The sequence below is a fragment of the Pseudorasbora parva genome, chromosome 25 (genome assembly GCF_024679245.1).
Source record: "Pseudorasbora parva isolate DD20220531a chromosome 25, ASM2467924v1, whole genome shotgun sequence".
Taxonomy (NCBI): domain Eukaryota; kingdom Metazoa; phylum Chordata; class Actinopteri; order Cypriniformes; family Gobionidae; genus Pseudorasbora; species Pseudorasbora parva.
Window position 1 is genome coordinate 20,721,501 of NC_090196.1, and position 64,097 is coordinate 20,785,597.

Sequence of the window (64,097 nt, forward strand, 5' to 3'; positions counted from 1 at the left end):
GAAGTGTACTGCATGGCAGATAGACATATTAGTTCCTGTATGAATACAAACACACTCTAAATAATCAATATTCTTCATCAGTGATTACAATTTTTCCATCACACTAATGAATTATAGAAGTTATTTATACCCATTAATATGGGTAGTTGACAAATTGTGACAAAAAGTTGACAGCATTTTTTTTTTTTTTTTTGTAAAACACTTTTGAAGAAAAAATTGCATTTTATGTAGTGTGAAGTCTGATGTTTGAGAAAATATATTTTTACATTTTTTCTGCAATGTGAATAGGGGATTTAAGAATATAGGGGTTTCACACCAAAGGACAGCAGAAATTAACACTTAATGGCCCCAAAAAAGTTAAATATTTGAACAATTCTGAGACAAAATTGTACCATGTGCTTCACAGTAACATGACCTTGAATTGGGTCCTTTAACTAATTTAAATCGTCAGTGGAATTGCCCAATTTAAAATCAGGATATGGTGTCACACTGGAGGACATGGTTTTCAGTTTCAAAATAAAAATGCTTTTAGAAATAGCCTATATGGATGCCTGTGGTATTTATTAACATTTGTATGCTATACTTTTTAATTTATAAAAGTGTAATTTATTGAACCATGCTTGAGACAGCTTGAGACTGTAGGACAATTTTGAGATTTGGCTAAAAAAAAAAAAACATTCTAAAGACATAGCAGTTTGTCCATTTAATCATTGACTGCATTTTAAATGATGACAATACTAATTATATTCATTTTTATCTTGTGTGACAGTCAAAATGTCACATAAACAACCCATATACAAGAATGTCACTTGTTTATGTATAAGCATTTTTTAAACCCATAATACCAAAGAGCAACGTTCTTTTCGAACGCGAACCCTCTGTGACGTCACAGTGTGCTTACAAGATATATATTTCGAGTGAACATCAATGTGCTATTGCTTCAACTGAAAACGAAGGATTTCATAAAGAAGAGCAATATTTGTCTAGAGAAAATGTCTCAAGCTAGTTTAGATTCATTTCTCATCATTTCCCCGGTACCGCCATCGACAACCAGGCCATCAACTACCAGGCAGCATCACCGTGTGCGTCTGCCGTCAATTTATCGAGAGTCTGTGAAGCCCACTGGCCAGACATTCACGCACACACTCATGGTGTCTGGAAATGAGTGTAAAACTGGTCTGACCCGACATAACCAGAGCCAGACAACCACCAGGCAGCATCAACATGTGCAGTTGCCGTCAATTCATCGAGGGCCTGTGAGTGTGAAGCCCGCTGTCCGGACACCGACACACACACCACTCGTAATGATTGGAAACGAGCAAAAACATTTTCTGCCCCGGCTTAACCAGACAACGCGGGCAAGAGTTGAAAGGCCAAACAACAACCCTCTCAACAAATCTTCAGTCCCGACTCTGCCTCCGCTGGCCCGTACGGCTGCTGTCAAGACAGACAGCCCCCGAGTCAGAGCTCCGCTACGACAAGCTGCGGGTTTGCCACAGCTTGTGACTCGTCGGATGACACATGTGCCCCATGTGGAAAAACCCGCCAGAAGAAGTTAGTTAAGCAGAGCACTGTTCGTCCGATACAAAAGAACAGCAGCTGCGAAAAGAAGGAGCCAAGACAAAAGCCAGTGAGACTCGTGGCTGTAGCGACTCGTGAGGGCACTGAATAGACGTGCAGAATGGCTGGTCAGCAGATCCATAGCGCCAGCAAGCAGCAGCGACAACTGTCCCGTGGAGAGCTGCCTGAGAGCAACAGTGTGAGGGTGTGTCCAACAAAGAAAAGTGTGGAGCGCACATGTTTCTGGTTGCAAGCTTGAATGGTCTGGTGGAGTGGCGTCCACACAGACCATAGATGACCACATGACCCAGCTTTAACTCCCTCTCACCAAAAGCTGGTATCCCGGTCAGGAACTGGATGAAACAGTCCGAATGAAAGCAATCCACACTCTGACTTGTGATGCTGTCTGATGTTTATTCTTCGTCCATTTTAGTTACTGAACAAGAAAATCTGTCACTGAATAAATGTTGTAGTCTTTATAAGACTCCGTGTTCGTTTCTTATACAGTGTGAAACTTTAACTTACATTTGATTAGGCCTATTCAGTTTCTTATTTAAATGTTAAATAGCCTATACCTTCTGCTGCATCTGAACATTTTAAAGCAGTTTATTTATTAGGCTATTTTGTATTTGACCTATTGTTTTTTCTATGAACAATTGGACGCCCGACATTCATTTATTTTACCTTCTTTTAATTAATTGTTTTCACACATTATATATATAATAAGGTTATTCGTATAATTTAGCTGTATATGGCTAATTTGATGTGCTCAAAATGAGTTACTGCGCCATCTGTCGACACAAAGTGTCAGGTTCTGTCTTTCATTAAACTACGTTTCCCAGGTTATTTTGCGCGCTTCTAGCACGTGATGTCCAGTGTTGTTCACTGTCAGTTCTTTAATATATTCTTTAGAACAATGTTTTCCTGCTCACATTTATTGTGAGAGTTTTATGATGTGGAGGAACGTGTTGTGGATATTGTTGGGGTTTGGTACATCGTTTAATACTGTGTGAGGAGCAACAGAGGGTCTTCCTTGATCCCGTGCTCATGAATGTTGCACGTTGTCAGTCCGCGACCTGCCGGTCGAATGATAAACAACGTTGAGCTCAGTCAACGATTTAATATTGATATTAAATTCATGTCAATGATAATTCATAAGAGCAGATAACCGAGGTGAGCGCATAGTCATGGAAAGTCCTTACCTACCCACTGAGGTGAGTCCGTCCGTCCGTCCTCCATACAGCACACACTGGATAGGCTAGCCGCTAGTTAGTTGTTTAGACCTGAAATAACAAGTAGGCTAAGTTCCCAACTTGTATTTTACATTTCGGGTTATTCGACAGCACGGCCTTACTGAAATGTACCATAGTTTTACTGTGTTTTGGACTCTGTACCATAGTACAGAATTGGATGTTAAGAATGAAAATATATCACACTTAACCAAGTTATTAATATAGCTTCTTTTTTGAAAGTCGTTTTCTCTATATGGGTGAAACAGTAAAATGATAGATTGATAGGAAGACATGACCTATATAAATATTAATGCATTATTTTATTCTATATATGATGGTATATAGATAAAGTTGACATTCTTCTCTCTCTTGACTGCCATTATCAATCTCTATTTTTATTTATTTATTTAAAATAACTCTTTTTGAATAACTTTCATTTGCTATTTGAGCAATTTATATATATATATATATATATATATATATATATATATATATATATATATATATATATATATATATAATATGGAATAAACATAACATTTTCTGTGATCTACTTATGTGCATTTTAAGATGTTCTGAAGACCTAAAAATTAGATAACAATTGCTTGAAAACCATGTCACTGGGCAGATTATTTGTCTTTCTTATCTGCACATCTCTTCTGTTTTTTATCATGCCCTGTTTCTTCCCCTCATAATTGTCAGTGAAGAAAGTAAACGGTTTACATATTAACATACTGATATTTATATGTTTTATGAATAATTTTCTTAGACACGTTAATTTACTGTTTATTAAAGTTTTAAGTTTATTACATATATGCTCACAATCATTACTAATCTTATGCCCAGTAGCCTATAAAGGCTGAAAAAGGTTGTTTTTTTTAATTTACTGAAGGTTACAAATGGAATGATATTAATTTACAATATATAGGCCTACACATTCATTATTAATCTTATGCCTAATCTGATGATAATGGCTTTGTTAATATTTCTTGTTCGTTAATTAGGCCTACAATATGAATCACATAGGGATACTAGAAATGGCACTGCGACAGCACAGAGCGCCAATTCAGAGGGCGGGCTGCTTGAATTTTGGGTTCATTAGCCTATTAAACTTAATGAAAAACTTAAAACTAAACTTAATGATCATGTCTGTCACTCTCTATGGTTTGCTCTCAAGAAGAATGAAATCTGACTTCTGCTGCGACTCGCTCTCGCTCGGCTTATGCTGTATTGAACAGACGCGTTTAGTTTTTAATTGTTGTGTCTGTTCTCTAACTGAGTTAAATTATTTTATTGTAACCGGTGTTTTACCTGAACACCAACACCGACTATCGCAGCAAGCCTAATCTGTATTAAAGAGAAAAGAATAACTTCATCTGATGTTTAAAGTGAATAAAATAGCATTGACAGTTACTTACTGGTGTTTCACAACTGCTGTCTGAAGAGTTTTGTTCTCTTCCCAAAACTAGTGTGGTGTGGTAGTTTTTACGTTTTTTTGAGGTGCGCGATGGATCTAACCACTGTGGGGCGCTGGAGGAGAGTGGGAATCAAAATGTTTCTAAACTTAAAACTTTAAACTTAAACTTAAAACGTTTGCGTCTGTATTGTTTTACTACTTACACATTTATTTTAAGTATATATATATATATATATATATATATATATATATATATATATATATATATATATATATATATATATATATATATATATATATATATATAATTATATTATTTACAATAAAACTCAACATGTTTTTTTTAGGGGGGACAGCCCTCGACTCATAAAACCCCCGACCACCCATTAGCCAAAGAGGGACATACCCATAAATTCAAGCTTCGCCTTTCGCGTTTTAAAACTCGATGGCACCCTGTCGAATGTGAAGAGCGGGATTGCCATGTTAATCTTGGACTAAAACGGCCACCGTAGGAGTTAAAACGAAATCGGAATTGAGAGGAACGGAAACTAATATTCACCGGATGGTCATATACCTTTTCACCGCTAGATGGGGGAAAATATCACACAGTGTAGCTTTAACTATAATACACATATTGTATTATAGTTAAAGCTATAATACACATATTGTATAATTATAATATTCATTAATAAATACCCATACATTAATATAATGTAAATCTTTGTAGAAAATATTAGTACATTAAAATATTGTTTGCCTGTCATTTTGTCTTTTGTATTATATGTAAACACATTTTTGTGATTTATGTATATGTACTGTATATGTGTGTGTGTGTTTTATCTATATCTTATTATTGACCTGTATGTATAATGTGCAAAATGTTGTTTAGACCAACTTTCACTAGATAGTTGAGCCTTGCCTTAATATCTGCCCGAGAGAGCGTAACCTGTAAATCTTTTCTCTTCTGCTCCAGATTATCACCTACATATTGAGTTACCTTCATGTAACGGATCGAAAGGAGGCATCACTGGTCTGTAAGAGTTGGTACGAAGCAAGCCAAGACCACCAGTTTCAGGTTTTCATTCAACATTCTATTCTAACATACATTTTTTGGTTTAGCCCACTTCTACAGTTGTTTAAATTGCCTTTTGGGTGCTTTAATCTAGAAAAATGCCACCTTCCAATTCCCTGTTTCCACATCTTCACTGGACTTTATCCGTGCACTTGGTGCAAGACGCTCTCGCTGTGGCCTAGTCATCAGTCATCTCGATGGGTCCCGCCTATCAAGACAAGTACTTTCGGAAGTGGGGCTTCACCTCGGCCCACACTTGGACAGTTTGGCTCTACCCGGCAGCAGTATCACAGAGTCGTCCCTGCTGAGCCTCCTACCACATCTCACCGGCCTCCGCAAGCTGGACCTTCACGGGCTGGACAGCCTCTTTATGTCTGGAGCTTTTTTGTCAAGACAGGAACACCGGCGACAGGTTACATCTTTAATGAAACCTTTCAAAATTAATATTTATCTTTCATACTGTGAATTCTAATGTTGTGATGTCTAAATTGAAAAATAAATGTATTGTTTTTCATTTTTTAATATATATTTTTATTATTAATAAAAATATGTCATATTTTTTTAATTGTATTCTTTTAAATAAATATTTTGTATAATATAATTATATATACATTATAACAAAATATAGTAATTATATTTTATATTTAACAAAATAGTAAATAATTTTAAAATAATTATTGCTGTATCTGTCAAAATGATTTAGTACATCATTTTTTTAAATATATTTCTTAAAAACATGTTTATTTTATAATATTTTGTATCATTTAAAATATAATTGTATTATTTATAAATTGTAATGTTTTGTATTATAATTCAACTATATTTTTATCTTTATTTATTAATAAAATGCTATAATTTTTTTTAAAGCAAATAATAAATAAAAATAAAATCTAATATTTGTGCAATAACAGGTCGAGAACGCTTTGAGGAACCTGGAGGAACTGGACTTGTCTGATCTCCGCTACCTCTCAGATCTCTCTTTCAACCGGCTGACGAGTTGCACACCTAGGTTACGTAGTCTGGCTCTGGCCGGATGCCACATTGCTTTCGAGTTTGACCCGTACCGAGGTAGCCCCGTCGGGTCTGGCTCCTCTGCTCTAGTTTCCCTCCGTAACCTCCTGAATCTCTTGCAGAAGCAGGCATCCACAATCCGCAGCCTAGACTTGAGTCGCACCAGCATCACCCCCGAATCCATCCGCTCCATAGCTCAGGTGCCCGGCCTCCGTCTGGATGATCTGAGTCTACGTGGCTGTAAAGAGCTGACCGACTACTCCATCGAGATCCTCTGCAAGCACCAGAAGGGTCTGAAGACGTTGGACCTCGGCGCGTGCACTGAGTTAACCAGTAGGACGGTGCTGGCTGTGGGCACCGAGCTGAAGGAGCTGCAGTCGCTGTCCCTCTCACAGGACTGGAAGATAACTGACAAAGGCCTGATCGAGCTGATGGTTCTGCCTTGCTTGAGCACTCTGGATCTGTCGGAATGTCTGCACATCAGTGGTGCAGACCTGGTGAAGGGATTGTCCTCTCCAAAGCCCAGGGCGCAGCTGCAGGCCCTTAGCTTAAGAAACTGCTCATACATAAGGGTGAGGTAAAAGTGCTGAAAGGCTGATATTAGTTGTTTAATTGTGCCTGCTCATATCCCCTACTTTAACAATGTTATATCCTCATATCCCCTACTTTAACCTTTGTCATTAACTAACGCCTAAAAAAACCCAAATAATTTAATAACTATTAAATGCCATCTTTAACATATATCAAAAGGAATGTCTCTTCTCATACTGTAAATTACATTGTCATGCCTAAATTCACAATTAATTTTAGTTATTTTATTTTGTATGTATTAACAAAACTTTGTAAAAAAATGTTATGTATCATTTTAGCTGTAATATTTCATATATATATATATATATATATATATATATATATATATATATATATATATATATATATATATATATATATATATATATATGTTTTGATCAATGCATAGGATATCTGTATACTGTTTATTATAATGTTGTGACAATTCATTTTTGTGTTTTATTTTTATTTTTTTTAACAAAACATGTATTATATTTCATTTAGAATTTATAAACTAATATTATATATATATATATATATATATATTAAAAAAAACTAAATATTATAAAAATGTCAAAATACATAATTTAATGTGATTTTTGTGTTTATATTTTGTACTCAAAATATCTTAAAATAAATATATCCATTTTTCACACTGTAAATAATGTTGTGATGCTTAAATTCATATTTACAATAATTGGCGATTCGTTTTTTTTTTTATGTATGAACAATTTGTTATAATATTTGTATAATTTATAATAAAATAATATAGTATATACATGTTTATATTATAATGATAATTTGTAATTAACCAAACAGTATAAAAATGTTTACAAATATTTAGGAGTATTGTATTTAGGAGAATTTTAATATGCAGTTTTTGTTTCGCTTAATTACATTTAAATATTTTCCTCAAACAATCCATTAAAAATGATTTTTTTGTATTGTCCCTATTCTTGCTAACACCCTCTGTTCTCTAACAGGATGCAGTCATGTTCTCCCTGACGCAGTTGCTCGGCAGTAAGCTGAGAAAGCTGGACCTCACCTCCTGCGCCTATCTCACTGACCTTAGTGTTCACGCCATCGCAAACTACCTGCCTGCGCTGGTGGTGCTGCGGCTCGGCTGGTGCAAAGAGATCTCCGATTGGGGGCTACTGGGGATGGTGGAGCCCACCAAAAATTGTGAACCAAGCGATAAAGAGGTTAGATTGCCTTGTTTTTATTAAGACAAATATAATGTTTTGATAATCAGTGCACATAAAATGGACAATTTGCTCATAAATGCCCTAAATGTGAAGGATTATAAAGGCCCAAGCTTTACTAGGACATTTGGAAACATGGGCTTTTTCCAGCCTCCCAGCCTGCCTTTCCAGGAGAAGCCACGTCTCGTAACCGAAGAGGACCTGGGGGCTTTTAGAGATCAGGAAAGAGCATCACTGCTGGCCCTCAGAGGTCTTCAGGAACTGGACCTTTCGGCCTGCTCAAAGTTAACCGACACCAGTATCACACAGGTCAGTACATTATTAAAAGTGCATGCATGTTTTTTGTTTTTTTACTTACAAATTGTAGTCCATTACGAAATATAAATTACATTATGAAAATTATACTTGGTAATATCTATTACATGACACATGTAATCTTAATACTTTTTGATTACTTAACCTAAATTGTATTTAAAATTGATTTGAATAGGACAATCTTGCTAGCCTGGCTCCGCCCTCCTACATACTTCCGCTCCAATTTTTATTTTCCTTCAGTGCGTCGTCTGGGTTTCGGTATATGCGCTGGTTTTCTCTGGCCAAATTTTAACTGGTCCAATCAGTAAACAAAGGGCGATGAGCACGATGATGTTGATGTTGTGTGCTAGTTTGAGTTGTAGTTCAGTAATGGCGGCGGAGAAAGATGCGAGCGAAGCCATTCGGTCCATTGTGGCAACATTGCCCGAATATCCAGAAGTTAAAGCTGGCGCAAGAACAATCTTTGCTGAGTTTTGCTGGTGGCCATGATGTTGTGGCCCTCCTCCCCATGGGGTTCAGGAAAAGTTTGATTTTCCAGCTCACTCTGTAAAAAAAAAAAAAAAAGTCTGCACATATATGATTAATAATAAATGTTCTGTTCCTGGCCACCTCAGGTACTCCGTTTCCCAGACCTGCAGCGTCTCTCGCTTTCTATGCTGCCTGATATCAGCGACGACAGCTTGGTGTCCGTAGCCCTTCACTGCCGCAACCTCACGAGCCTGGCACTCAACTTCTGTCCCCATATCAGTGACCAAGGCATGGCGCGGGCCCTTCCGCTCCTCCACAGACTGCAGCACCTGTTCCTGGCCTGCTGCGACGCTGTTACTAACGAGTGAGTGACATCCTCCAGTGCTGTTTTCATACTAACCGTTTGAGCATTTGAGCTTAACACAGTCAATGTGTTCCTGCAGAACTCTTTCCATAATCGCGCTGCACTGCGACCGACTCAGGACCCTCGATGTGTCCATGTGCAAGGACATAACAGTGCACCAGGTAGACCTCCTCCAGTCCCGGCTGCCCTTCCTTGAGAAAGTCCAGTGTCGCTTTGCCAATGGCACCGATTTCACTATGGTAATATGAATCTGTAATACAGTGACAGTGAATCATATGAAAATACTGTACATTTAAAGCACTTTTTACTCAGGTTTAAAAGAGTAATCAATTCCTAAAAGCTTTATTTTTTGCATAGGACCAGGGATGTAGTGGCGGCTAAACGCACGTAAACGCCGTTTACGCACCTCCCAAAATTCAATAATAGCGTTCACCCACCTCCAAAGTGCGTTTATCCACCTCTAAATAGAGTTTATCCGCTTCTAAATAGCCTACAGTTCCTAAGCCATTTTAAATTAAGCTTGTGTCGTTTTAGTTTCATATTGTTCATTTTCATTGGTTGTCTTTCATATCGTGCTGCAACTGATCATTTTACTGACTCAGATCTTTGAGTCTCGTTCAGCAAAATGAACCAATCTTTTCTCTTCCCGACTGATAGGAAGAACAAAAGACTCGGATCTCACCTGTCGATTCAGAATCAGAACAGTCAGAACCCATATGTTGCGTAATGCGCACGTGCAGTCAAAACAAAGTGAACGAATCACTCTCTGCAATGGAGACAACTCGGTAGTCCCGAGTCATATTAAAGATTCGTTCAAAATGAACAAATCACTTTCTGAGACAACTCGGTAGTCCCGAGTCATATCAAAGATTCGTTCAAAATGAACGAATCATTCATGAACGACACGCAAATGGATATCCAGAAATTTTCAAAATGACAATTATCCATTTGTAGTACATTTAATCAGCTTGTGACACTTTTTTTTCGCAGTGTATTTTGTGTTCAAATAGAACATTTTTGGTTTTATTGTTTTTATAGTTTAGCAAAATCGTCTGTTAATGTCGGCAGCCATTAGGCTACACTTGTGGAAACTACAGTCCAACTTATATTGTCTTTCTTCTGTTGATTACAGAAACTGAGTTTTCTTTCAATTAAAATATGTGGCACCAAATTCATCCTTCTGTCGTTAATATGCACCTGCCTCATTAGCAATTGGCAAAAACTGAAATCGACAACTATTTTGATAATCGATTAGTCGGCTTAAGTAATTTTTTAAGACAAAAGTCAAATTCTTTGATTCCAGCTTGTTTAATGTGAATATGTTCTAGTGTGTTCTCTCATATGTGCTCATATTAGCCACCTCGTATTAGTACGAATTGCCGTGAGATCGGGCTGCATACACCGGTAGGCAGTGGCCCACCTTACCGTGACCATGATGCAGTCACCCAGAATTTATAGTTTATCCCCCTCTTTTTTTACCACTACACCTCTGCATAGGACCATACTTGTATTACTAAAGTGGTGAATCACTGCTTTCAATGTCAAAGTTTCAGCTCTTGTGTTCACACATTTCAAATTATTCCAGTATAAACGTGATCTGCTATTGATTAGTAGATATAAAGCTATACTTTCTAGGCTGTATTCAAGACGTTATAAATGTCAATAAATTATTATAAGATTTACATTTTGTTTTGTCTTTTGTCTTATTGTGATTTGTGGTGTTTATACAGTGCATACGCAAAGTATTCACAGCGCTTCACTTTTTTTATATTTCGTTGTTACAGCCTTATTCCAAAATTGGTTTAATTCATAATTTCCCCCCAAAATTCTACTAACAATACCCCATAATGACAATATGATTTGTTTTGCATAATGATGATTTTGTTTGAAATATTTGCAAATTTATAAATAATATCACGTTCACAAAAGTATTCACAGCCTTTGCCATGCCACTCAAAATTGAGCTCAGGTGCATCCTGTTTCCACTGAACATCCTTGAGATGTTTCTACAACTTGATTGGAGTCCACCTGTGGTAAATTCTTTTGATTGGACATGATTTGGAAAGGCACACACATGTCTAAATAAGGTCCCACAGTTAACAGTGCATGTCAGAGCACAAACCAGGCCATGAAGTCCAAATAATTGTCTTTAGACCTCCGAAACAGGATTGTTTTGAGGCACAGATCTGGGGAAGGGTACAGAAAAATGTCTGTAGCATTGAAGGTCCCAGATGGGCACAGTGGCCTCCGTCATCTGTAAATGAAAGTAGTTTGGAACCACCAGGACTGGCCTAGAGCTGGCCGCCGGGTCAAACTGAGCGATGCTAATTCCCGGAGGTGACCAAGAACCCAATGGAGCTCCAGCATTTCTCTGTGGAAAGAGGAGAACCCTCCAGAAGTACAACCATCTCTGCAGCACTTCACCAAATCAGGCCTGTATGGTTGAGTGGCCAGACAGAAGCCCCCTAAGTAAAAGGCGCATGACAGGCTGCCTGGACTTTGGAAAAAGGCCCCTGAAGGACAAATTCTCTGATGAAACAAAGATTGAATTCTTTGGCCTGAATGGCAAGCGTCATGCCTGGAGGAAACCAGGCACTGCTCATCACTTGGCCAATATCATCCCTACAGTGAAGCATTGTGGACCTAGGAGACTAGTCAGGATTGACGGAAAGATGAATGCAGCAATGTACAGAGACATCCTTGATGAAAACCTGCTCCAGAGCGTTCTGGACCTGAGACTGGGGCGAAGGTTCATCTTCCAACAGGACAAAGACACTAAGCACACAGCCAAGATAAAAAAGGAATGGCAACAGGACAACTCTGTGAATGTCTTTGCCTGGCTCAGCCAGAGCCCAGACTTGAACCCGATTGAACATCTCTGGAGAGATCTGAAAATGGCTGTGGACCAACGCTCTCCATCCAACCTGATGGAGCTTGAAAGGTCCTGCAAAGAAGAATGGTAGAAACTGCCCAAAAATAGGTGTTCCACTCTTCTAGCATCATACTAAAAAAGACTTGAGGCTGTAATTAGTGCTAACGGTGCTTCAACAAAGTATTGAGCAAATAATATATATATTTTTATTTTTATAAATTGGAAAAGATTTCAAACACACTTCTTTCACGTTGTCATTATGGGGTATTGTTTTTAGAATATTGTGGAAAATAATCAATTTAATCCATTTTTAAATAAGCTGTTAAAACAAAATGTGGAAAAAGTGAAGTGCTGTGAATACTTTACGGATGCACTGTAAGTCTAACAACTTCTGTATTTCGTGAACGCTAGATAAGGGTTTACTTTTAGACTCTTTGAGTAATAAGCTCAAAAGATCATTTGTTTTATTATAGCATCAGTTACTATTAGTTACCCAGCATAAATAATTGCCTAAATTTTATTGGCTGCCAGGATGGATAGATAGACAAACTATATATATTCCAGTTGACACTTCTTGTGTGTGTGTGTGTGTGTGTGTGTGTGTGTGTGTGTGTGTGTGTGTGTGTGTGTGTGTGTGTGTGTGTGTGTGTGTGTGTGTGTGTGTGTGTGTGTGTGTGTGTGTGTGTGTGTGTGTGTGAGCCTGTTTATGTGGTTTATGAGGACACAAATTTGTATAACTACATGGGTATTACACTGGTATTACACTACAAATGTGGTTTATGAGGACATATCAAATGTCCTCATAATTCAAATGGCCTTAAAAACATACTAAATGATGTTTTTTTGAGAAAGTAAAAATGCAGAATGTTTCCTGTGATGGGTAGGTTTAGGGGCAGGGGCAGTGTAAGGGGATAGAAAATATGGTTTGTACAGTATAAAAACCATTACGCCTATGGAGAGTCCCTGTAAACCACATAGACCAACATGTGTGTGTGTGTGTGTGCGCGTGTGTACAGTATAAAAAAGTTATCTGTAAGAGCTTGGGGGTAGAGGTATCAGGATTCACCATAAAACAAAAACTACATATCGTCAGCCTACAGGGCAATCTTATGTTGGTTATTTGGTAACATTAACCCACAAATATTAATATCTCTTCTTATAGCTTCTAACAATGGTTCAATCACCAAGGCGAATAAAAGAGGTGAAAGGCAGACTTGCCTCATCCCTCTCCCAAATTTCAATGTAGAGAAGCGACAGCCATTAGTGAGCACGGCAGAAAGCGGGTCATTAATAGCTTGACCCATTTAATCAATTGTTCACCAAGAACACATTTATGTAATGTATAAAATAAGTAGGGCCATTCAATGCGATCAAATGCGTTCTCTGCATTGAGACTGTTGTTTAGAAAACTGTATCACATTCAACAATGGCATATGTTATTACATATTTGTTATGTTGTGTCCTACAATAAAACCTGTGTGGTCGTCTTTAATTAGAGCAGGGAGAAGGCCTCTAATCGTGTTGCTAGGATTTTGGCAAGAATCTTTAAATCTACATTCAGGAGCGAGATTAAAGATATATTTGCCTCTCTCGGGGAGGTAAACAGCCTTTTCCGAATGAGTCGTTGAACATATTTAATAAGGGGTCAACTAAAATGAACAGGTGCTTTCCCAGATTGTAAACTCTTTATGGACTAGAACTTCCTTTTTTGATGTAGGGGCATTGAGGAAGGAGTTCTGATAATGCTTCTGCTTGGCATAACAAACTTTGGCTGTTTTTCCCACAATAAGGATGGGTCTTCGGTTGAAGCAGATTTGATGGACATAAAATAATTAAATTCCTCTGTGAAATATGATACAAAATGATGGTCTGCCAAAACGAACGGATGGAATCTCCAGCTTCTCGACTGAATATTTTGGTTCCAGAAGGAATATTTCACAAAATTGCTGCATGGTCAGATATACGATTTATATAATTAGAGGCAGTTCAGCCTATTCTATATCATAATTGTAAAATATTTTGAAGTTTTTATTATTTCACGGCTTATAGTTCTTGTGGAAGTTGATTACTTTGAGGACATGATAAAAAGTGAATGCATATATCAATAAAAAAGGTGTGCAAAATACAAAATAGTACTTTTAATGTCTATTATATCTGTTTAAGTGATAAAGACATAAATGTATCATTTAAGACATTTCTTATACATTTGTGACTAATTTTATTGAAAATATGAGTAAGTAAATCATAAAGACTTAAAAGTCACTGCTTAACAGGAACGACTCAATTCTGTTAAATTAAGTGTTAAATATCCAGATATTTTAGGTATATGTAAAACAAATTAATGATCTTCAATTATTCACTGATTTTACTTCATTATTATTTAATTAACAGTTAATCAAGTGTAGGAAATTACTTACAATTGCACTATAATGTGTTTTTGTATGCATTACAGTAGGCTAAGCTATGCGTGTTTTAAATTAAATATTCATTCTTAGGATAATTATTAACTGACAGTTTGGGGAGACATTTTGATTTTGATGGAGGGCCCAATTTGTCATGACACCGGCTTTTACAAACAAACGCAGATTCTTCTTGTGAATCGCCAGTCTAACGAATCGTTTGCTGAACTGAATTCCATCATCATTACTGAAAGACTAAAAATACACATTTGTATTTTTAAAAACAGATTTGTAATAAGATTTATTGTAGACAATAAAAGAAATGAAGGCTATTGTGATCATATATATTCTTTTATTCCATACAAAGAATAAACCAATCTTGAATTAATACGGCCACATCATTCATCAAGATGTTACACCAGAAGTTAAACAAGGAAAGCTATATACAAAACAGCAAATACAGTACATGGATTGTTTTTTTGCTAGATCAGTGACATTAGATACCACAAAAGAACATAAAATCAGTGGATTACACAAGTGTTGTTTTTCCACACATTAAAGTTGTCAGCTCCATTAATGCATTATACAAAGGGACCACAGAATGGTTGAATTATACATGTTGATCTTGAAACGTATGCGTTTTAAATGAACATACAATGAAGTGCTTGTTATAAGAAAAAACTATAACAGTCGTTGGATTAAATCAGACTCCGGATCAAATGGAAATATGATTATCTCTCACACAAACTGATGTAGAATCCTACCGGGATAACTGTATTTTGACCTGATGGGGAAAAGGCTATATCAAAAATACAATGTGAGGTTACGTACATCAAGTGTAAATTAAAACATTATAATGTGACAAGGCTGAAAGTATCAAATCACACCAATATACTCGTGCGGTGTTTTCAAACCACGCTTGGTCAAACTACTCCTCTAACAACACACAAACCAGCTTTATCCCACTTCAGTACCAAATCCTGTCACATATTTAATCCAGCACACTGACCTTATATGCGCACCTAATAACGCAGCCTGTATGAAAACATAAATACACAGCACATGCTGCATTGCAATAATGCCGACTGTGCATCAGTATAAGTGAGATGCACGTTGTTCGTATCTTGATATGTACCTACATGTTATGACGCTCAATCTACAAAGGAACATAAAATGTCCCAGGTACATCCATGATGAACTCCTAATCGACGATTGTTTTAAAAGTTACGCTCTAACATCGTACCAGTTAAGTACCATTTTGAGTATCAAGGCCATTATGAAGGGAATCCATTATTATTATTTAAGTACAAGATCTTTATAACATACATATTTAAATCTTTTTTTTCCTCCTTAAAAAGCTGCTCGATGTCATTTAATATCATTTTGGTAGAAGCTAAACATGTAAAAGGAAAAAAAGGAGACAAAAAGTGTTTCGAACAGGTATGACAACAAAAAAGGCACGTTAGATACAATGCGTGACCATCGTATTCACCGCAGGCACTTCTATTATAGCACAGCACCAGAGACGAACAGGCTCTGCAATCATACTATGATTGTTCAAAGTGCTCTTTCATATCAAGCCCTGAAATTTGAATTCAACGTCTCCCAATCTGAGAACCTGCCTTTCTGCTGCCACCGTGTGGCCATTTTTAGCCTCAAGTTGTATCCCCTTTTTGGCAATGCAGTAACCGCTGCCGACCACACGCATGGGTCTCGTGTTATTGTTCAGCTTGGCTGAAGTCGTAGCAGAAGTTGAAGTTGCTGGGCGGTTTGGGGATTGGCGGGGCCGTGTCTGGGATCGGGACATTTTCCAGATCCAGGAGGCGGAGCTTGATTTCCATAGAGAGGAGAATCTCTAGCTCACTGCGCATGCTCTCGCTGCTCATCTCTTTCCCCAGAAGCACGTTAAGCCCGTCCGTCCACAGACAGAACTGCAAGACAAAAAACAGGACAAAATCATAATACTCGATTTTACCCCCCACTGAAGTCAATTCAATTAATACCAGTAGAAGTGATTTAACATTACCATAACAGAAAGCTTTAAAGCAGTTCCGTAGTGGAAAAACACATTAAACTCACATCTGTCCTGGAAGAGGCGATGAAATTCAAGCTGTACTCCTCAACGTCATACGTGATGCTGAAAGCCAAGTCCAACACCTCCTGCGAAACCAATCAAACCCAGTATAGTTTTACGGGTCAGTTTTGTCATCTATGGAAGCTTTTTTCCACCAAAAAATAAAACATTTTAAGAGATAAAGGTATAAAATAATATCAATAAAGATATAAACTTGCAATTCCGAGTTATAGTAAGAATTGTGAGATATAAATTCAGACTTTTTTTTCTTGCTATTCTGACTTCTTTTCTCAGAATATTGAGATATAAACTCAGTTCTAAGAAAAAAAAGTTAAGACTTGCAATTGCGATTTTGACTTTATAACTCACAATTGCAAATTTACATCTCACAGTTCTGAGAAGAAAAAAAGGTTTCTTTATTCTGTGGCAGAAACGAGCTCCCATAGTTCTCTAATTTAAACAAGTAAATCTGCAAAAGAAACTGGAACAATCTGAAACACAAATATCTGGCTATGCAAGGAATAAATCTTAAATTCAAAATGCAACCCACTATGCTCAACATTCACAATCCATTTTACTTCCATAATATGATACATTACATTTGGTTTTTAAATAAACCAATAAACCATGAATGTCCAATTAAGAACATAAATATGCCCAATATATCGGTGTTATATTAGTTATCAGACGACATTTGAGATTTTTATCTTTATCATTTTTAAATTGACATGATCTTTGCATCATCTAACACTCACTTAAAATAAATCTCTAAACTGTTAAAGGTGCACTATGTAGTATTTTTGCAGTAAAATAAACCACTAGGCCAGTGTTATATATTTTGTTCAGTTGAGTACCTACAATATCCCAAATGTTTCCATCTATTTGTAAATTGTGAGAAAATTTCTCTCAGCATAGCGTCTGAGGGAGTCGCCTGTCAATTGTGTCATATCTGCATTAACTGCATCCATGAACATGATTTCTGCCCGAGTCCTATTTTCCACCGGCTGTGAGGTGAAGACCACATGTCCTAAGATGCTGCGCTCAAACATGGCGTCATCAAACTACGCCTTTGTTTTGAATAGGCGCCCTCTAGCGGACAGAAAGTTGCGTAGTGCACCTTTAATGCAATCTTTTTTGTATAATGTTGTGATGCCTAAATTCACATTTATTTGAATATTGACTTTCAGAATGAATGGAAAAGCATTAGCATTGGACCTTGGTTTGTTTCCCCTTGTTCTCCTTCATGTGAGGACAGTCTTTGCCAGTCACCACACTTTTGATATCCGCAACAGGAACTGAGGGGATATTAAAATGAAATGAATTTTTAGTGACAAAGAGGTCAGAAGTCATTTACTCAAAAAGAGCCTTGTGCTCATTCTAGAGGAGCTGGACTCGAGTGCACTTACTCTTTTCCTGAAGAGCCTCGATGGAGGGCATTTCCGCATCCTCGTCCACATCTCCATAGTGCAGGACTTTGTGATTAGGAGAGAGCCGACAATACCACAGCTTGTCTGAAAAAAGAAACAGTTACACAACGACAATTACTTCAGACAAAAGGACATATTAATATTTTTTGGTTTCTTCCTCAGAGTCTCACCTTGCCTCCGCCGGCTGCTGATCTTCCGGAAGAGCGTTCCGTGACACAGACGGTTTAGTCTCTGCTGTCTGATGAGTTCCAGAAGCTCCGGCTTCAGACGTTCCTTCAGCTCACTGGATGCAAAGACAGTGAGAAAACAAGTGATGGAGCGATATCGGAGCGATTGTGCAATCACATTGGTGACTTACGGTTAGTGATGCCCACGCTAGTGAAGCTTCAAAACGTTTGCTAATCCTTTGTTTCGAACCAGTGATTCAGAGAGCGTATCTAAGCTTGTTTCCACCACAGTTCTGCCTTTTCCCCCTCACAACTGTGTTTATATCTCATAATTCAGACTTTTTTTTCACACAATTGCATAGTATAAACACATCATTTGTTTTTTCTCAGAAGTGCGAACTGCAATTGCAAATTTACCTCACAATTACTTTGCAATTCTGCTTTTTTGCTACAGAATACAAAAACAAAAAAGGTTTTGCTACATTTTCATCTCACAATTCTCACTTCTTTTTTGTCAGAACATTAAGTTTATTTAGCAATTCTAAAGGAAATTGCTGAATTTTGATAACTGTACTTTTTTTTCCACTCCATGGAGGAAACAAGCTTCCATCCGTATCAAGCTGGCAAAGTTTCAGTAAAAGTGGTGTTATAACTGCCTGATCTTGGATCAGTAAACCTTTTTAAATGACACATTTTTGCATAATAAAAAGGAAGTTAATAATAGTCTTATTGGATGCTCTTCATAAAATAAACAAAACAAGCCCTAAAAATTAATCAAATAGTCATATACAAACACTTCATATTTATTAATAATTGAGCTTTTTTAATTGTTTTGTTGAAAGTGCAGTCTGTAAATTCTAAACTGGTTTGTAAAGGGTGTTATTGTGTGTTTGGCCTGAGTTTGCACTGTTTTGACCAGCAGGAGTCGCTAGACGTCACTTCAACAGTGAATCATTTTGCGAAGCAATTGGCTCATTTGATTCAAAGCTTCGTTTCTCCCATCTCTACTTACAGAACAGGTGGAGCGAGCGTCTCCTCCTGGTGGAGTCTCTCCGTCTGTCTGAGTTTGAGAATCTCACTGTAGTTCAATGCGTTCACTTTATTCTTGAAGAGCTCCAGAGACGTGGGTTTACTGGACAGAGTCCTGGTGATCTGCTCCCGGACAACCTGCATCACCTTTAGAGAAAAAAATCTGATATTATATTTGCAATGCGTGTGATTGTCTGAAAAAGTCCCACAGTGTCTCCCATCTCCTCCAGTAAACCTTGATGACCGCTCACAAACAGGACGCTTGACCTCACTTACCCCAGAACAACATATCTCTGGGGTTCAGGTCAAGAGAAACCAAGGGGAACGGAAAAGGGGAGATGGGGGAAACTCAAATAAAACAGCAGGGGAGGAGAAACGAACAATGAAAATATGGCTCTCTTTTGAAGCAAGCGTCCAGCTGTGACAGACAGAACCGCAATGACACGCTCGGTCAACCGAAGAGAGGGAACGCTAGCCGACAACAACACTGCTCACTTCAGACTTTGAGCTAAAGTGTAAATATATTTTACGTTATGGTCCTGAGAGATACAAAACAATATGATAAAAAATTATAATAATAAAATAATGTTCAAATGATTCAAGTATTGATGTTTTGGAAAAATGCAGTAACATACAAATACCTTAAATGAATTTATTGCCAGTCTAACTCTGCAGAATTTGGTAAAATATTTGTGAAGAAAATGTAAAAAAATTAAATATGAATTAAAGAAAAAAAACTGATTATCTCTGGTCCTGCAAATGACTGAATTTAAAGTCCCAGCGAACCAGAAGTGATGCATTTCCAAGTGACACGGAATATTGAATGGAGGGCGGGGTTTTACCTGAGCACTCCTCCTCTCCATCTCTCGCTCATAGTAGACTAACGGTTGGAGGGGAGTGGTTAAGGATATTTAAACCCAAGCCGTCAAACTGACATCATTGGAAAGGCAACGCCATTCCAGACCAAAGTAACTTTTCAGATTTTGATTAAAGATTACCTTTTCCATTTTTTTTCTGTGTACTAACTTGCACGGATGAATTGCTCACCCTAAGACCTTTAATATGTGCTAACAAAGTAAATAGGGTCAATTTTGATTTCATGAGGACTTTAAAATATCAGCTTGTAGGATTTGCTGCCCCCATCTGGTAAAAACAATAATAAATGTAATAAAGTTCTGAATAGAAGTAAAAATGTATCAAATGTTCTCAATTTTTAACAGTGGTGTATTTGATCAAATCAGATCATTTTCAGATTAATAAATCGCCAAATAACACCATCCACCTGGTTAAACAACATGATTATTTCATTGTTTTGTTAGGTTTTAAGCAATATTGTATGTGTATTTCATTTGAGTAATTTTGTCCATGCATTAAATTTGTGTGACGATGTGTGACCTGCTAGAAAAGGTTTAAAATTACAAGAAAAAACACTTACATTTAAAGTCATCTGTTCACTATCAACCATTTTATATCCATCTAATATGCTTAACATGTTTACAATGTAAAGAATAATGGATTGACATCAACAATGCAATAAAAAGCTACATTTCATAAACGACATTACATATATATATGCACAAGATACTGATAGCACCTCACATCCTTTAAATCTTCCTCAATATCTTGGTTATTGAAATAAAAAAATTGTTTTAATTCGGTCCTACAGCACAGAGACAAAACACTCATCCTACCTCAGCCTTAGTGAAAGCAGCAGCTGTGGTCCCTTCACAACTACAGCAACACTGTTTGTAGGTGTTTGGGTGTGTGTGTGTATGTGTTAGAGAAAGTGTGTATGGTCCCTCCCTCTAGATGCCCCCCAATAAACTCTCACATCCCTATTAAACACCCTGAAAACACACACTTCACGTCACACAGGCCTCAGCAAACAAGCTCATAGCATTATGCCAGACACAAATTAACTGTTGTTAAAAAGAAACAGCACAGCCAGGGTGTGTAGAAAGGGGGAAAAGCAGTAAAGTGACTAAGTTATATGAGAAAACACACACTATGTGAGTAATATCCCCTTAGAGTTGAAATAAGAGCTCAACTTTGGCTACTTTTTCCTCATGTTTGACATCAAGAAAACAGTTGAATTGTTAAATAAGAGCCACTTGTTTCTAACATTAACTAAAAATAATAACTGACAGGCAGGTTATGCACTGAAAATGCAATTTAGACATTAAAACACTAAGCTATTTTTGGGGATGTGGTTTACTGTTGATCTGTTTTTCTGCTAGAGAGCGGGATTCCTTTTGTTCTTCTAATACCCCTTTATAAAGTCTCTGACCATGAGGTCGGTGTGGTGGGGGCGACGGTCAGTGAAAACAAAAAGACAGACCGGTCAGCTGGACACTCGCTCTATCTCAAAGGTCACGAGAGTCACAAGGTTTAGGGCCTGAAAGCGTTTATCAAATGGAGGTCTGTTTTGTTGCACCGCTGAATAGTTTGAGCTGGAGGAAGGACACTTTCTTTACCATCAGAAGAGGAGACGTAACAATTTAGGGAATGTTGATACACACAAAGCCTTTGAGAAGAAGGAGTCTGTCTCTTCGGTCTAAGAGCAGCATGCTTGTCATTCCAACAGTTTGACGTTTCTCAGAGGTAAAAAATGAACAATGAATCGGTCCACATGAAACGATCAATATCCATGTGTTCTATAAACTATAAATCACTGCTGCAGCTGGTCACTTCTCAGATAGGTCAATTGTAACTCTTATAAAGCTTTCAAGAACACACTTTGATCTTAAAATGATAGGAAATAATACCTTAAAAATGGAATAGTTCTCGTGACTTGTTTGGATCTTTAAAGGTCACATGAAACAAGTGATCACAGACCATTTTACTTATATAATGCAAATCAATTAATGATAGATAGATAGATAGATAGATAGATAGATAGATAGATAGATAGATAGATAGATAGATAGATAGATAGATAGATAGATAGATAGATAGATAGATAGATAGATAGATAGATAGATAGATAGATAGATAGATAGATAGATAGATAGATAGATATAAGACATTGTTAGCTGCAGTATTACATGATTCATAAAATAGGCTATTTACATATCAAAGTCTTAAAGGTACAGAAGCAAAGAAAGCCAGTTTAGTGGAAAATGCACCTATAAAACAAATGTGCAACATTTTTTTGCATCCTTTTTTAATCTCTCTCTCAAAACACACTAGTTTCAGTAACAGTAGACCAACACTTGTACAAGTTGAAATGAAAGAGGATGTGGCAAAAGTTCCTATAAGGGTGTTTTCACACTTGGGTCCTCTTTAAAAGAACCGAACTCACTGTGCTTTCACACCGCCGCCGGCGAGAGCGTCAAAATTCGCTCTTGCCGCCCTGTCAACGACGCTGCAGAAAATTTTGTGGACGCGCTGCCGCTCTGACGTAGATCGAATGTTTGTTCTTTTTTTAAACTGTATTTAAAGAGGCCGCAAATCAAACTGGCATGTTGATTGATAGACTGACCACAAGTAGGGTATAAATTAACCTCATGAAATCGTTTGAATGTGAAAGTAAGTATGAATTGCATTCCCGAAAAAATGAAAACGAGCGTTCTAGCGCCTATAAAATAGTGTTGCGCGACTTCTTAAGAAATTACACATCACTATGAATGATCTTGTCATAAATGATAGGGAAACCCGCACAGAAATGATCAACGTCTCTTACATTTTGCTTGGGAACTAATGTGGTCGGAATCAAAGTTCATATGCCTGAGTTCTCTGGATTTAATAATAATAATAATAATAATAATGTGTTCGATTTATATAGCGCTTTTCAAGGCACTCAAAGCGCTTTACATAGAAGGGGGGAATCTCCTCAACCACCACCAATGTGCAGCATCCACCTGGATGATGCGACGGCAGCCATATTGCGCCAGAACGGTCACCACACACCAGCTGATTGGTGGAGAGGAGACCGAGTGATGAAGCCAATCAGGATATGGGGATTATTAGGAGGCCATGATGGACTGAGGCCAATGGGCAAATTTGGCCAGGATGCCGGGGTTACACCCCTTCTCTTTTTCCGAAAGACATCCTGGGATTTTTAATGACCACAGAGAGTCAGGACCTCGGTTTAACGTCTCATCCGAAAGACAGTGCTCTTTGCAGTATAGTGTCCCCATCACTATACTGGGGTGTTAGGACCCACACAAACCACAGGGTGAGCGCCCCCTGCTGGCCTCACTAACACTCAAGCGGTTAGATCAAGATTTCTCTCAAGCGGAGCACTTCTACATTCCAATTGGTTGCCGCCGGACCGCGTCATAGCTCATTACCATAAAGTTGAGCTGATTTCAACTCTCCTCGACGCTCAAATCGTCCAAGACACGACGCACCGCTCTCCCCGGAGCTCGCCACCTGGCTACCATTGAAAATGAATGACTTTTGGCCAACTTGCCGCTCTCGCCGCCGACGATGTGAATGCACAGTCAGACTCCTTTAAGTGGACCAAGAAGTGAACCAAATGAAAAAGAACCCGGTTCTCTTTATGTTCACACTGTATCTGTACCTGAAAGAGGACTCAGATCCTTTTTGGTCCACTTTAGTAGGAAGGTTGTCTCAGACCCCTGTGTGTTCATACTGTTGCTTTTTTGATCTAATCCAGTTCAGTGTTTGATGGCTGACCCTATGGCGTTCAATATTTGATCCCATTTACTTACATTGTTTGTTCCTCAGTAACCAAGATATTTGTTTGTAAAGATTATTATTACTTTATGACATTAGAAATGTTGTAAGTAGTTTATTTTTTATTTTGTATATATATTATATATATATATATATATATTATATATATATATATATGTAATACTACTGTTAACCCCTAACAGTTTTTTAACACTACATATTCTTGCACTAGCTATTTCACACATCCACCTTTATAACTAACATTTATTTTGAATTGTTTCCTTGATTCATGTTTATTTTATTGCAGAAGGCAATGATAACATAAGCATAAAAAATAAACAATACAATAAAGATAGATGCTAATTAAATTAACTGCTTTAAATTTTCCAGGTAAAGTATAGATATCCATAAAAGTTAGCCTGACAAGCCAGACCCACATCAAGATGTTTGGTCTGGAAAATCACCAGACAGGGCTCAATCCGAGGGGCGGATAAACGGTTGTCTTTCAAACTCCCTCTGCACACGATAGGATAGCGCTACAACCAACAACAGCAACGAAGGTGAAACAGAGCTCGCTGACTGATTAAATATTCACCGTATCCGGTCGGCAAAACTCCGAACGCATCTTTCCTTTTTAAGAATGACACAAACGCAACTCGGCCGTCGTCATTATGGCCCCGCCCACCGACTTTATACACGATGTGATTGGCCCGACAAGAGTTAGGGGAATACAGCTCAGAAGGGTATTGAGAGTTGCTAGACGACACTCGCGGGCAGATTAGATTTGCTGCCGCTAGGGTGCGTCTAGATTTCTAGGCTACCTAAAAGCAGCATTCAAGTAAGAAATGGAATAATCACGTAAAAAAAATAAAACAGCTTCACTTATGACGTACTCCACTGATTCTTATGTTAGGGTAGTAATGCAGATGTTTACATTCACTTAAGACAAAACCAGCTGTTTATGTAAAACTTTTGTGTTTTTGACGCTTTAAAATAAATGCAATAAGATGCTAATGATTCAGTTTATTTCACGCGTTGTGACCAAGCCTGCAGCATCCCTCTCAGAAACTGAAGCTTTCGCGCCTCGATCGCCCCCCGGAAGTTGTCACTGAGGCACTAACAGACTTTTTTCTGGATTTTTGGGAGCAGATTGCCGCTTTAGCTTTCATTTCTACATTTCCATAACTGTTTATTTCACACCAAAATAATTAATTGTTCTGCATCTGTGAGAGTGTGGGCGGGCTTTTGATATCGCAGCTGTACTTCCTGCTCTACTTCCTGCTCTCTACTACGCAGACTCTGTCCCAAGATGTCAGCGCCATGCAGGCCGCCTGAAAGCTTCAAACAGCCAAGCGGAAATGGATGATGTCACGTCGTCCATAATTTTTTTAAACCGGGAAGGCACGCAGCCGCGTCTCTCTCACACAGTTCGGAAGCGGTTGATACTGCAATAAACAAATGTCTGTTGTAAAAAGAAAAATATGTGTAGAGATTTGTCAGAAGAATCAGCCACGATGAACAGCCGCTTTGTACGGAGGCAAATTTAAAATTCAAATGTAATTCGCAAACAGAAAAAATCAAGTAAGCCCAGAGCGGTTTGTGTTCAGACTGGGTGTTTTTAGCGAACCGTACCCAGACCACCTCTCGTGATGATCTCGGCTCGGTTCGCTTTAAAGGGGTCTGAGATCGTCAGGAGTGCTCACATATGGGCCAAAAATCCTGTAAACCGCACCCAGACCCCTGTAAAGAACCAAGTGTGAAAATGCCCTAAGAGATTGTAAATGTGATGATCTACCTTATCAAAGTCCTCCTGCGTGGCTCTCATCTCCTTCCACGTCTTGTTGAGGAGCTGAATGCAAATGCAGAAAAGCTCCTCCAGCAGTCGGTCCTGAGCAAAGAAGATAGGGTGATAGTCTGAGCCGGTCTCAGAGGCTGCGAAAGAGACAACAAAAAGAGTATATGAGAACTTACCGTATGACAACAAGAGAATACAAATATACATATACATATACATATATATATATATATATATATATATATATATATATATATATATATATATATATAAACTTTATTTTAAATTGTAATAATATTTCACAATATTTCTGCTTTTATTTGTATTTTGTCATGAAATAAATGCAGCCTTTTTGAGCACAAGGCTATAATATTTCATTTAAATATAAAAACTATATTATAGAATATAGTTATAAATAAACATAAGTTTGAAGAGAAAATAAGAGTTAAAAATAAAAAATATATACACAAAATATAGATTAATATATTATTTATATTTTATATAGAAATATAAATTATTTAAAAAAAAAATCACATCTGAAAATACCCTCTCGGAAAGGAGCATCTGAGTGTTGGTCAGAAAATATGCCTTACAATAGTGTACGAGGGTTTCAGGGGCTTTCAATACTCTCTGAACATAGCCTGAGCAATAAAATCCTCATCTGATCATTGCCACTATCTCCAATATTGTGTCAATTCACTCACGGGGTTCTCCGATGCGCAAGATCTCACACAAGATGAGCGTGAGCTGGATGCTGCTGCGTGCAAACGGACACTCGTGTTTGTCCTCTCTGCTGCTGTTCTCCAGCACAAACTGAGACAGTGAGAAAGAGACTTGTTGGTCAGTGCATGCTGATATAGTTATGTATAGTGTCCCCAAAAAGTGCATTATATAACTTAAATATCCACGTGTGCTCACTCACCCTGCTGTAAGCGTCAGGGTAACGGGAGGCAAAATACGCCATGGTGTCCAACGCCAGGAGGCCTGGAGGACACCGGCTCAAGTCCTGACCCGGATTACTGTTATTCTGACACACAAAGAACAAAAAAAAAACATATAAACGATTAGCCCTTGAGGTTTGTTGTTGCGTGGTATTCACACAATTAAGTTTTTTTTTGACACTCACAGAGAAGCCGAGTTTCTTAAACTCTTTAGCGCAGAGCGAACGTCTACGTTCATTACTTAGACTGCTCTCACTTTCCGTCTCAAACGCAGCCTGCCGCAGCCCGTGGAGCTTTTCCCTTTGCTCCTGAAGGATATGGGAGAAATGTGTGTGTGAGACATAAAAGTGCACTAATTGACTCGGAAATCAAAGGAAGATGCAGAATAAATGTAAACCTGGCTGTAGGAGTCCAGAGGCGTCCTCATCCGGGGCTCCAGGTGGTTTAGACGGACCGTTTGCAGCACATAGAGGTAGTGGGCCATCTCATCTCCTACTGAACTAGAGCTGTGGATGATGTTCTGCAAACAGCAACAGTTGTTACATCGTATTTGCTATTATACTTTTGCCAGCGATCAGAGTTTGATTCATGATGTTGACATGTCGAGAAAATGCTATTTTATGTGCTGCGAAAAGCAAATTCCCTTTTCAAGCAGTCCTAAAGGAAAAGGACACAATCTTGAATTGATGAGGTTAAACCAATGCCATCATTACTATTCGTAATCGTATCACTATGTTCGTATAAAGTCCAGAGGAAAATCTGGAGCTGAAATTCAGATATGGTAATGGAGTTTAGTTTCTTACTAAACGTAGACCAATCAAAACAGACTGGGCGATCTGACCAATCAGAGTAGGTTCTCAGAAAGGAGGGGTTTAGAAAGGTTGAATCTTTTATTGAACCGTTTCAGACCGTGTGAGAAACAATGTGATGCTGCAGTGCATATTATGCGAAATTGTAAGTGTTTTTGACCTTGGATGCATTTAAAAATATTGTAGAAGAGCTCCAAAACAAAATTAGGAACCTTTAAAATGGCAAAAGAGGGATTTTAACAGTTCTATTGTTTTTTTAAAGGCATGTACAGATTGTGATGCAATGAAAAATGTTTATTGTGACAGGACTTTTCAAAATAGTATCGTAAAGTATCTTATAAAGACAAGAGCTTAAAACCTCTCACCTTGTGAATATACTGCCTTAGGTTCCTCTTCTCAAGAAATTCAAAGAGCTCCTGAAACAATTTCAATTTGAAAATCAAGTCCAAAAATCAACTGCCTGTCCATGAACAGCAAATTGAGCACATTTTCCAGCTATATTCTTATCATCAGCCACAAAAATATACACTACTCATCAATATACAGTAGATTACATTTTTTTTTTTAAACAAGTCTCATACTCACCAAGGCTGATTTATTAAATTAAATGTACAGTAAGAAAAATAACAAAATTGTGAATTATAAAATTTCTCAGACACAAATAATCAGTCTTTAACTACAAAAAGGTTGTTTATTTTGCCTACACTATTATAATCCCAACAGACAGTGACAGCAGAACCAAGATACCAGAGAGAGAGAACACAATCCGGTCAACCTCTTACCTGTCTGTCTGACTCTCTACCAGCCTGTAACATTGCCATCAGCAGAGCCATGGCTTTAGTCTGCAGCTGCTGGTTTGTTCTAAAGTACATTTTGACAAAAGAAAAAAGGAGGGAAAATGAGAATCGTTCATGTTAGAATGCTGATTTAAAGGTACACTATGTTCATATTTTGTACAAAATAGGCTTGCTGCTGTATTTGGTGTTACTTGTGTTAATGTTAATATTCTTCTGCAAAAAATTTCTAAATGAGGAAGAAACTTTGCATGACAAAGTACCAGATTTATTTTTTTGTTAACTCAAATATTTTATAAAAACAAAAAATACAAAATACAAAACAATAATAATAATACAATAATAATGTTATTGTTATTAGCAAAGTTTGGTATTAATGAACAATACAATACAAATTTTGTGAAATTATTAACTATACAAAACTTGCTATTACTACTAATTTTGTTGTAGCCATAATTATAACATTTACTGTTAATATATTTGCAATAATCTGTTTTTAAAAGCATTGAGAAGTTATTAAACATCTACTATCTTGTTAACTAAAAAAACAATATATTAATGTTGTTATTATTATTACTAAAGTTTTGTGGTAATGAACAATACGAAGCACAAATAATAGTAATAAGGTTGTTGTTGTTATTATAATTATTATTAAAAATTTTGTCCAGTTATTAGTAATACAATAATAATGTTTTGTAAAATGATTACGTATATACAAAACTAACCATTAATATTATTATTGTTGTTGTCATAATTATTATTATGGTATCCAATTTATATAATCTATTACTGAAAGCACTATGAAGAATTGTTGAAAAATAGTTTAAACAATTCACTAACTGAAACTGTTAGTCACTGTTTTCAGGTTTAATTTAGATGTACCTTAATATAGAATCATCCAAACAGGTACTTTCATTTCTGTGGTGCGTTTTAGTCTTCTCAGTCACAGTCAGACACAAAAAGGAAACTTACTGCAATACTGCAAAAAGTTAAAAAAGCCAGCACCCTTCTGTACTTACACCTGGAGATGTGAGAGGAGTCTCTCGAGGGTGACTTCTAGTTTGACCTCACTGAACAAACTACTGCTGCTGAGCACCATGCTCTCCAGGATAGCCAGTGACACCTGCTGGATAGACGTGTCCAGCACCTTTGCATTCACAAAACTGGCGATCTGAAAAAAAAAAAACATGACTGAATAGGCAATAACAGAGAAGGTAACCAATTAAGAAATTTAAAAAAAACTTTATGGGAGGCGAAAAACACTTAAATGGGGGGGTTTAATGCTATTTCATGCATTCTGGCATATTTACAATGTTAAAGGGGGGGGGTGAAACACTCAGTTTCAGTCAATCTCATGTCAATCTTGAGTACCTATAGAGTGGTATTGCATCCTTCATATCTCCGAAAAGTCTTTAGTTTTATCATATTTATAAAAGAAATATGGGCTGTACAGAGTCTTTCCGGAAAAAACCGAGCGCCTGGAGGCGTATCGTGTGGGCGGAGCTAAAGAATGACAAGAGCGCAAAGCGATGACGTCCTCAAGCGTGGAGAAACCCATCTATCTCAGCTAATACAGATAATGATCCACAATCAAATCTGAGGCAGAAATAAATTGAACAGGAGAAACGGCAACATCAGGATGTCCGTCTCTGTGGTATGTACTGTATTTAGGGGCCTTTGTGTGCAGTTTATGAGGACATGATTCGGTTTATGGACTATTGTATGTGACTAGACCTTAGAGGTAGCAAGCAAAACGGTTTTGCACGTCAGAGTCAGAATAGTGTAACGTTATACAGAACAACAATGGAGTAACCGTTAGCGCATTTGAATGACGAAGCACGCGATCGTATCGTTTACTGATGTTTACTCATGCGACGGTAGCCAATAGCAGAGACATTTGAAGTTGATTTACTCACCGGCATCTTCCAAAGCAGGACCGCTCTGTCAAAAACACACTTCTTTGGTATGATTTGGTGAAGTCCTGTGACAGCAGTGACCGTGGAAATCCACTTTGCGACGCGACTGAAGCGATGCCTTGAAGCTTCCCGTCATTTCTGCGTTCAAATCGGTTCAAATGCAGCGCTGCCTTCCCGGAATGCTGTGCTGAAGCGTTGAAGTCGCTCGACGCCACCCATAGGAATAAAGTGGAGCGCGGCGCGACATAAGTGTTCACGGACGACTGGATCTGCATCTGAGAGACTGTTTACAGCGTGCATTTCCTCTCTCTCCCTCTAGCCACGCGCACGCACCCTTCCGGGAGAAGAGCCCATACGGCCCATACAAGGACCTTCCGCTCTATTTAACGTCAAGTAGACCCATACTCGAAAAAAATTTGCCGAAACTTGTGAGAAACCGGAAGGAGTATTTTTAACACAGAAATACTCCATCAAACGTCCAACATTAGTTTTTGAAACTTTGTCTATGTTTAGGATGGGAATCCAAGTCTTTAAAGGTGTAAAAAGCTCAGTATGCATGAAACAGCATTTCACCCCCCCTTTAAAGAGTTGGATTCTCATGTTAAACATGGCTAAAAAAACAAAAAATGAGTTGGATGTATGATGGACTATTTCTGTGCTAAATACACTCCTTCAGGATTCAAACAAGTTTTCGAATGTTTTTCTTCCGAGTAAGCATTGTTCAGCTATACAGCTTCACAAATAACCTAGCATTAAGTGGATGCAGTTCGTTTTTCCGGAGGATCAACTGAGTTCTGTAAGTGTGTTTGTTTGTTTAAGTCATGAATCGTAATCGTAGTAGGCTGTGAGTGAAACTGCATCAAATGTCTGTTTTTTGTTGGCAATCGGCATGTAAGTGCATATAATGTCAACAACATGAGCGTATAGTGAATCAAAAGTTATCTAGGGATAATCCCATAATGTATTGTATGTGTGTATGTCTACTCTTTAGCCCTGCCCCTTTAGCGCATACCTCCACGAGCTCGGCTGTTTTCGGAAAGAATCGGTACAGTTAACGGTACAATCGGTCTTATATAAATATGACAAAAACTAAAGACTCTTAGAGATATGAAGGATGCAATACTACTCTATAGGTACTCAAGATTAACAAGAGATTGGCAGAAAATATGTGTTATGTACCGTACCCTTTAATCTTCATTGCCTTAAATAAGTTCTCATTTAAAAAAAAGTAGGGTTAGGGTTATTAGGGTAGGGGGCAGAATGCAACAACTGACCAATCAGAATCCAACATTTAGAAAGCTGTGTAATAACAGTGTCCACGCTGCATTATGGATGTGAAGGGTGTATTGCTTGCTTAGTACCTTTTTGATAAAGACACTGGACAGATTCTCCCAGGACACAATGCCATGATCCATGAGCTCCATGAAGGCAGTGAGAGTGTGTGTCATTATCAGAGGGGCCCTGGAGAAAGAAAAATCACACTTTCACCTGTTTGATATTTATACTGTGCTGCAATAAAACACTCAAAGCTGGAGAAATGGGGCAAAGACAGGCAGGAAACTGACTCATGAGCGTCCTCCACTATCTTGACAAGCAGGGAGTGTCCATCACGACTGATAAACTCTTGGGCAAACGTGATGTCGGTGGAGACGGTGGCCAGCAGCTTCAGAGAGTCACAGCGCACGCCAGAGTCTGAACTTTGAATGCCTTTATAGAGATCCTCAGCGCAACGGCCCTGACAAAAACAGTGTTATAAATCATCTCGCAGGAAAACATGGCTATTACGTGGTACTGTGGTTGTGTACATTTTGATTCTATCACAAAAACTAAGTGAACAGATGTGTTTTAGATACACTAAGTTTAAGTTAAATACTGTTGCTGTCAAAATCTCACAAACACACTCACTGGTGCTTTGGTTAAACGCAGGATGCTGCCGTTTTTGATGTCCAGGCGGTTCTAAAACAAAAGTTATAAAGAAGCAAACCGTCAGTGTACAGGAAGTGATATTATTAGACTTCATTATCACTTGCACATGTAGCATGTGTGTAGTATAGAGACTAATGAATAGACAGGAAGAAACTAAAACAACGACAGATAGAAACACAGGCAGACAGAGAGAGAAAGAAAGATGATGGAAAGTAGGGCTGGTCCAAAAATTGTTTTTGAGCTTTGAGGCTTTGATAGTAGTCAACACAAATATTCAAAGCTTTGAAGGGGGAGCTCAACATATTCTTCTGAAAGTAAAATTTGCAGGGCCGCACTGTCATTTGTCCATGGCTGCACTGTGCACAAGCGATCTAATGTGACTAAAGGAAAATTTGTATTCCGCCATATTTTATAGAGTAAACATATTCAAGTGCGAATGAGAACTGCTTCGAGGGAGATGCCTGATGTGCAGGACAAAAAACTCAACCAACCTCAAGTACTGTGTAGATTGAATATGTCAGGAGAGACTTCATGTTGTGTTTTTGTCTACAGTATTGTATCATTCCAGTATTTTCTGTTGTGCAACAGATGCTGCCGTCTACTTAGGGTTTACAAAAGCACAGCTGGAGCGCAGCACAGCACAAGGCTTGCTGGTTTATGTGCACAATAATAATTCAAGCCTTTGCCTCAACTTGTCTGGGAATTCACAGTCTCCCCAATCTCTCTTTACACACAGATTCAAATGAATCACAGTACATTAAAACCCACCATCATCAGCTCTCAGAGTCACGTCCACAGGAGACCGACAGAGCAAACACAACATGAAGTGCATGTCTGACCCCACCCAAGATCAACAATAAATACAGACCGTCAGATAGAGAAGAGAATCACACCAGAACAACTGACATTATCGGATTCAAATCCACACACACACGGTGATGGAAATGACCTACAGATTCAGTGATGTATGTCTGGATCCCATCTGCATACTGGAGAGCATAGTTGTCAGGACCCGGAAGATTCCACCTTTAAAAATAATATGACACCCTTTACAAAAACAGGTATTTTCCATCATGGACATTTCAGCTATGGAAAAACACACAAAAAGACTTACTTTTCGCAAACCTCTTTTATGACGGCAGTGAGGGGCTTTTTCTGAAACGACAAAAAAAAAAAAAAGATATTTATTAACTGTACACTAGGTACAGAGAACAAAATGTGAGGGTCAATTAGGTGATACTTTTTTTGTCTGAAATGAAATAAGTTGAAGCACTAAAATGACTACAACTAAAACAACAACAAAGCTTCTCCAAAGTCAACAACTGAAACATCTCATCATATGTGGCAGCTCCTGTGGCTCACCGATTAGAAATTTTAGTGTTGGTGGTAGACCAATCGGTGGCCTGTAATTTGTGGTGAGAGGGCTGGCAGCGAGTGGAAGTGCTGGGAATGGCGAGGAAGTGCAGAAGGGAAGGTCATTAGGGGTTTGAGGCTCTTTCTAATCCTTAAGTACCAATCAGGGTCACACGACGGGTTCATTTAAATTTCAACCTAGTTATTTCGAAAAACCAAAAGGAGAGAGCTTCTCTGACAATGGCTGGACTCTCAAGACAATAAGACTGTTAGGACGTCCCAAACAATGGGATTAAAGCCTCTGAAGATACTGAATATGCTCAGCATTTGTCCACCCAATGTTTTGACCGGGTAGACGGCAATAATAGCTGATTCAAAACAATTGAGAATGAAGTAATTGGTTATGATTTGTAAGAAACAGGAAGCCCTTGATCATATAAACCATACCAATTCCAGTTACAAATGCGTTAAGATGTTTTGCATCTTTATTATAAGAAACTTTTAAAAGAAAATTATATAATTTATTAGAAAATGTGGACCTAATTGAGTTTTTGCTTCACTTACTATGTCAAATACAAAAAATGTACCCAAAGCTGACTCTGATATTGCCTAATATATATACACACACACACAATTAAATCATTTATCAAATATAATTTATATTATGTCTTCCACTCTCTTTTCAAGGGGACCTATTATGCAAAATTCACTTTTACATGGCATTTGAACATAAATGTGACCCTGGACCACAAAACTTGTCATAAGGGTTAATTGTTTTTAATTGAAATATATATATCATCTGAAAGCTGAATAAAAAAGTTGTTATGATAGGACAATATTTGGCTCAAGATGCAACTATTTGAAAATCTGGAATCTGAGGTTGCAAAATAAAAAATTATATTAAGAAAATTGCCTTTAAGTTTGTCCAAATGAAGTCCTTAGCAATGCATATTTTTGTGGTCCAGGGTCATAAATGTGTGCCAACAGTGTGTGTACACAACCACACGATAATGATAAAAATCCACCCACTCCTTTTTAAACCCCAATAGGATTATAAGCAGCGTCTCAGAAACACTACACAGGCCCTGCCCATGATGACTGCTGGCATAGACCCCGCCCTGAGTGAGCTGTATGCAGTCCGCCATGTTTATATCCTCACCAGAGCATTTAACAGCAGCATTCAAGTAAGATATGTGCTCTTAATAAAGCTACTAATGTTATTCAGTCAAGAGCAGTGAGTGATTTTCTGTTTTTCTTGTGTTGTTTGAATTTAAACTAAAAGCAGTAGGTACTGTATTACGCTGCTGTAACTTTAATACACAGATCTAATATAGAATAGATGTGCTGGTTTTTTTACTTGCGGTTTACGTTACAGACATAACTGACTGTATTTATGTGAACTTTTTGTGTTTTTGACATAACCATGTGTGTATTTAAATAAATAAAATCAAAACCAAACAGATGTTTAGTTTTTGTCAGAGTATCTGAGGCACAAGTTTTAAAGGCTCCACCCTCTTCTGGAAAGTGAGGTGAGGAGCAGCAGCTCATTTGCATTTAAAGATACATGCACATATTTTTCCTTCTACTAAAAATGGGCATGTGGGTTACTTTAAGCTGAAACTTCACAGGCATTTTTACATTTCTGTTACAGATCCATGTTTTTTCTCAAGATTAATATATATTTTAATTCAGTATTGATTACTCAGACAGGTTGTTTAAGGAGTAACGAGTGAGAATCAGTCATAATTCTTATACAATAAAGAGAAAATAAAAATCTAGTAGGGGTGTAACAATATATATCGTCACAATATATTGCAATAAAAAAATGCAACAATATGTATCACGGATAGGGACAATATATTGTGTACAGTTTACCCTAAAATGAAAATTACTGTGAGAATTTTTTTTTTTTTTAAATGTTCAGTGTCAGTACAACATAACTACTATATAAACGTATAATAATGCAAAGGAGGAATGTTTGTGGGTCCTGATCAGGGCTGCGCGATAAATCGAAAATTACGAGAAGCTGCGCATGCAATAATCGCAGCCTTTGCCAAATTGCATGCAGTTTTATTGCGATTTATCATGCATCCCTTATCCTCCAGATAATGCCAAATGTCTTATGTTGCCAGTAAAAAAGTTGCCTACATTATTTTAAATATATCTAGCCAGTGACAGAGTGCAAGTATATTCATCTAAAATAATTCTGTATTTTCAGCTTCAGAATCATCATGAATATTTTTATTCTGATGTCACCATTGTCCTGTATATGTGTTACCAGCACCAAGTCTAAGCCTTATTCATTACCACCCCCAATGTGATAATACTGTTGATTAATTTTAAATCAACAGTCAATTTTTTGTTTTACCGTATCTTTAAGTATCGAAATAATATTGTCTCGTGAGCTCAGAATTGTGACATCAGGATATTTTTACACCTCTACGATCTAGTGATCATCTCAGCATTCAAATCCCAGTTAAATTAAAAGTGAAGGTTGCCCTTACAAAACCTAAACTTGCTATTTTAACACTTTCCACATGTATTGCACTTGTAAGCACAAAATCACAGTTTCTCATAATCCAAACATACAGTACTTATAGATATAACTTCCTCATTTGCCTAAAACCCTTGATCTTTTTGTCATTTATTTTAGTATGACACTGAATGAACAGTGTTGTTATTCCTCAAATGCTAACAACCAATAAGTTTCGGACTTTTGCATGCACATGGGTCAATATCCCTTTTATGACGGGAAGTGCGTGACACTCACCTGGTCTAGCTGAATGAGCTGTGGGTATGCACCCGGCATCTGAATGGCAATCTTTACTATATCCTTTTGCTGCGGCATTTTGAGAGAGGAGTGTCTACAACCCTGATAAAGAGATACAGGGGGAAAATTGAGGAAATAAACACAAAAAATAATGAACAAGTCATCAAACACATTCTGTGCAGTGCTGGGTAGTTTAATAGTGCATATAATTTGTTTCAAAGTCTGTAAAACTTGAAATTGTACCAACCCTAACACAAGTATACTGACACACTTTAAAACAGACCACAATCCCACTGATGTGAAATGTACAGACAGGCACTATAGAACGGTAAATGTGTCACTGATTCTATTTTCAGGTTGACTGTGTGTTCTGTGTTCTTCCTCTTTGAAAGGAGAACTTGTGTCTCTGTCATGTTGCGTTTTTTGTTGCTTTAACTCAGCATACTGGGATTAATGGTGTACTACATGCTCTCGTTTTTTAAGTCAGTCCGATATTTCATCAGCAGACTGTAAGACTATGGCCCGGTTTCACAGATAGAGCTTAGATTAAGCCAGGTTTAGTTAAATTAGTGCATTTAAGTAGGTTTTATAAACGTTTTTTAGAAGAAAAAAAACATTACTGGTGTGTAATGGCATTGACTTATTATAAGATATGCCAGTGCAAGTTGCTTTCAGTTAAAACAGCTCAAACATGATTTTTAGTATGGGACTAGACTTAAGCCTTTTCTGAAAAACCGGGGGTGTAACTATATTCCCCTTTGCAGATAATTCTGGTCCAGAACTGTCCACTCAGACAAAAAGGATGTTTAAAAAAGAAGAAGAAAAAAAAGACCAACCATAGTTATGTTTTACACACCATCCTACAAGAGTCTTCTTAGACTTTGTGATCAGAATTTCTGTCCATCCAAAAACTGTCAATACTGTTTATTAAACACTGGCAGTAAAGGCTTGTTTACACCTAGAACAATAACTGTATTTGCATCTGAACGAAGACATGATAATGTGTTGTTGTCCTTATTATAATTCTATGAGAAAGTCCACATTACATTACATTTGTATAGTCTTCGTCCTTGGTGTGAACAACCCTTAAAAAACAACAACTCTGAATATCTTTCAAGTCTATTAATTACCACCCCCAATGTAATACCAAATTCAGCATTTTAAATCAACAGTACACTTTTTGTTAACCTTTTAGGCTTTTACTATACGTCTGAGTATCGCAGTAATATTCCAGTTCAATTCAAAGTGAAAGTTGCCCTTACAAAAAACTAAATGTGCTATTTTAACACTTTCTACATGTATTGCACTTCAACATCATAATAACAACATCATGATAACATCAATTACAACCTTGCAAATTCTTCAATCCTCAAATAAAGATTTGAATGGTTATGAATCAGCTTATTGATTCATGATTCGGATCGCGTGTCAAACTGCAAAACCGCTGAAATCACGTGACATTGGCGATCCGAATTCGAATCCGAATCGATTCACTGATTCATAACCATTCAAATCTTTATTTGAGGATTGAAAACAAACGTGGAAGAGAAGACAATGCTGAATAAAGTCGTGTATTTTTGTTATTTTTGGACCAAAATGTATTTTCGATGCTTCAAGAGATTCTAATGAACTAACTGATGTCACATATGGACTACTTTGATGATGTTTATTTTCCCTTTGTGGACATGGACAGTATAGTGTGCATACACTTGCATACGCTCTCTGACTAAATATAAAATATCTTAAACTGTGTTCTGAAAATGAACGGAGGTCTTACGGCTGTGAAACAACATTAGGGTGAGTCAATAATGACATCAATTTCATTTTTGGGTGAACTACCCCTTAAAAAGTCAATGGGGTCCAAAACAATTATTTTCATTGTATGGACAAACAACACGAGATATTTTTCTAAATAACTTGTTTTTTCAAAGTTCTTTTTGTGGCAAGTATCCATATCCTTTAGGTTTGACAGATGAATACCTTCGTGTGAAAACTTTATTGTTTTTGTTTTTAGCGAACTATCCCTTTAAAGCCAGCCAATCAGTATGAAGCTTGTGATTTCAGCCAGCTCTTGCTATTTCAGCATATAACATAAATCAGACCATGGGAGTCCTGTGAAAGCGACATCTGAGGCTGAGATGTGCATGCACATGGCTGCTTTATTAAGGAGCCTCTGCCGAATTGTTAAACAGAATCAAGTACTTCCATATGTGTCCTCAGAAGTCTTCCCACTGGAAGGTGAAGCCAGGTTGAGTGAAAAACCCAAAACAACATAACAGTTGTAACTTATAGCATATCTCTGGGATTTGAATGACCATTTGTTAAATCAGTTTAATATATAATCTAAACCACATGATTGAGAACCTTCACACATTAATGAGCTCTTTCAAGAGGATTAAACTACTTGTAAGACAAGGCCTTCCGTCTAAAGCTTTGGATAAGAACTGCTGAGTCCGAGTTAGTGTTTCCCAGACTCCATTCCCAGCATGCCTCAGCACGCTCAGAGAGAAGTTGTGACAGCATAGCCCTCCCGACACTATTTTTTTAAGGTTGAGAAATGGCTGCAACACAAAAGAAACTGACCAAACTTAGGGTCTGCTGACAGCATTCCCAACTGATCCTTGCCCTATGAACCATGTGTATGTCTGATACAGGCTGATCTCCAGTGGGAGTGTATGGAGGAAATCAGGCTGCCTGGAATTTCATCCGTGCCAGCCTCTGACAGACCACCAACCTCCAAATCAAACATGAAACATCACACACTTTTTCTGCCAGGTTTATTCCGTTTTCTCAATCACACCCTCCTTCAGCATATCCAAAAGTTCTAGAAAGATTATTAGTCACATGTTTGAAGATTTTGTGCGCGTGCATGGCTGTGCATATTATCCAGTAGCCTAATAACTGATGTCTGGATTAAAAGATGTAAAGGGAGATATTTACATTAAACCCGAGGTTCTTTTCATATAAACCCGTTGTAACGGTGTTTTACTCTTGAACTGTCTCTGAAGCGTCGGTGTTCTATTCAGAACAATAGTTCTGGTTCCAATACAAAACGAACGAATGGAATGTAAACATTTAAACGTTTAAATATGTCCAGGCTTGTTTAGAGTTAGAGAGAACTTAAACAAAAGTTATTTTCTTCGTCTTACCTGTTGAAAGCGGCAGAAGACCAAAAAATCACACTCTGCGAGGTCACGGAGTAGCGAGGCGGATACACATTTGCGCTTTGCTCGCACGAAAACACCTCGACAAATGTTTTGGATCTTTTCGATAGATTGAGTGTTACATTTCGTTGAAAGTTTTCGGAGAGTTCTAATTGATCACATACACAGTTCCGGGTTGAATGGTGTCCCTCCCGCCCCCTGGAGGAGGGAGCAGAGACTTGGCACTCCAAAAACTTTATGGGATTTTCTGTGACTGACTGGGAGAGGAGACCAGAAACTTTACAGCCTACGCTGCCTCCAGCTATAATAAACCAGTTGGATTACTAGTCATCGATAATTGTGATTTAATTTTAAAAAAAGCAAAGTAATGGATTTTTCTGTATTTTAACAACATTTCCTTCTGGTTTAATTTCATTAATGTGAAGACTGATATGAAACAATAGTGAATTTAACATCAAATGTGACGTCTAATATTAAAAAATATATATTTTTAATGTAACCTCCATTTGGATTTAAAAAAGGAAAAAGTAGGCTAAAGAAAGCATTTTTTAGCGAGAGTAGCCTAATTGGTCGGCTATAATCAAATTACACTGTTGAGGATGTAAAGTAAGTAGTAATTCATTACTTTTTTAAAGTAATTGACCGACACGTCGGTTCTCTATAAGCTGTAATGCAAATTGTAACGTAATTGTACACATATTTTGTTTTTATTATTAATTTACAAAACAGCATGGATAGGCAGAATTTCAGAAAATAATGTTAGTTAAATGCATTTTGTGTTACAGTGAGTTTTCCCTATGCCATAATTACAACTTAATGTATGCCTTTTCTGATTATTTCTATTTAATATTTTCATTTTTTTCTTGTTTTGTTTTTCATTAGTGTAATACTGGTTTAAATATCCTTTTTTAATATCCATATAAACAACAACATAAGGTAAATAGTTTGCATTTTTGTGTATGTATAGGCCTATATATTTTATTACTAAAATTATAAGACTTTTTGTTCATAGGTCGTTTTAATAATTGCTATTTTTTTCTATTAACAACAAAAACAGACAATACAAAGTAAAATATAAGTATCTTAAAATACTTTTTTTAAACGCTGACATTTTCGTGATATGATGTAAACCTAATGAAGTAATGATAATAGTAGTAATTTTTTTTAGACTTCCTTATATAATAGCTAAACAATTTTAATATTTCACTTATTAATTTAAGCCAGTAAAAAACATATGGTTGGTGCCTTAATCAAAGCAGAATGGTAAAACCATTGGATCAATCCTTGAGGGATTCAAGCATTCAAACTATGTTGCCAACCCCAGTTTTAAACCACTACACAATAGCCCTATTCAAGTGAAACTTGAACAGATCTGCAGGATATGACTCAATCACCTAGAAGCAGTATGACAGACTCCTAAGGAATTAAGTGAAGAAAAAAGAAAGGGAAGCAAATACCTTAAAATCACAGACAAATTCTAGAGCATCACAAATACAAAAACGTCTTTTATTTCATGGGGAGGATGATTCCAGTAAAGAACAACGATTCTGGTATTTTGAATGACACCGTGCATGTAAAACTGCTCAAATTCCCTGGATATTGTAAAACTGACTCAGCCAACCCATTAAATGCATAGGGCTGGAAGTTACCTGTGTGAAAAACTGCTTTAAAGTGCAATGTGGAGATAGTTTCCTCTGTTGAGCCTTGCACACCCATTTATCTACAGAAAAACAGACCAGTTTGAAATCTATCCAGTACAAAAATAAATGATAAACGCTTACTGTGTACAAGCATAAAAATATTATTTAGCAGATAGGAACATTAAGAAAACAATGTTTTTTTGTGTGTGGGGCAAACCCTTAGTACCAACAGTCAGGACTCAGGAGCCCAAATAACATTCTTTTCCTTATTACACAGCCTGTTGATACTCTTATTTGTCATATTGTGACTTTCTCTTTACTTCCCCCATAAACCCACATCCTTCTTTAGACAGTTATTCTCATATACAGACATCACTTGCTTTCAAAAGGATCTATACATGTATATAAACTGGTTACAGACAAACGTACTGTATCGACTGAAAACGCAGGGAAGGACTGTTTTAAAATACAAAAATAGCAATTGCCATCAAATTTAACATTTATACAGGGCTTTATGGGTGACTTTCACAGCAGTTATTTCATTAAACAAGGTTAAATTCATATCGTGAGTCATACACAAAAGTATTAACAAGAAACACATGAAACAGACAAAGTAGGAATGGTTCATCCAACACTAAGTACGCTCCTTCACTTTTTCTGAGGATATACGCTATGATAAATAGATTTTGCTTTGTTAGCACCAAACCGTGAAGATTCCACACAATATAGGCTTCCCCACTACGATCGCTGCCTCTTTTTATTAGTGTAACTTAATTACTTCCACATTATGTTTCCGAGAGCTGGCATTTGCAGTAAGATGAGAACAAACGTGCTTGTTTCTTATTGGCTGAATCACTTTATGCATTCTTCAAAAGCATAATTATGGAAGGCAAGCAATACACTTTTTCCATGAATAATCGGTATACTAGTTGCGTCCAGTAAATGCGCTGTGATAAAACGTGCTACTTAAGAACAGGAAGACATTTAAAACGACACATCCAGCTGGTATTTTCATTGAACCATTAACCAATGCTGGTGAATTTTGTCTATTTTGTGATAAACATGAATTTCCCCTTGTGTCTGTCTATACAAAAGTAGTATAAAAACAATGGCCTTAAAAAGAGAATGGGACTAATTGATTAACCAAAATGGTTTGCATGGACGTCCGATATCTTCCATCAGATCAGAGCAGTTGAATTTAGCAGGGAAAGTTCATTTTCAGTCAGCCATTTTGGAGATTTGGAGTAAATATACACATATAAAAAAAGCTTTATATACACACAGAATCAGCTTATCATACATATGGATCTGACACAGAGCCACGCTTTCTTTTTTCTCTCCTTTGAAAAGGGCTAAAAAAAGAAAGTTCTTTAAGTACACTACTCTTGTTGTATTGTGTTTGGAGGTCAAAGGTTGGCAATGGGAACATCAAAAAGGTCACAAAGGCCCTCCGTTTCATCCAGGTTATAGATGTAGTCATGGTCACCCGGAGGAGGGGATAGACGGAGGAGTGGAGAGAAAACTATGAAAGAGAAAGAGAGAAGAGTGATGCTGTGGCTATCTTTGTGTAACCGCATGAAACGGCGTCTAGAAGTTGCTCATTTTATTTGTCATCAAACCCATCATGATATTCAGTTGATGGTCAAATTTAAATTAGTTTTATTGATTATATAAACATGATATAATACAGAGTTCATGTGACATTGGATTTGTTATGTACACAAATAACCACATTCCATGTTTAGTAATAGACTATGTACAGGCGGGCTGACTCATGATCGGCTTTACCTTCTGATGACATCAGCTCCTCAAGCAAATCTGTACTCATAATTTCTGTATGGAGGAAGAAGGAAATATGTTCCTTGTGTTACTTCACTGAGTTCAGCCAAGCACATTAGGAGTAGACTGTGATAACAATGAGCAGCAGATCTCAAGCATGTTAAACAGGTCCTCACCTTTAGGGTCAAACATTTCTGAAAGTTCTTTGGGGAAGTCCAGAACTGAGAAAAAGAAAGGGACAACGGAGTCACAATTGTTTAAAGAACCACTCCCAAACAAGACTCGCAGTGTCAGCGCAAAATGAACTGCATCTGGTTTACTATTGATCATATAAATTAATTCCCTCTATATTATGACAACTGGTAAAAGAGAAAGAAAATTCTCTTAAATTAAAACAGTGATGTTGTTTTCAAATCCATGGACACTTACGATCTGAAGGGTCTGTTTTGATTGGCTCAAATATTGTTGATGAATCAGGAAGTGAAGAGCTGTCCAATGAAGCAGATGACTGCAGCTGCTGGGTGGCCGCTGAAGATACCGGATTGGCTGTTGTATCAGAGGTGGATGTGCTTGAAATCTCTACAACCCCAGAGGGGAAAAAAAGAAACATTTAATGATGAATAACATAAAAATAATAAAATATATATAAATTAGGGATGTACAATATATTGGCATCTGCTGATATATGTTCATTTTTAATTTTAACGTTATCAACCGGACAAGTAAACAGACTAGCAAGCAGAGTCAATTTTGCAAGCTTTTGTGCAATTGTAAGTTGTAACATTATTATGTTTATTTTGCGTAGCATTTAATGATTTTTCACCTAACACAATAATGACTTAAAATGATTGTTTGATGGGTAACTTTCAGCCAAATTTGATGTGACATTAATTTGATTAATTAAATTGGATTTAAAAAAAAAACTTTGGAAACACTTTAGTATGGGGAACACATTCACTATTAACTACAACTTTTGTTTCAAACTCCTAATTCACTGCTTATTAATAGTTAGTAAAGAAATTTCTGTAGTGTTAAAGTTTAGGTATTGGGTAGGATTAAGGGATGTAGAATAGTTAACACACACAAAAACTATATCGCCAAAAGTTTAGACGTCCAACTTTACATGCACATGAACTTTATGTCATCCCATTCTTAACCCATAGGGTTTTCTTTGGAGTTTGCAGCTATAACAGCTTCAACTCGTCTGGGAAGGCTTTCCACAAGGTTTAGGAGCGTTAATGGGAATTTGACCATTCTTCTAGAAGGTCAAGCACTGATGTTGGACAAGAAGGCCTGGCTCCCAGTCTCTGCTCTAATTAATCCCAAAGGTGTTCAGTCGGGTTGAGGTCAGGCCAGTCAAGTTCCTCCACATCTTGCTCATCCATGCTTTATGGACCTTGCTTTGTGCACTGGTAAGCAGTCATGTTGGAATAGGAAGAGACCATCCCCAAAATTTTCCCACAAAGTTAGGAGCATGACATTTTCCAAAATGTCTTGGTATGCTGAAGCATTAGGAGTTCCTTTCACTAGCCCTCACCCTAAGGGGCAAAACTTAACCCCTAAAAAACAACCCACATCAGTCTCCCCTCCACCAAACCAAAGTAACATTCTCCTGGCAACCGCCGAACACAGACTCGTCCATCAGATTGCCAGACAGAGAAGCGTGATTGGTCACTCCAGACAACACGTCTCCATTGCTCATGTAAGGCTTGCATGAGCTGTTCTGCCATGGAAACCCATTCTTGAGCTAATCTGAAGGCCACACAAAATTTGGATGTCTGAAGCTATTGCCCCTGCAGAAAGTTGCCGACTTTTTTACTACTTTGTGGCTGAGTTGCTGATGTTCCCACTGTTATAATACCACTAACAGTTGACCGTAGAATATTTAGTAGTGAGGAAATTTCACAAATGGACTATCTCCTGAGAGTGAACCATTCTTTCACAAATGTTTGCAAAAGCAGTCTGCATGCCTAGGTGCTTGATTTTATACATCTGTGGCCATGGAAGTGATTGGAACACCTGAATTTAATGATTTTGAGGGGTGTCCCAATAATTCTGGCAATATAATATATTAATATTATTTACAAGCCTTCACTACCAACTAAGTAAAGATGAAAAACAAAGTACATTACAATAAAAGAAAAAACAAGCGTTTTCGATATTTCATTCATGATAAAAATTTTGATTAATTTCACCCAACCTGAGGCTGCTCTAGCAGCAGAGACAGTGTTTGTGTTGGGCGGGACAGTGGTGGAGGAGGTGGTAGGACTCTGGCAGGTGGAGGTGGGCGATTGCGTACTATTGGCTGCTGGTTTGGTGGATGCAACAGCAGCAGAGGTAGTTGAAGCAGGGGTGGACAGGCTCTGAAGCATGTCATCTGGTGGGGGTACAGGCAGCACCACAGGAGCAGAACTAGAGGGGTCTTTATTCACCAGGAGAACCTCAATGGGACCTGCAGAGCTCTTCAGGTGAATCTGGTACTTCTTTTGTCCATTGACATGCTACAAAAAAAAGTAAGTGTATTTAGCTTCTGGATTGTGCTGGTGTTTTTCTTAAGGAGCATAATTTATTTGAAAGAGACATAAAACTAATAAAACAGAGATAAAATGTTTTTATGCTACTACTGTGTAGATTTGTGTGTACCACGGTAACGTGTGTGTATCTATATAATTACTCAATCAGATAGTTATCAGATATCCAGTGGTTTTTAAGGGAAATGCAAGCAGCACTTACAGATTCAGGCACAGGGACCTCCAGCTGTGTTCCTGAGGGAGCTCTGATTGCTAAAAGAGTGTCACCTAGTGGTAGACAAACATATAGTTAACTTCAATAAGAAAACAATATGGGTAGACACTTTCAGCTTTATGACCGGTAATGTTTGTTATTGCAGTGACACTGCTGCTTTGTTAGGTGTCTGATGGGAAAACCAACCTTTGAAGCAATTGCAGAGGTCTTGATGCGTTACATATGCCAGAGTGTGTCAAATTAAGGACAAACGGCAAACAAATGCTGAATTTGGAACCGCATACTACTTCCTAGATTACTACTACTGCCATTGAAAGATATGGATAAAGTAGAATACTAGTATGTGGTTCTCAGAGGTCACACTCACAGCTCGTTGGCTAAACGTCTGATGCATATAGCACACAAAATTAGGTTTAAAAGTCGTCATCTGATTGAATTCTACAGGATTTCCAGGAGACGTGTGTTGCATTTTGTAATGGTCTACCTGGAAACAAACCCACCGTGACACCAAACCCCCTCATGGAAGAAATTTTTTTTACACGCCAGTCTGCTCTATTGTAGGGACATCGACATTTCATTTTCACACCCCTAAACATGACACTGAACAAAAGGAACCATGACTGGTTGCTTTACACGTCAATCAGAGGGCCTCTGGGCTGTCTTAGTCCAGTGAAAGTTGCTATGTCCAGACCATCTGCAATTAGTCTGACTATGGCGAACATAACCTTAAATTCATATAAAAACTCAATTTAAATTATTGTAAGAGCATGTAGAGTAAAAACAGTGGACTTAAATGTGTAGCTAGAAGGATATGGGCTATTTAGTGAGTCGTCTGTCACATTCTTGATGCTCTGCTGAACCCAAACTCTCTGCTGGTCCAGTTCATGTTCCCTCCTGTCAAGATCCTCTAATTCCAACTTGAGATCTATCAGCTTGTCTGCAATTTCACGCGTGTTGCAACCAGGACCAACACCCCTACAAATAAACAAAAATAGAAACAGACATTTAGATCCAAGTGAATTAGTTGACATTTGAACAGACAGCTCTCGAAAACATATTTAGCCACAGCTTAATCATTTAAACAGTTGTCTCAGAAGACCAATTAGCTGCATTAGGTTGGGTTATTAATTAAAATAAACCTTTTATAATTTGCTCACTGGCACTTACTATGAATTGTTTCTATATAGAGGTTGCTAAGATTTTTGTTATGTTTTTAAAAGAAGTCACCATGACCGCATTTATTTGATCAAGATAAACAGTAATATTGTGAAATATTAACTGTTTATATCTTAATATATTTATAATGTAACTTATTTCGTTGATGGTAAAGCTTAATTTTCAGCATCATTCCTCCAGTCTTCAGTGTCACATGATCCTTCAGAAATCTATTCTAATATGATGATTTGCTGCTCAAGAAAACATTGTCAATGTTAAAAACATTTGGGCTGCTTAATATTTTTTATACTTTTAAAATACTTGAACAAAGTTTAACTGCATTTAGTTTAAAAATTATTATTTTGTCTTTACTGTCTTTTTGATCAATTTAATATATCCTTGCTGAATAAAACTATTTTAAAAAATATTTCTGAGGCCAGACTTTTGAATGGCAGCATATATACAATAATACATTTATAACATTTATAATTTTATGCAACACTATGCACTCTTGCTTAATAATATATATTTGTATAATTACCATTAGAATTACATAATTCACAAGGAAAAGATGCCTGACATTCAATTTTTGTCTTAATGTGTTGATGCGAAACACTAATAATGCTGGGACCATCAAAATAGGAATAGAGAGTATATTTCAACATTAAAAAAGACACCGGAAAGCATCTGCACAATTGCCTTACTTCCACTGAATGCTGTTTTTGGATTTCTTTTCAATGAGTCCAATGCCTTCCAAAACATTGGTGATGTCGTAGATCCGCCGTTTCTGCCTTACAGCCAAAGTATCTGCAGCCTAAAATCACATTCACACAAAGCAAACCAGAATATTGATTCTGCTCATTACATGGAACTAAACAAAACAAGCGTTTTGCACATTGCAAATGTTTAGCATACAAAGCCTTTAAGAATAGCGCACTGAAAATAAACTCATGACTATTTCTTCTGTGGGAAATGTATTAAGTAGAATGGGAGAGGCTGACAGCATTGGTCACCATTCAGTTGCATCGCATCTTTATTCCATGCAATGAAAGTGAATGGTGACTAAGGCTGTCATACAGCCCAACATCTCCTTTTGTGTTCCCACTGAAGAAAAGGCAAGTCATATGGGTTTGGAACAAAATTAGGGCGAGTAAATGACAAAATGTTCATGTTTCTTTGAGCTGTCCCTTTAAGGCGTATTGACTATCTAAACAGCCCAGAAAAGTTGACAACTTGATGCAATCAACTTCCATTAGGTCCTGCTCATTTCTAAACGGATTCAATACTTCGAATACACAACCCAAGAGCATTCAAATCACCTAATTAGTATTTTAATACGTTTAAGACACGTAATATCGTGTTTAAACACCAATATGCAAAAAAACGCATCTCCCGGTCGCACAGGCCTAAACTATACCAAACCCGAGAGCACGTGCTTGTTTTGAAGGCTTTTGTTTGAGTTTTCAGTCCGGATGGGATCCGTTTCATAACCCCAAGAAACCTCCCGGATACAATAAGAAACACCACAGGAGCGAAAAGTACATTACAACCTGTTAGCTGGCTCGCCTGGTTTAGTGCAGGAACTACTTTATTTAAGCTGAGCTGTCGGGTAGTTGAGAGAAGGGTTGAACATGCACGCGACCCCCTCCTCTCTTACCAAAGAAACTTTTTAATCAACTTTTCTGTGCTGTTATACGACCTGGAGCGCGTCTGTTTGCATGCACACATTAAAAACGATGCATTTGCAGCAGGCGCTGTCCGTCTTGCGCATCGCGCGTGCGATACTGAAAACATATAGCTCGTGAAGGTGATGGTGGTGATGATGAGCTCGTCTCGTGCTTACAGCTTTCAAATCCAGCACTCCGTCCTTCGCTTCCTGCAGTAGAGTCACAAATTTAGTCGTGAGCAGCCCGAGACTTTTCTCGTGGCGACTGGGGGTCTGCGGCTGCAGCGACTCTCCCATCGCCCCCAGTTCGTTTCTTCCGGTCTCTAAATCCATCAAGTTGCTTTTAAAGTATTGATAAATCCCCACAGGTCGGTTTGTGTTTGTATATTGAACGCTTTCTGTTGTTATATAGCTGACAGCACCGCTTCTACCGCCCGAGCACTGGCTTCCCGTCAACGACCGGTGATTCCTAGAGCATGGACGGGAAAGTTCACCTCGAAATTGGGAGAGTTAAGCCCCGTTCAGGGTCTGGTCCGGTTCAGGACACAGGTTACCCGAACCCAGATGGCCTAACAAGAACAGGCGCTCTCACAAGCACCGGAGCTGAGCTGCTTGAATGACTGAAGCCGTTGATGGCGCGGTGCATCATGGGATGACCTGATAAAAAAAATGGAAGGCTCTGCCGAACGGCCTGTAGGGGGCGATAAGAACAGCACATTAATCTGAAGCGGCCATGTGGGGGCCACAGATACCGGGTTTTGTCTTTGCCATGTGCCAAATTGAAAACTGCAAGTTTTTATGTGGCTGAATTGTTAAGCATTTTAAAGCTGTAGCCTGTAAAATCACCAGTGTTTGCTGTACTTTCACTGGGTGCATCATAATTCGAATAGGTATATCATTAGGTAGGCTATTGGTTAACTTTATGTCTTGCAACCATAGATATGCGATAGATAGATAGATAGATAGATAGATAGATAGATAGATAGATAGATAGATAGATAGATAGATAGATAGATAGATAGATAGATAGATAGATGGATGGATGGATGGATGGATGGATGGATGGATGGATGGATGGATGGATGGATGGATGACTGGAATAACTCAGCTAGATTGATAGATAGATAGATAGATAGATAGATAGATAGATAGATAGATAGATAGATAGATAGATAGATAGATAGATAGATAGATAGATAGATAGATAGATAGATCATGGATGACTGGAAAATTACATATTTTATTGTTACATTGTGCTGGAAATGCCATTCTACAGGCAGTGTACTCTATGGGAATGTTCAGTGTTGGAAGTGGGAGGGTTCGGTGCGTAGTATCTTGAGTTTAAATGTGAAACGTGAGCAGATCACAGCTGGACATCAGTGAGTCAGCATGCTGGGCTTTCTGATACTGGTGTGGATATGCCTCTTCCTCGTGTTCCTCTTCATCCAGATCCCGAGGCCAAAAAACTTTCCTCCAGGGCCTCGTCCTCTGCCATTATTTGGGAATTTGCTTGAGCTAAACATCAATAATCCTTTGAAAGATTTCGAGAGGGTACAGTAGTACATTATTTGAACACTTCCTTCATTTTTAATATAAAGAAATACATTAAGAATAACCATACCACTTTCAAGAGTTATCTGTGTAAAATATCTGGTAATGTTTTGCTGTGTGATGTCTTAACACTAAACCTTTTAGTTGGCAGATCGCTATGGAAAAGTTTACAGTCTCTACCTTGGAGCAAAACCTTGGGTGGTTCTTAATGGTTATGAGGTTTTGAAGGAAGCCCTTGTTACTAAAGCTGTGGACTTTGCAGGACGTCCCCAGGACCTCATGGTCAATCGTACTACAAAAGGAAGCGGTAAATATACTTAAAAATCAACCTTCACGCTTATACCTCTGTACAGACTATGATTAAGCAATGTTTTTGAGGTTGTTTACTTTGAGTCCAAAGGGTTAGTCCAATTTCCAGCCTTATCTGATATTACACTTGGTATCTTTGGTGCATATTATTGCAGGTGTCATTTTGTCTGACTATGGCCCCAGTTGGAAAGAACACAGACGCTTTGCTTTGATGACCTTGAGAAACTTTGGCCTGGGGAAGCAGTCAATGGAGGAGAGAATTCTGGGGGAGGTTTCCCATGTCATTGCCAAATTGGAAAAAATAGTTGGTATTAATGTGCTTCTTTTTGTTATCTAATCTTCAGTATCTCAAAACAAACTCGCACAAGAGCTTGACTTGACATTCAGAACAATGTACTTTGTGTTTTTGCAGGGAACTCCTTTGCCCCTCAGACTATGTTCCACAATGCTGCATCAAATATCATTTGCATTGTTCTGTTTGGATCCCGTTATGATTATGAAGATGAATTCCTCAAGCTTTTCATTCACCTCTATACGGAGAATGCAAAGATTGCCAATGGACCGTGGGCCATGGTGTGACAGTGTTTTTTCACTTCATATTCACACTCAGCTAATAAAATACACATATAGAAGCTTTTTCTTTATTGTTTAAATAAAAGTTTCAGGTATCTAACGGCCAAAAAAGAAATGTCTCTATTTTTTTGCAGATATACGACACATTTCCCATGCTGAGATTTCTGCCCCTGCCCTTTAAGAAGGCGTTCACAAATGCCAAGAAAGCCAGAGAATTGTCTGCACAACTGGTCAATGAGCACAAAAATACAAGAGTCCCAGGAGAGCCAAGAGACTTCATTGACTGCTATCTGGATGAGCTTGATAAGGTGCGTGTGCATCTGTGAAGTTTTTTTTAAAGGAATTATCAGTTAATATCAGTTATTTGTGATATTAGAGATGTTTTAATTTATTGGTATTGGTTGATATTGGATATTTATTTGAGGCCTACCCTGGTCCTCTCTCTCCTTCACTGTTGTCGCTCCTCGTTTTATGTGTCCAAACTACTACGTGAGACACGAGACTGGTGCGGCGCACAGCCTAGCTGGCATTCATTATCACTCACGCTACCGGCTACTACATTCGCCATGTTGTCATTATCATGTGTCCTACCAGTGCCAGTCGCATCGCTTCGCTGCCAATCACAAATCCTGGCCTCATGGGATAGTAAAGTTCATGCACACTTCAGAATCTCATTGGAAGTAGTAGGTCATCCGGGTACTTTTTGCCTACTCTTTTATGAGGACTGTGAATTCTGACATGCTTTTTTCACATACTAATTTTCGCCTACTATATAGTAGGGAAGTATGTGATTTTGGATCCAGCCAGCCTTCAAGTTAGGGGCTATTTTCATGACACCATTTTTAACTAAAAACTTTTAATGCACTTTGGCTGTTCATTTACATGATATTTTATCAACAAAGTACGGGAGGAACACTTTCAAATTGCCTAACCAATCAGCGAGAGATGAGGCCTATACAATTAAGCTTGCAGAATCTGTGAAAATGTGAATAATTTTAACAAGGTGAAAGAGATCATACAAAATGTGTAATTTTTTATTTAGTGCTGTGCTGAAAAATATATTTTACATAATTTTTTTTTACATATGGTCAACAAGACCAAAAAAAAAGCAGAATTTATTCAAAATTCTGCTAAGGGGCCCTCCTACCTGACCCGTGAGTTATGTAAACCATTTGCCATTGCCATGCAGTTACAACTGACACCTCAGTGCTCCCTCCTTTGAACAAAACAGTCAAAGAATGAGGTTCAAACAATTGAAGTCAAGTTTCACAAACTAATTTCGGGAGAAGCACGCGCAAACAATTAAATCTAATTAAACACAGGTGGAGCAGGCTCAGATAATTAACCCAATTGGAACACAAGAGGAGCACATTAAACTAATCAGTTAATCAATGATAGGAGGTGTATCTCCTCCTCTCCCCCCCCCCCCCCCCCCACGAGAAAAAAACTTGTGAAACAATATTTATTTAACAATATTTTCTATAGAATCTTAAGATAGTACTTGCTGAAGACGGCTTTACTGTTGGTGAATCTGGCTGTACTGGGTGCTAGTACTGGCTGAGGCTGGATGTGGATCATCTGGGTCTGTGCTTGTACTGGCAGATGATCCAACATCTCCTCTACGTACAAACTTAAGCATAGCATTTGAAAATTATAGATAACAAATTGTTGCTATAAAGCTGCATCAGACCCATTCAAACGGGCTCCTCCAGATTTCCTTTTATACATTTTTAAATATAAAATACTATTTATACTATGGCTTGGCTCTTGTAATGTTTAACTAATGAACTAGTGATTCAGATATTAATAATCTCTGTGAGATATGACATCATTGTTGATATCAAGAATTCACTTTTGTACAAAAGAACATGTAATCCCTGATATCAATAAGATCGTGTTATTAGTAAAAATTCCACACCTAATATCAATAATTCACATTGTAAATAGTGAACATTTAATCATTGATATTAAAATGCATAAATTGTGAATGAATAAAAGCTAAAATGGTTTGCCATAGCATGCTACTGTGTTTTATATTATGCATGTTAAAGCAATATTTGATTCATGGTTATGATTTACTGAGGGATGTGCATCCATATTGACCAGTATGTCCAGCTAATTAATATCAACATTTTTAAATCAATATAGCCTATAAATCAATAGTCAATCAATGTCAAATTGTCAATACATTGCTTTCCATCTTTCATAATTTGTTTAGAGTTGTAACTAAACATTGACTAAGACTAGATAATCATTGTCTTGTTATGGAGCCTATGTGCACTTATGATGAGGAGGAGGACCATCATGCCCATATATTGTTCTGTCGGTCTGGTATCCACACAGATATTTCTGCTGGAAAATGCACGTTTAATTTCGTGCACGCGCATATGAACGCAAGTTCAAATGAGCGACGCGGATCATTTCCGAGCTGCAGTAAACAAACACCGCTGCCCTTTGTCGTTTATCAAAAAAACAAAACAACAACAACTCTGAACAAATTTATTTCTCAGGCACAACGACACAGAACACAGCCCTGAAAGCGGCTGACATTACCTAGCTAGACAGACCAAGAGATGCCTGCATCTTAGCAAACAGAAGAGAGATGCACATCATCTTAACTTTAGGGTACTGTTATTTGCTGACATCAAACTTGGAGAGGAGAGAACACAAGTTTACCTGATTGCTGTTCCCGCAATTCACTCTCATGGTGTTTTTCCCTCTTTTCATGGCCAGAATTCCGCTTAATTTTATCATCATTGTTTACAACATTGATTGGCGCGCTTTGACACGAGGGGGAGGTTGGGCCTTGAGCAAATTGCGGGGCCCTACGCAGCTTGCGTAGTGTGCGTATAGGGCTGTTCGGCTCTGACATTACCCTTTCAAAAGTTTATGAACCATTAATTCTCAACACTATGTGTCGTTTCCTGGATGATCCAATGATTTTTACACACTGTACATTATAATGTTGTGATGCCTAAATTCACTTGTAGCAGTAGGTACATATAATTTTAATTTCCACCATTCATTGGTTACACATAGCCCCATAATATGAACATCTTCGGTTGGTCAGCATCGGTCAGAATTTTAATGCCAGGTCATCTCTATTTCACCTGAATGAGAAAGTTGTCCTTATAAATCCCCTAATCAGTGTTACTTTAATTTCACCAGAGAGGAAATGATGGTTCCTCGTTCACTGAAGCTCAACTTATCCTGTACATTCTGGATTTGCACTTTGCAGGGACTGATACCACGTCGAACACCCTCCTCACTGGGTTTCTCTACCTCATGACCCACCCAGAGGTTCAAGGTTTGTCTTTTGATTTATTAATGCATTTTAATTAATTTGATCAATGTTTTAGCTTAAACATGAACACTTTATTTTAGGGTTTAAGTCTTGCTATTAACTAGTTGCTTATTAGCATGCATATACAAGGATAGTGGCTGTTTATTAGTACTTAATAAAGCACATTTTAATGCCTTATTCTGCACATTCTTATTTTACATACCTTAATCCTACCCAGTACCTAAGCTGAAACACTACAAAAACTACCGTATTAACTATTAATAAGCAATAAATTAGGGGTTTGTTGAGCCAAAAGTCGTAGTTAATAGTGAATATGTGTTCTGCATACTAAAGCGATGCAACTTTAACATAGCTTTTCATTTCACCAGCAAAATGCCAGCAAGAGATTGATGATGTTCTGGAGGGTAAAGATCACGCATCGTATGAAGACAGGCATGATATGCCGTACACAATGGCTGTTATTCATGAAGTCCAGCGTGTCGCTAACACTGTACCGCTAAGTGTGTTTCACTGCACCACCAAAGACACTGAGCTGATGGGCTACAACATCCCGAAGGTGAGGAAATTCCTATATAAGAGAGTTTTAACCCTTTAAAATCATGACTTTGTGTCTTTTTCTTCTCCAGGGAACTTTTGTTATTCCTAACCTCAGTTCTGTACTAAAAGAAGAAGGCCAGTGGAAGTTTCCTCATGAATTCAACCCAGACAACTTCCTGAATGAGGAGGGCCAGTTTGAGAAGCCTGAGGCTTTTCTGCCTTTTTCTGCAGGTAACGGATTCAGAATCAGATGCAGGTATAGTTTTGAGTCATTTGAGTGCATTTTGTAAATCGTATACGCACATATATGGTGTACAGGTCCCCGCGTGTGTCTTGGTGAGGGTCTTGCACGTATGGAGCTCTTCCTGGTCATGGTCACTCTGTTGCGCCGTTTCCAGTTTGTGTGGCCTGATGATGCCGGGGAACCGGATTACACCCCGGTGTACGGAGTCACACTCACCCCCAAACCCTACAGAATGCACATCAAATGCAGACAGACAGTCAAATCATGATGATCGTGTCAGATTTATGTTGCAAAAGATGATTTGATGTTATTATTATAATAACAGTAACAGTATCATGACTGGTCACATATATGATAAAAAGGTCATAAAAAGAATCGTATTGCATCATGAAGACAGTCCTTAAATAAAAAGCTTTCGTCACCTTGTCTGACTGTATGCCAGTGTGGTTTTATTGTGTTCACTTGTAGAGTTATTATCATTATTGATTCAGTGTCACATGATATGTCAGAAATCATTCTAATATGAACATTTCTTATTATAATCAATGGTAAAAACAGCGGCATCATATTTTTCATGATAAATTTGCTCAGGATTATTTGATTAATATAAGGGTCCAAATAATAGCATTTATTTAAAATAGAAATCTTTTGTACCCCAGGTTTCACAAACCAGGCTTAAGCTAGTCCCAGACTAAACAGTTTGAACTGAAAGCAACTTGCACTGATTTATCTTAAAGGGATAGTTCACTTTAAAATGAAAATTTTGTCATCCTTTACTACCCCTGAAGTTGTTTCAAACCTGTATGAATTTCTTTCTTCAGCTGAACACAAGGGAAGATATTTTGAAGAATGTCAGTAACCAAACAGTAAACTGGAGCCATCGACTTCCATAGTATATATATTTTTTTCTTCTATGATCTATTTATACATCATCTAAAAGCTGAATAAATAAGCTAACCATTGATGTATGGTTTGTTAGGACAATAGTTGGCCATCAAAATCTAAATATTGAGAAATCAACTTTCCCTTGAGCTTTTGATATATAAAAGGTCATGATAATATAAGATTATCCTGTAAGTTTCAGAGCTGAAAACGTCCTTGTTAGTCAAAGAAAAGCTTTTATAGACACCAGGCCCAGAAAACGATCGTGAGCTTCATTCTTACGTCATAGCGCTACGAAACAGCAACAGCCTTTACAGCACGTTTAATTCAGAAGCCCCGCCCACCGACTCATGGAGCTTATCGGATCACTAGCCAGCAGCAATAAACATGTGGAAGAAGATAGCAAGATATTGTGGAAGAACACAGTCCTGCATAAGCTTCCTTTGGACCATAATATTAGGAATGTGTGATACTTCATTTATTTTTAATGAAGTTCCAGCTCACATGGGGAAGACCGTTTGTGTGTTCACTTCATTTCACTGCGGAATGAATGGTGCAACAAACTTATGTGAGTAAAACGTCTTTTTATATGTAGTAATTGTAGTTCCAGGGCTGTAGCCTACCAGACCAAAACGTACACCTGTCAGAAATTCTTTCTTGTTCTGGCCACGCACGTGTGTGTGTTCTCGCAGCCCTGGTTCGGGAGTTTTCGCAGCTTGTTCTCGACACATCGCCTGAGCAGAACTTTTTTCTTGCGGGTGTCCGAGAACTATTGTGTGATTGGTCAGACATTTAATGTGGGCGGGGTTAATGCGGAGAAACGCAGATGATCGGCACCTGCTTTTCTGGTGAAGTATGAATGTACTGGCCAAAATGAACTTTGTTCTTGTTCTTGCCACCTTGAGAAAATGAACAAATTTCTTTGTTCTTGCAGAGTACGTTCCAAGAGCACACGGTTTGCGCTTAGGCCGGGAACACACTGCAAGCGTCCCTTGGGGGTCTCGGCTGCATGACGTTTTTATTTCGGCTCCCAATGCAGATGAACCAAAAAAAAAAAAAATCCTCTCAGGTACCTGGAATGATTGTTACAGTACCCTAGGAACATCGTTTTAGCATTTTTGTAGCAGAAACACCATCAAACCGATGAGAGCATCAGATTTTCCAATGTTTCTCTATAGTTGAAACCTAAAGATGTCCGAGTTCCGATGCTCGTGCAACTGATGCTTGACTGCTATTGGCTCATCTGCATTCGAAGGGAGGGGCTTACCGATAGGTCTATTGTAGTTTCTTTTCCAACTCAGTCACAGTAATCCAGTAGCGATGGCTTTGGGAATGGCCTCACAGGGCAGCGAAGCTGGAACTATTTTGCTCCGTCACAGAAAATAGTTACAAACGAAGTCAGTTGTCATTCCTGAATAATTTTTTTAAAAAGGGGGGGTGAAATGCTGTTTCATGCATACTGAGCTTTTTACACTGTTAAAGACTTGGATTCCCATCCTAAACATAGACAAAGTTTCAAAAACTAATGTTGGACGTTTGATGGAGTATTTCTGTGTCAAAAATACTCCTTCCGGTTTCTCACAAGTTTCGGAGAGTTTTTTTCGAGTATGGCTCGTCTTGACGTTAATATCAATCAATCAATCAACTTTATTTATATAGCGCTTTTACAATCACGATTGTGTCAAAGCAGCTTCACAGTGTCAAACAGGGTAATATTGCGACAAAATTAGATTTGGCTGTACAGCCGTACTGGAGAAAACAGTGATGTTATCAGCTTATTTTAATTTATCATATAGCGACAATGTTGGCAGATCACTATTATAGTTTATAGAATTAAATAAGACCTAATTCATATATTTTATTTGTATAATAAGTTGAATAATAGAAGTATCCAAGTAATAGAGCGGAAGGTCCTTGTATGGGCCGTACGGGCTCTTCTCCCGGTAGGGTGCGCGCGTGACTAGAGCGAGAGAGGAAATGCACAGCCATAAACACTTCTCTCAAGCTGCAGATCCAGTCGTCCGTGAACACTTATGTCGTTATAGTCCGCGCCGTGCTCCACTTTATTCCTATGGGTGACATCAAGCGACTTCAACACTTCAGCACAGCATTCCGGGAAGGCAGCGCTGCATTTGAACCGATTTGAACGCAGAAATTACGGCAAGCTTCACAACATCGCTTCAGTCGCGTCGCAAAGTGGATCTCCACGGTCACTGCTGTCACAGGACTTCACCAAATCATACCAAAGAAGTGTGTTTTTGACGGAGCGGTCCCAGCGATAAAGGTTCAGTCCTGCTTTGGAAACATGCAGTGAGTAAAACTGCTTCAAATGTCTATGCTGTTGGCTATCGTTGCATGAGTAAACATCAGTAAACAACACGATCGTGTATAATGTTAGTTAATTTATCAATGGAGCATGCGATCTATGGTGTGTGCTTGAACACATTTGTTTAGCTGACCACTATAGGTGTCAGTTTGTTTATTGTAAAACCACCCAAACATAAACCTTTGTTCTCACAAAGTGTGCTTCGTCATTCAAATGCACTAACGGTTACTCCATTGTTAATGTATAACGTTACACTAGTCTGACATGCAAAACCGTTTTGCTTGCTACTGCTAATGTTTAGTCGCATACAATAGTCCATAAACCGAATCATGTCCTAATAAACTGCGAGTAAAGACACACAAATGTTGACAGGCCACTAAATACAGTACATACCACAGAGACGTCCTACTGTTGCTGTTTCTCCTGTTCAATTATTTCAGCCTCCGGATCTGATTCTGGATCATATCTGTAGTAGTTGAATCTGGGTAGCGTTTTCTTCTCCACACAGTAAATTCCGGTCGGTGTTTATATGGGAACCACCAGCAGGGTGTTAAAGTAACACTGAAGCAGTGTTAGAGTTAATAAGACACTTAAGTGATTAATTGAGTGATGATTGTTTGATTATTGAAGACACCTGATGATAATGAGCAGAATCACTGAAGGAAAGATGTTGCTGTTTTCTTGAAATGTTTGGTCACCATTATGGTGATCAGTATTTCCTTTAGTTGGGCAGTTTGCCTCTTGGCTTCTGAGGTCAGTTTGTGATTTAAAGGGGGGGTGAAATGCTGTTTCATGCATACTGATCTTTTTACACTGTTAAAGACTTGGAATCCCATACTAAACATAGACAAAGTTTCAAAAGTTAAGGTGGACGTTTGATGGGAGTATTTCTTTGTCAAAAATACTACTTCCGGTTAGTCATAAGTTTCGGCAAGTTTTTTGAGATCATGCGTCCCCTTTGACGTTAATGGGGGCGGAATTTCCTTGTATGGGCCTTACAGACAATTCTACCGGAAGCGCGTGAGAGAGAGCGAGGGAGAGAGCGAAAGCAACAGGCTACCCCCATCAAAGCGCTGGCTTGTAGGATGCTAAACAGGTGATATAACCAGTAGCTACTGACTTACCCACTGATAGGCCGGCGGTCGATCTGTATTAGCACTTTCCTCACGCGACGGGCGAATCACTTTCCTCACAGAGCGACTCACTTTCCTCACGCGGCAGGCGAATCACTTTCCTCACTGAGCGAATCACTTTCCTCACAGAGCGACTCACTTTCCTCACGCGGCGGGCGAATCACTTTCCTCACTGAGCGAATCACTTTCCTCACAGAGCGAATCACTTTCCTCACAGAGCGACTCACTTTCCTCACGCGGCAGGCGAATCACTTTCCTCACTGAGCGAATCACTTTCCTCACAGAGCGAATCACTTTCCTCACGCGGCGGGCGAATCACTTTCCTCACTGAGCGAATCACTTTCCTCACTGAGCGAATCACTTTCCTCACAGAGCGAATCACTTTCCTCACTGCAGCGCGCTGCTGCACACGTCATTATTTAGCTCCGCTCACATGACACGCCCCCACCCGCTCGGCTTTTTTCGGAAAGACTCTGAACAGCGCATCTTTCTTATATAATTATAAAAAAAATAAAGACTTTTCGGAGATATGCAGGATGCAATGCTACTCTATAGGTACTCAAGATTGACATGACACTGACTGAAACTGAGTGTTTCACCCCCCCTTTAAGCAATTGTGTTTTTTTTAATACAGTTAATTTGTTGTGAAAACAACAATATTGCTTTCATCATCATAAAACAAAATGTTTTCTTAACTTCTCATTGATCAAAACAGATTTCTTGATGTTAATTGATAATATCCACCAACAGTACTTTCTTGTAACTAATAAAACAGTCTGAATTGTTATTTTTATTTTAAATAAATGGTGTTAATTATTATAGATCCACACACAAATCAGGAATCAGCGTATAAATCTCAACAATGGTGACACACTTAAATGATGCAATGCATGCTGGGAGCCATGATTTTTATACTGTAGTGGCTCCCAGAATGCATTGCAGCATGAAAGCGTCACCGTTGTTGAGACTCACTCGCTGATTCTTGATCTTTCTTTGTTTGGATAAAGATTATTTTTTCAGAATGTTTGATCTGTGTTAAGAAAGCAGTTGAATATAATCTATAAAGAGTTAAATAATTTGAACCAGGGATGAGTTTAATCAATATTTTCTTATAATGAACCACGTTTTATCATCTGATAAGCTTTGGTTAAGCTTATTTTGTAACTAATTACATGTTTTGATAAACACTGTTACACAAACTGACATCAGAAGCCAAGAGGCAAAGTGCCCAACTAAAGGAAACACTGATCACCATAATGGTGACCAAACATTTCAAGAAAACAGCAACATCTTTCCTTCAGTGATTCTGCTCATTATCATCAGGTGTCTTCAATAATCAAACAATCATCACTCAGTTAATCAGTTAAGTGTCTTATTAACTCTAACACTTCTTCAGTGTTACTTTAACACCCTGCTGGTGGTTCCCATATAAACACTGACCGGTGTTAATTCAACACCGGGGAATTTACTGTGCACGCTTGAGGACGTCATCGCTTTGCGCACTAGTCATTCTTTAGCTCCGCCCACACGATACGCCTCCAGGCGCTCTATTTTTTTCCGGAAAGACTCGGTACAGCCTATATTTCTTTTATAAATATAATAAAACTAAAGACTTTTCGGAGATATGAAGGATGCAATACTACTCTATAGGTACTCAAGATTGACATGAGATTGACTGAAACTGAGTGTTTCACCCCCCCTGTAACAAATTGTTCGCGTGCAAGACTCATGACTGTAATTTGTCGCCACCTACTGGTGTAAAACCAAAAGTTGGGGCCAAAGAGTCCAGACCAAGCGGCAACCTCCCGTGATCTCTCTTTAGGCCAATACTAAAGTAATGTAAACTGTAATTCCTTAACTGGCCACTAGAGGCAGACTCCAGAAGGGAGCAGAATCTCATTGAGCCCTATGTTAAAATTCTCAACTTTACAGCAGAAAAAAAACATGTTTACAGCCTGGTACAAATTGTGGTTTTGGCCTATAAGGCTAATTTTGCTCTTCATGACAACTGTAAGGGGGTGAATTTTTTTTATAACTCATTCGTTTACATTATATAAAGCCTTAAAGTTCTGCATAATTAAGGGCGTGGTTACAGGTGGATAGCCATTTATCCGCCGTCTATAGTCATTGCGTCACCTCAGCTACACGCACATCCTGCCTTTTTGCCCATTTTCTGTTATACGAGAGTGACACGCGATGACTCGCTCACAAGATGGCAACGCCCAGCTCAGAGCCACAGCCAGCTGAGACCTTGAGGTGATTGTCATTAGCTTTTTTGGAGATCAGAACACATATTTATTAATTTGATCGGTAAAACTGATATTGAACTAATATTTCCATATCATGAGTTTAATCCTGCAGGTCATTAGATATTGCAGAGTATAATTTGGAGACATGGTGATGGCTTTAAGATGAGGACGGCTGTTGAAGTTTAAAGAGTAGGGTCTGGAAAACAAAAGTTATTTAAACTAAAGATAACTTGAAAATTTTCATAGCATAACTTATTTGAAATGATAATATAGCTCTAATTTGAAAGTTAAAAATTTAAATTTCTAAATTTTATGAAGGTTAAAGGGTTACTTCAGTGATTAGCATATGGCTTTGGATCAGTAGAAACTATTTGAATATACCCCAAATATACTCACACCTACACCCACCCACCCCGCATTTTATTTCTGGAAAAATTGTCAATTTGCGTCATCTGAGAAATTTTTGGCCTAAGGCTAATGACTACAGCAGGCAGAGGGAGCTATTTCCGCATGTTTTCAACCCGCGCATGGGGAATGGGAGATCACACTCACGGCTCAGCTCGCAGCTGCAGCCTCAGGCATTCATGTAAGTTACACGGTGCGGCCGGCCTAGCAAAGCGAGTGTTTTAAGTTCTCAAATTAATTCCTATTAAAAGTTAAGCTTCCAAAGGCATGAACTGAAAATGCGCCAGACTGAACACGTGCTGAGAACGACTGCTGCAAGTGCTGTCGGCCTGTCGCATTTACCTCAGCACTCATCACGAGAGCTCCTTCTGCTCATCACGAATGTATCATGTAATTTGACTCCTGCTAGGTTTGTGCTGACACTTCCTCAGCGGCTAAATCACATATTGATTCAGTAATCTAGTAGCGGTGGCTTTGGGAGTGGCCTAGGGCAGCGAAGCATTCTGGGAATTGTTGTCTTTCATCCCCATGAGACAAAAATACATGCTCTGTCTTTTCTCAGTCAAGAAAGCACCAAATAAAACAATAATTTCACATTTCTACTACATTAATGACCCAGTTTAAATACAGATTCATTAAAGGTTAATGAATTTAATATGAGAGACTGTCTGTGTGTGTGTGTGAGAGAGAGAGAGAGAGAGAGAGAGAGAGAGAGAGAGAGAGAGATGAATATGAATATGTGCTTGTTGTAGTTAATTAAGACATTGATAAAACCAAATTAGATAAGATTAATAATGGCTGAAGTTAAATCCCTGAAGGAAAAAGAGATTTTCTGTTTTTCAAAAAATATAAACTGACAAAGGAGGCGTGGGAAATTACTAAGCGGCCTAAATTGGTATAATAACTTCAAGGGGTCAGCAGGACCCAAAATTGGCCTTAGGGGGGACTGAAAGGGCAATTCTGAAATCCACTGCCACTTCAATATACTTGCATGTATAAATATATATCCTAATTAAATTCATAATCAAAACCTTAATCAACATTTATCTTCCTATATTATTATAATGATTCTTTCCAGTTATGAATTTGCTTTATGTTACTTGTTTTCTAAAGTGATTATTTGGTCTCTGATGAGTGACTGAGGGTCTGGCCTAGAGATGTGTGATGTGTCACTAAACACTTGCAACAAGGTGTCGTGTGTTTGGATTTTTGAGGCTCCACAGTCCACACACCCCGACATGTTGGAGTGCAGAAACAGTGTTTGCTCACTTAGCCTGGCTTCTAGATATGAAATAAGGATTTGTCTTTCATTTAATTTATTATATTTTATTCCTTTAATATTTACTTTTACTGAAACACTAAAGAGTCAATATGAATATTGATATTATATTAATTGATCCATTGAAAGTGGTGACAATGATAAATATTACATAGAAAAAAAGGACTGACTAATACAATAAAGGCAGTAAGATAAGGAGTGATGGTAGTGATAATATAATAAATAGTACATTTTTTTTCATGAATACACACCCAGTCACACCTACACCCACACACACACACCTATACATTTACACACTTTTATTCACTTATAGAATTATGTAATTACTTGACTGTCAGTTACTGCACTTTAATGGTTTGTATGTCTGTTTGTCAATAAAAAATAAATAAAAACAAAGTAAAAAAAAAAAATCAGTATGTTTTGGTTAGTACTTGGAGAGACTGTGTATGTGTGCAGTAATCTGTGTAACAGATCAGTGTTGAGAATGAACATGGGTGGACCTGTTGTTCTGGACAAGCTGGCACCTGCTCCAGATCTGGATGGGCACTACGGGCCTAATTCCGGGGTAAAAGCCCCAACAAGTGACACATCTATGCAAATGTGCATCAGATTGCCTGACATGTGAGGAAATTTACCATGACTGTGCATTCTCTCTGAGCCAATCAGAACCATCCACATTTCAGTAATGAAGTGGCTAGACCTTTAAAACAGTAAAACTGTTGGGACAATTGTATGTACGATAGGGCGGGGCAACGAGATGGTGAGAGAGAGAGTGGCATACAAACTCCATGTGAGACTTAAAGCTGGCTTCTGCTGTTAAAACCGCAAACTATTCTTAAGTACATTTTTCTTTGAATTAATTACACTCCTGACTCTTGGTCTTCATTTCTTCGGTCTTGGATCATAAGCTGTTAACCCCTAAAAACTTGACCCATCATGATGTATGAAAATGTTAGCTACAGTATTACATTAATCATAAAAGAGGCTATTTACATATCAAAGTCTTAAAGGTACAGTAGCAAAAGTAAAGCC

General features: G+C 38.0%; 4 protein-coding genes across 7 annotated transcripts; 2 read left to right on the forward strand and 2 right to left on the reverse strand.

Annotated features, from left to right (window-relative positions):
• The first annotated feature begins 2,388 nt into the window (after positions 1 to 2,388).
• On the forward strand, positions 2,389 to 9,567 carry fbxl9 (F-box and leucine rich repeat protein). Of its 3 annotated transcripts, none has more exons than XM_067435885.1 (8): positions 2,389 to 2,774; positions 5,183 to 5,284; positions 5,376 to 5,693; positions 6,193 to 6,864; positions 7,846 to 8,064; positions 8,236 to 8,373; positions 8,994 to 9,211; positions 9,291 to 9,567. In XM_067435885.1, exons 1-8 carry the CDS (start codon positions 2,748 to 2,750, stop codon positions 9,457 to 9,459), a joined length of 1,863 nt encoding a protein of 620 aa, XP_067291986.1. In that variant the 5' UTR covers positions 2,389 to 2,747; the 3' UTR covers positions 9,460 to 9,567. The 3 variants fall into 3 exon arrangements, with proteins under 3 accessions (XP_067291986.1, XP_067291984.1, XP_067291985.1); XM_067435883.1 differs by having other exon boundaries at positions 2,390 to 2,774; positions 8,161 to 8,373; XM_067435884.1 differs by having other exon boundaries at positions 2,390 to 2,774; positions 8,215 to 8,373.
• Positions 9,568 to 14,820: 5,253 nt separating this feature from the next.
• On the reverse strand, positions 14,821 to 39,477 carry elmo3 (engulfment and cell motility 3). Of its 2 annotated transcripts, XM_067436679.1 has the most exons (21): positions 39,274 to 39,477; positions 36,125 to 36,226; positions 33,116 to 33,156; positions 32,955 to 33,027; positions 31,981 to 32,031; positions 31,641 to 31,810; positions 31,437 to 31,536; positions 29,179 to 29,330; positions 28,148 to 28,226; positions 27,731 to 27,781; positions 26,954 to 27,076; positions 26,742 to 26,864; positions 26,538 to 26,642; positions 26,320 to 26,428; positions 25,616 to 25,752; positions 19,163 to 19,326; positions 18,154 to 18,266; positions 17,963 to 18,067; positions 17,772 to 17,851; positions 16,562 to 16,642; positions 14,821 to 16,413 (listed from the first exon to the last, which is right to left on the reverse strand). In XM_067436679.1, exons 2-21 carry the CDS (start codon positions 36,200 to 36,202, stop codon positions 16,201 to 16,203), a joined length of 2,148 nt encoding a protein of 715 aa, XP_067292780.1. In that variant the 5' UTR covers positions 36,203 to 36,226; positions 39,274 to 39,477; the 3' UTR covers positions 14,821 to 16,200. The 2 variants fall into 2 exon arrangements, with proteins under 2 accessions (XP_067292780.1, XP_067292781.1); XM_067436680.1 differs by lacking the exons at positions 25,616 to 25,752; positions 26,320 to 26,428; positions 26,538 to 26,642; ... (10 more) ...; positions 36,125 to 36,226; positions 39,274 to 39,477 and adding an exon at positions 20,871 to 20,940.
• Positions 39,478 to 40,773: 1,296 nt separating this feature from the next.
• On the reverse strand, positions 40,774 to 49,162 carry e2f4 (E2F transcription factor 4). The gene is made up of 10 exons (XM_067436549.1): positions 48,451 to 49,162; positions 47,312 to 47,421; positions 46,266 to 46,427; positions 45,639 to 45,682; positions 45,441 to 45,505; positions 44,908 to 45,208; positions 43,137 to 43,286; positions 42,884 to 42,928; positions 42,717 to 42,761; positions 40,774 to 42,450 (listed from the first exon to the last, which is right to left on the reverse strand). Exons 1-10 carry the CDS (start codon positions 48,604 to 48,606, stop codon positions 42,335 to 42,337), a joined length of 1,194 nt encoding a protein of 397 aa, XP_067292650.1. The 5' UTR covers positions 48,607 to 49,162; the 3' UTR covers positions 40,774 to 42,334.
• Positions 49,163 to 49,618: 456 nt separating this feature from the next.
• On the forward strand, positions 49,619 to 55,217 carry LOC137064454 (cytochrome P450 2F2-like). Its single transcript, XM_067435808.1, has 9 exons — positions 49,619 to 49,824; positions 49,969 to 50,131; positions 50,289 to 50,441; positions 50,546 to 50,706; positions 50,841 to 51,014; positions 53,875 to 54,013; positions 54,379 to 54,566; positions 54,637 to 54,778; positions 54,866 to 55,217. The coding sequence occupies exons 1-9, from the start codon at positions 49,663 to 49,665 to the stop codon at positions 55,057 to 55,059; spliced, it is 1,476 nt and encodes a 491-aa protein (XP_067291909.1). The 5' UTR covers positions 49,619 to 49,662; the 3' UTR covers positions 55,060 to 55,217.
• Positions 55,218 to 64,097: the final 8,880 nt, after the last annotated feature.

Coding starts and splice junctions, on each gene's coding strand:
- fbxl9 (XM_067435883.1), top strand. CDS start 2,748: ATGGAAAGTCCTTACCTACCCACTGAG. Junction 2,775..5,182: donor GTCCTTACCTACCCACTGAG/GTGAGTCCGTCC, acceptor CTTCTGCTCCAG/ATTATCACCTACATATTGAG. Junction 8,374..8,993: donor CCGACACCAGTATCACACAG/GTCAGTACATTA, acceptor TGGCCACCTCAG/GTACTCCGTTTCCCAGACCT.
- elmo3 (XM_067436679.1), bottom strand. CDS start 36,202: ATGCCGCAGCAAAAGGATATAGTAAAGATTGCCATTCAGATGCCGGGT. Junction 26,643..26,741: donor TTAAGAAACTCGGCTTCTCT/GTGAGTGTCAAA, acceptor TTTGTGTGTCAG/AATAACAGTAATCCGGGTCA. Junction 25,753..26,319: donor CTTGCGCATCGGAGAACCCC/GTGAGTGAATTG, acceptor TCTCTTTCGCAG/CCTCTGAGACCGGCTCAGAC.
- e2f4 (XM_067436549.1), bottom strand. CDS start 48,606: ATGGATTTAGAGACCGGAAGAAACGAACTGGGGGCGATGGGAGAGTCG. Junction 46,428..47,311: donor AAAAACAGCATTCAGTGGAA/GTAAGGCAATTG, acceptor GTTTATTTGTAG/GGGTGTTGGTCCTGGTTGCA. Junction 42,451..42,716: donor GGAGCTGATGTCATCAGAAG/GTAAAGCCGATC, acceptor TCTCTTTCATAG/TTTTCTCTCCACTCCTCCGT.
- LOC137064454 (XM_067435808.1), top strand. CDS start 49,663: ATGCTGGGCTTTCTGATACTGGTGTGGATATGCCTCTTCCTCGTGTTC. Junction 54,014..54,378: donor GACCCACCCAGAGGTTCAAG/GTTTGTCTTTTG, acceptor TCATTTCACCAG/CAAAATGCCAGCAAGAGATT. Junction 54,567..54,636: donor TGGGCTACAACATCCCGAAG/GTGAGGAAATTC, acceptor TTTCTTCTCCAG/GGAACTTTTGTTATTCCTAA.